General features: G+C 35.0%; 2 protein-coding genes and 2 long non-coding RNA genes across 5 annotated transcripts; 2 read left to right on the top strand and 2 right to left on the bottom strand.

Annotated features, from left to right (window-relative positions):
• Window positions 1-25,386: 25,386 nt before the first annotated feature.
• On the bottom strand, window positions 25,387-30,869 carry LOC107925826 (uncharacterized). Of its 2 annotated transcripts, XR_005906589.1 has the most exons (5): window positions 30,138-30,869; window positions 26,687-29,672; window positions 26,511-26,577; window positions 26,071-26,393; window positions 25,387-25,519 (listed from the first exon to the last, which is right to left on the bottom strand). It is a non-coding gene; the product is annotated as an uncharacterized lncRNA (long non-coding RNA). The 2 variants fall into 2 exon arrangements; XR_001692066.2 differs by having other exon boundaries at window positions 25,387-26,393; window positions 30,138-30,864.
• A 5,167-nt stretch (window positions 30,870-36,036) lies between these two features.
• LOC107921766 (uncharacterized) lies at window positions 36,037-37,416 on the top strand. Its single transcript, XM_016851590.1, has 4 exons — window positions 36,037-36,171; window positions 36,286-36,762; window positions 36,883-37,085; window positions 37,167-37,416. Exons 1-4 carry the CDS (start codon window positions 36,037-36,039, stop codon window positions 37,414-37,416), a joined length of 1,065 nt encoding a protein of 354 aa, XP_016707079.1.
• Window positions 37,417-37,431: 15 nt separating this feature from the next.
• On the top strand, window positions 37,432-37,911 carry LOC107921768 (uncharacterized). The gene has a single exon (XM_016851604.1). It carries the CDS (start codon window positions 37,432-37,434, stop codon window positions 37,909-37,911), a length of 480 nt encoding a protein of 159 aa, XP_016707093.1.
• A 9,554-nt stretch (window positions 37,912-47,465) lies between these two features.
• Window positions 47,466-48,784, bottom strand: LOC107939628 (uncharacterized). Its single transcript, XR_001695201.2, has 2 exons — window positions 48,219-48,784; window positions 47,466-47,754 (listed from the first exon to the last, which is right to left on the bottom strand). It is a non-coding gene; the product is annotated as an uncharacterized lncRNA (long non-coding RNA).
• Between the last annotated feature and the right edge of the window lie 23,305 nt (window positions 48,785-72,089).

The following is a 72,089-nucleotide window of genomic DNA, read 5'->3' as shown; positions in this document are numbered from 1 at the left end:
GCGGGAATTTCCATCAGGGCAAGACCATCGATGGGCTCCCGAGCTACTTCGGTAGCTAGTGTGGGCAATAATCGTCACGAGAAACCTGAATGTCCCCAATGTGGAAGACGACACCTAGGTGAATGTTGGGGCAAGTCTACTAGCAGGGCCTGTTACGGATGCGGTTCGAAGGACCACTTCATTAGAGATTGCACGGAGCTGGATGAGAAGAATAAGATTCAAGGTGCAAGACCTAGTGGAGTGACATCTAGAGGTAGACCACCGAGAATTTTAGGAGGCAGGGGTGGTAGTCAGAGGGGGGCCTCTGATACGGCCGATCGAGCCGAGAACCGTACTCCTGCTAGAGCATATGCCATTCGTGCACGAGAGGAGGCATCCTCCCCCGACGTCATCACTGGTACCTTCACTCTCTTTGATACTAATGTGATTGCATTGATTGACCCTGGTTCTACTCATTCATATGTATGCGAAACCTTAGCAACCAGTAAGACTCTACCTGTTGAGTCTACTGAGCTCGTAATTCGAGTATCAAACCCTTTGGGTCAATGCGTACTTGTTGATAAAGTGTGTAAGAGATGCCCTCTAATAATCCGAGAATCCTGTTTTTCGGCCGATTTGATGCTTTTGCCGTTCGACGAGTTTGATGTTATTCTTGGTTTGGATTGGTTAACCGCGCATGATGCGGTTGTGAATTGCAAAAGCAAGACTATCGATTTGAGGTGCGCAAATAACGAAATAATTCGAGTTGAGTCTGCGGACTTAAGGGGGTTGCCAGCTGTAATATCAGCAATGTTGGCCCAGAAATATGTAAGGAAAGGGTGCGAAGCATACCTCGCGTATGTACTTGATGACAAGGAGTTAGAAAAGAAACCCGAATCGGTGCCGGTGGTTTGTGAATACCCGGATGTTCTTCCTGAAGAGTTACCGGGTTTGCCACCTGTTCGGGAGGTAGAGTTTGGTATTGAGCTTGTCCCTGGAACTACGCCAATTTCGATCGCTCCGTATCGTATGGCACTAACCGAGTTAAAAGAGTTGAAAGCTCAGTTGCAAGAATTGACGGATAGAGGTTTCGCTCGACCGAGTTTCTCACCTTGGGGTGCACCAGTATTGCTCGTGAAAAAGAAGGACGGAACCATGAGGTTGTGCATTGACTATCGTCAACTGAATAAAGTGACGATAAAGAATAAGTATCCGTTACCGCGTATTGATGATCTGTTCGATCAATTAAAGGGAGCATCGGTGTTTTCAAAGATAGATTTGAGATCGGGTTATTATCAGTTGCGGATTCGAGATTCGGACATACCCAAAACTGCTTTCAGAACGAGGTACGGTCACTACGAGTTCTTACTGATGCCGTTTGGGCTCACTAATGCCCCTGCGGTGTTTATGGATTTGATGAATCGGATCTTCAGGCCGTATTTGGATCGGTTTGTAGTTGTGTTTATTGATGACATCTTGGTCTATTCAAGAGATGAGACCGAACATGCTGAGCATCTGAGGCTAGTGTTGCAAATTTTGCGGGATAAGCAGTTATATGCTAAGTTCAGTAAGTGTGAGTTCTGGTTAAGAGAGGTTAGCTTCTTGGGTCATGTGGTATCCGCATCGGGTATTCGAGTTGACCCGAGCAAAATTTCAGCCATACTTAACTGGAAGCCTCCGAGAAATGTTACCGAAGTCCGGAGCTTTCTAGGGCTCGCCGGTTATTACCGACGATTTGTCAAAGGTTTCTCGATGATAGCCACACCAATGACGAAGCTACTTCAAAAGGATGTTAAGTTCGAATGGACGGAGAAATGTCAGAAAAGCTTCGATCAACTGAAAACTCATTTGACTGAAGCTCCAATTTTGGTGCAACCCGAATCAGGTAAAGAGTTTGTCATTTATAGTGACGCATCCCTACTTGGGTTGGGTTGCGTATTGATGCAAGAAGGTCGAGTTGTGGCCTATGCGTCAAGACAATTGAAGCCACACGAGAGAAATTATCCGACCCATGATCTCGAACTAGCCGCCATTGTGTTTGCATTGAAAATATGGCGACATTATTTGTTTGGTGAGAAGTGCCATGTGTTTTCGGATCACAAAAGTCTCAAATATTTGATGACTCAACGAGACTTGAATCTGCGACAAAGACGTTGGCTTGAGTTGTTGAAAGATTACGAGCTTGTCATTGATTACCACCCGGGAAAGGCTAATGTGGTTGCGGACGCCTTAAGCCGGAAATCACTGTTTTCTTTGCGAGCGATGAATGTACACTTGTCTGTTCTACCTGACAATGTGTTAGTAGCTGAATTAAAAGCCAGACCATTATTGACTCATCAAATTCGTGAAGCTTAGAAAGTCGATGATGAATTGGTTGCAAAACGAGCTGAGTGTGTTCCGAACAAGGAATCGGAGTTTCAGATTGATGATGATGGTTGTTTGAGGTTTAGAAGTCGTTTGTGTGTTCCAAGGAATTCGGAACTCATTCCGATGATTCTGAACGAAGCCCATTGTAGCCGAATGTCAATTCACCCGGGGAGCACGAAAATGTACAACGACTTGAAACGTCGATTTTGGTGGCATGGTATGAAACGAGACATCTCCGACTTTGTTTCGAGATGTTTAATATGTCAACAAGTGAAAGCGGAACATCAAGTGCCTTCAGGGTTACTTCAGCCGATCATGATACCCGAGTGGAAATGGGACCGAGTCACAATGGACTTTGTGTCCGGACTGCCATTGTCCGCTAGTAAAGGTGTTATGGCTCAAACACGGGATCGAGGAAGCTACTTGGGAAACCGAGAGCTCGATGAAAGAACGATATCCAAACCTATTTACCGGTAAGATTTTCGGGGACGAAAATTTCTTAAGTGGGGGAGAGTTGTGACAGCCCAAAATTGACCCTAGTCGGGAAGTGGTTTTGGGACCACAAAACCGAGTCTTATAAATAATTAAAGATTATATTCTGTGTTTATGATGTGCGTAAATGCTTGTGTGATAGTTCCATACTTTAATTTGGTCAGTGTATGTGGAATTTATTAGTAGGGACTTATGTGAGACAATTTAGAAATATGCTAGGCAAGTGTTCAAGTGGCCCATTAATATATGTGGGAAAGTGTTTGTCCTTGCATGTCAAATTAGCCAAATTAAAGCATAGTGGCTGGCCATGCTATGGGTGGAAACATGTCACCAACATGTTATGCTAGTGATGTATGCTAAATAAAATAAAATAAAGAGCATGGTAATTAAACAATGAAAGGAAGGGTGATGAAAAAAAATGGTCTCATCCATACCCCCCCTTGTTGCCGTGAGTTGAGGAAAGAAAACAAAAAAAAATGTGTTCATTCTTGAACACCTTTGGCCGAATAGAGGAAAGAAAGGAAGGGGAAGAGCTTGAGAAAATCGGCTATGGTGGTTTGCTAGACTAAGGTATGTTTGATGTTGTTCTTGAGATGCATGCATGTTTTAGTAGTTGACTTGAGTTCTAAAAACCCATGGTTCAATTTTGTGGATTGATGATGATTTTGTGTTTTGCCATTGATGAGTGCTTGAGCTTTTTGATAGTTGTTGATGAAAAGTGAAAGATATGTTAAAGATTAATATGTTTTGTGTCGAAGTTTTTGGTGATTTTGAGTAGTTAGGGCTAAATTACAAAAATAAATTTTTGAAGGACTCAAAGGTGAAATAAATGAAATGTATGGACTTATATGGGTACTAGGAAGATTCGGCCCTTAAGGAGTGTGACCAAACTTTGTGTATTTTGTGTTTTGTGGAATAAAGACTAAATTGTGAAAGTGCGAAATATTAGGGGTAAAAATGTAATTTACCCATTTATGCGTTATTAGACTAAATTGAATGAAAATATGTTAAAATGAGATTTATTTGAATATGTTAAGATCAAGAAACCAAGGAGTTGGATTTAGATCGGGGAAAATCGAAAGTAGTTGAGTAGCCGATCATTTAGTCGACGACATCCGAAGAAAGTTTATAAGCAATTAGATATTAAAATTTCGGAATAAATGTTAGCTATATATGTTGAAATGGAAATATGATAAATGTATATATAGCTGAATGTGATATGTGTGAATTATATGTTAAATTAAGGCTTGGTAAGCTAGCTATTAAGGTGAAATGCTAATGTTAGTATTTGATTTGGTAATAATCTGTTTGGGGACAGCAGCAGTAAGGTGATTTTGGAAAATCGCCATAATTTGTAGGAGTTGAATTAGAAGCTGAGTGAATTATGCCATTAAAGCTTGAAGAGTCTATTTTCTTACAAAAGAAACTATAAAAACAAAAGAGTTACCGATCTTGAGATATTTGAAGTATTGTGGGGCTGAGTCAAAATGACTACTAGATTCCCTGTTCTGTTTTTAGAAAATCATTATAAATTGTACAATAATGATTATAAGATAAAATTTATATGCTTAGACTCCTTAATGAGTCTAGTTTCAAATGAGATCAAATACAACACATTTTGAATTCTGTAAAATGAGAAATTTGATTCGTAGTGAAGAGTGGTCAGAATAGTCAAACAGTGAAACAGGGGAAACTTTAAGAAAAATCTGGTATTGATTGGCCAAGCCTAAAATTTTGAAAATTTTATGGATGGAAGATATACGAGTCTATATTCAGGGAAAATTAACGGCTAGTGATTTGGAGTTTTGTAGCTCCAGTTATAAACAATTTAGCAACTACTGCTCAGGAAAAACAGCTCGTAGTGAATATGTGATTTTGTTGTAAACATTAATGAAAAATTTGCCAATGAGTTATTTATTGATTATTATAAAGCTTACTATAATCTATGTGTGTGAAAGTCAAATCAATATATATATTATTCTGAAAGTAATACTTGAATAGTCGATTAATGACTATTTTAAATTTTGTTGAACTTAAGCTCAAGAGCAAAAGGGAACTAGATCCGATAAAGGCAAAGAAAAGATCACTGAGTAGCCGAGTTGGAACCGTCTTACCCAACACAAGGTAAGTCATTAAGCATGTAGTTGGTATTATTTCAAATGGTCATAATGTTTATGTATTGATGTTGAATGGAATGAATAAATATATATATATATGCATGTACGTATGTGATGATGAAATTGTTGAATGAAAAGAAAAGAGGTAAGATGTACTGAGTTGTTGATCTCGGCACTAAACGTGCGGGTATAACCATTTATGACCATGAGATTGGCGCTAAGTGCGCGGGATTAAATTGTACAGCACTAAGTGTGCGATTTGACTATGTTGCACTAAGTGTGCGAAATGAATATGATGCACTAAGTGTGCGAATTGACCATGCGGCACTAAGTGTGCGAGTTTGACTATGTAGCACTAAGTGTGCGATTTGATTACGTAGCACTAAGTGTGCGAGTTGATTATATAGCACTGAGTGTGCGGACTCAATATACATTCGTGAATCATTATGGACACTATGTGTGTGACACTATTGAGTCGATCGCGTACAGCGGATCGGGTAAGTGTTCTGAGTACATGGCTAATAGGTGCTATGCTTATACTTGGTGTTGAGCTCGGTAAGTTTGAACCTATGTGACAAATATACTTGAAGTCACGTACATAAAAATTATCGTAGGATGGGTGAAAGGCCGTTTAGTCGTTTGATTGTAACGAAAATAAATTGATTTATGAAATTGCCTCAATGTCCTATTGATGAGTATATGGAATGTGAATGCATGAATTGATATGAAACTGAATCGATAGGTTGGAGGAACTATGGTATGGTTCGGTATGGATGGAGTAAATTGTCTCGTTCCATTTTGTTTCCTCTTGTGATAATGTTATTGATGGATGGTAGTGCATTGCTTATGACTTACTGAGTTATAAACTCACTCGGTGTTTCCTTGTCACCCATTATAGGTTGCTTGGACTCATCTATTTTTGCGGGGTCAGGCCGTCATCGAAGTCATCACACCGGATAGCGAGTTTTGGTACTTTCTTCTTAGTTGGCTTAGAAGAACATTTTGGCATGTATAAGCTATTACGTTGTGTTTGAACTTTGGCATGTAAACTTTAAGCCATGCGAAAATGGCACGAATGTTCGATTGAGTTGGATCAAGGGTAGGCATGAAATGGACCTAGTTACTTTCGTAACAGATGCTGGCAGCAGCAGTGTCATGAGATTGAAAAATCACTAAAAATAGTAGGAGTGGAATTAATTGATGAATAAATTATGTAATCGAAGCTCGATGAGTCTGTTTTCATGAGGAAGTAACGAAAAGATCATATGGGCAGTATATTAGGAGATAATCAGATTTTTTGGGACAGGGCCAGAACGGTTTCTGGATTCCCTGCTCCGACTTTGGAAATTCAATATAAATGAACCAGAGATAATTAGGGGTCGTACCATATATGTACAGATTCCTCTCTGAGTGTAGTTTTCATAGAAACAAACGGCATCAGTATTGAAGCCCCGTGCAGGGAGATATCTAGGTCGTAATGGGAAAAGGTCAGTGTAGTCGACCCCTGCAACATGGGAGACTTTGACTAATAAACTGTACTAATTGGCCAGACCAAAAATTCTAGAAAAAAATACATAGATGGGCACATGAGTCTAGTTTCTGGGAAAAATCACGAAACTGATTTTCGAGTTACGAAACTTAAGATATGATTTTTTTTAAAACGACTAGTACACAGTTTGGGCAGTGTCTGGAAAATAAATTTATAAGGGGTTAAAGTCAGTTAACACCTCGTGTTCGACTCCGATGTCGGTTTCGGGTTCGGGGTGTTACAGCGTTACACTATGTGCCCTTCGAAATGGCGTCACACACCCATGTGCCAGGCCGTGTGCTAGGCCATGCCAAAACTATAGGGTATACTAACTTACGCCCTAGGGCCAAGTCACACGCCCGTGTGCTGGGCCGTGTGGAGCATACTGACTTGGTTTCTAATTAAACACTAGGGAACACATGGCTGTGTCACTTGACCATGTGTCACACACGACTGAGACACACACTTGTGTCTCTACCCGTGTGGACAAAAATAGGCTATTTACCAAGCCATCTTGCTCACCTAAATTTGCATTCACGTATACAAATCATATGGCATATAACATGATATAAATATACATTCAAACCAATCTCAACAAAGCCTAATTCATGCTAATTTCATTCCAACAACCACAAGTCACTCAAATATCACAATAAGCCATTCAATTTATACCAATTTCACATTCTCAAATCATCTATATTGTCACTTTCAATTATGCATCACTTCACCTAAAACCATAAGCATACCAATCTCAACTTTCAACCATTTGGTACTCCTAATACCAACTCACAATAAACATTTATATAGCAATTATACAAAACATATCAAAAGACCATTTGCACTCATTTATATACATCACCAAACTTGCCAAAATATGCCAAATTACATGGCTATACACATAACCAAGTATTCATCATTTACAAGCCAAATCAAATAGGCTAAATCCATTACCAAACTATAGATCAAATTAATCACAACTCCTATACATGCCATATAACCAAATACATAAGTTCAAAAGTACCAAAATGATAGCTTGATAGTGTGATGAGATCTCCAACGACTCCCAAATCCGAACAGACTTCTGTAATCACTATAAAACATGGAAAAGTAAACAAAGTAAGCTATAAAGCCTAGTAAGTTTGCATAGTAACAAATTCAACTTACCATATATACAGAATTTAAGCAATTAAACAAATCATAATATAACCCATATTGATCCACAAACCTATTACATATTCATTCACAAGGTTAGATATGAATTTCACAGGTTTCTTCGATTCAATGCTTGTATGGTTCATGTACATACCTTTACTAACTCGTATCAATCTTATACTTATCCATATCCTTGATATACTCTTTGAACCATTTGGAATAATATCAGATACTCAGAAATCTCGCACCCTAAGTGCCAAATACATAGCCGACGCTATCTCAATCTCATATCTCATATAATGCTCACTCTCGAGCTATCAACGGGTCTGCTCACACAAGTTGACGGTCATGAAGTAGCTACACGGTGCTACTTACATAAGTTGACGAGAATCCGCAACACATGCCGGATAACTCAGCCATCGTTAGGACGTACGGACCAGCACCCAAAACACATAGCCCATAATGACATGTCATTTGTATCCTAATCTATTCCTAAAGTTCAACCAGGATTTCACATTGCCAAATCTTCGTCGAACATATCCGTAAGATCGTGTTTAAAACTAATTCAATAATAAAGCATTTAAACACAATTATATTAATGCTTATTAACATACGAACTTACCTCGAATCACAAAAGCGACGAAATAGATTGACTAGTCTAATACTTTATTTTTCCCACGATCTAGATTTGAACCCCATTTTTCTTGATCTATATAATATCAAATTTAACTTACTCAATTTAGCCCAAAAATCACATTATGGCAAAATTATACTTTGGCCCCTAATAGTTTAACTTCTTTACAATTCAGTCCTTAGCTCACAAAAATACAAATTCATGCAATTAGGTCCTTACCCATGCTAGCCAAATTTCCCTTATTAACATATCAGCCCATATTTTTCATTTATTTCACATTTCTACCACAAAATTTCCACATTTCACAAATAAATCCCTAATTGAAAATTTTATCAAAAATTTCTTAACAAATGTTGTTTATTTAACAACAACCATTTATTTTCTATCATCAAACATCAAAATACATATACACTCATCAATGAAAAAACCCTAAACCTTTAACAGTTTTGCAAATTAGTCCCTGGGCTAGCTAGATTAAGCTGCAACAATCTCAAAAACATAGAAATCATTAAAAACGGGACAAAAATTGTTTTATTTATTTATTTATCATTTAAAATTGGAAAAAAAATGCCTTGGCCGAATATTGAAACTTAAAAATGGCTTTTTTTCACCCTAGTTTCGGTTGGAGAAGATGATAAAAGATAATAAAATTGTTTTATTTATTTATTTATCATTTAATTGTTAATTTACCTAATTAACCTTTAAAACAATTATTAATTATACCAAATACCAAGCCACTATCATCCACTAGCTCTCAATGGGCTATTTACCACATAAGGACCTCCAGTTTAAGGTTTCATAACTATTAGACACCTTTAGCCATTAGAACATAACTTTTACACTTTACATGATTTAGTCTTTTTTATCAAGTTGAGCATTCAAACGATAAAATTTCTTAACGAAATTTTCACACAATCATACTATCATGATGTAGACCTCAATTTAATAATAAAATAATTATTTTGACTTTAGATTTGTGGTCCCAAAACCACCGTTCCGATTTGACTAAAAATAGACTGTTACAACTCTCCTCCATTAGGAATTTTCATCCTCGAAAATCTTACCAGAAAATAGGTTAGGTTACTATTTTCTCATAGCTTCCTCGGGTTCCTGTGTAGACTCTTCGACACCATGCCGTTGCCATAGAACCTTCACTAAAGCTATGCTTTTATTTCTCAACTCTTTAATCTCTCGAGCCAGAATTCTGATCGGTTCTTCGTTATACGTCATATGAGGCTGAATGACAGATCTGATCTATATCGGTGTAACATCGACACATGAAACACATTATGGATCTTTTCTAATTCTGATGGTAAAGCTAGTCGATATGCCACTAGCCCTATTTTTTCAATAATCTCATAAGGTCCGATAAATCGCGAACTAAATTTTCCTTTGCGACCAAATCGAAGAATCTTTTTTCCACGGAGATACTATGAAATTCAATGTCTTTATGTTTCAAATCTGCAAACGGTTTCTATAGATCTGAAGCTACTTTCAAATTATCACGGATTACTTTTACTTTCTCTTTAGTTTTTCTGATCAAATCAACCCCGTCTATTTTTTTCTCACTAAGCTCGGTCTACAGAGGAGTTTGGCATTTACAACCATACAAAGCTTCATACAGTGCAATCTTTATACTCGATTGAAAACTATTGTTATATTCGAATTTAACCAACGGTAAATATTTTTCCCAGTTGCCTTCAAACTCTAAAACACAGCAACGAAGCATATCTTCGAGAATCTGAATTACTCTCTTAGACTAACCATCGGTTTGAGGATGAAAAGCAGTACTAAAGTACAACCGCGTACCTAAAGCTTCTTGCAATTTCTTCCAAAATTGCGACGTAAACCTCAGATCTCTATCCGAAATAATAGAAATTGGTACTCCGTGTAATTTGACAATCTCAGAGATGTACAATTCAGCTAATCTATCGAGCGAAAAGTCTGTATGTACCAAAATGAAATGTGTCGATTTCGTCAAACAATCAACAACAACCCAGATAACATCTTTCATTTTTGGAGACAGGGGTAATCTTGATACAAAATCCATCATAACTCTATCTCATTTCCACCCTGGTATCATCACCGGCTGTAATAGTCCTGAAGGCACTTGATGTTTTGCTTTAACTTGCTGAGAAACCAAGCATCTCGACACAAACTCTGAAATGTCTTGTTTCATGCCCGATCACCAATACAACTATTTCAAATCATAGTACATTTTAGTACTCTCCGGATGAATAGATAAACAACCACTGTGTGCTTCATGTAGAATTTTCTGAATAAGCTCGGAGTTTCTCGGTACACAAATTCTATCTCGGAACATTAAACAATCATCGGATCCTATCTGATATTCTAAATCAGCATTTAATTCGCATTGTACTCTTTTAGTTTGCAATTCATTATCACATTTCTGAGCCTCGCAAATTTACTGTAAAAATAACGGTTTACTTTTAACTCAGCTAAAATTGAACCATTATCAGACAAAGTTAATTGTGTGTTCATTTACAGCAAAGCAAACAAAGATTTTCTACTCAGAGCATCCGCGACTACATTCATTTTCCCCTGATGATAATCAATCACTAACTCATAGTCTTTCAACAACTCAAACCATCTTCGTTGTCGCAAATTCAAATCTTTCTGAGACATTGGATACTTTAAGCTTTTGTGAACGGTAAAGATATGGCACTTCTCACCGAATAAATAATGTCTTCAAATTTTTAATGTAAAAAAAAAAGTGGCCAACTCTAAATCGTATGTCAGATTTCTTTTCAAGCGGCTTCAATTGTCTGGAAGCATAAGCTTTCACTTTGCCTTCCTGCAACAAAACACATCCCAAACCATTCAATGGCGCATCACTAAAAATCACAAACTCTTTACTTGATTCAGGTTAAAACTGGTGCTTCAGTTAATAGTGCTTTCAACTTTTCGGAAGTCTGTTGGCATTTCTCAGACCATTCAAACTTCACATCTTTCTGTAACAATCGAGTCATAGGTGTATCAGTCATTGAGAATCTTTTTACAAAACGTCGATAGTAGCAGCTAATCCCCCAAAAAATTGACTTCAGACACATTTCTTGGTGGTTTCCAATCAACAACTACTGAAATCTTACTCGGATCAACTTGTATACCACTGCTGAAACAATATGCCCCAAAAATCCAACCTCTTGGAGCCAAAACTCGTATTTGTTGAATTTAGCATACAATTGCTTATTTTTCAATGTTTGTAATACAATTCTCAAATGTTCAGCATGCTCAAACTTATCTCGGGAATAGATCAAAATATCATCAATGAATACAACAACAAATCTGTCTAAATACAGTCTAAAGATTTGATTCATCAAATCCATAAAAACTATAGGAGCATTAGTTAATCCAAATGGCATAACAAGAAATTCATAATTTTGTACCTTTTTCTGAATGTAGACCTTAATTTAATAATAAAATAATTATTTCGACTTCATATTTGTTGTCCCAAAACCACTGTTCCAATTTGACTAAAAACGGACTGTTACAGTTCAACCCAATACATATTTTTTTTTCTATTTTCCAAAGTAAACATCACAAATTAATTTTAATTAATTAATTAATTTCCCAATTAAATAATTTTCTCAACCCGATTCTAATTCTATTATAATCATGACAACTTTACCGTAAAAGAATCTATAAGAAAATAATCTAATATTTCTACATTCAAAGGATTCACTATGATCAATTAATTTAATTTCATTTTTCAACTTCAATTAATTAATTAATTAACAATTCAGAAAACCATAAATTAATTTTTCCAGGTCATTTCTATTTAGCGAGAAAATCACATTTATTTTAGAATGTTTCCCATTTCTCCAACTTTACCATTTCTGTTCATTTGATTCAACATGCAATTCATTTCTGGTTTCAATGACCTAGTGGAGTGACTGATTAGACATATGTGATTAGGACTCAAATGATTTATAATTAAGTTATAGGTTTTCGCTTATTAATTATAAACTCACTTAGTCATGAAGTCATTCCATTATAGTATCATGATTAAGCTTTCCTTAATGGCATATCATTACGAAAGCAACTCGATCAGTTCTCATCCAATAACCTTGTCATAAGTGTGTTACCCTTATAGGATATCATTAATCTCTTTGGGATAAATTCGTTCTCCCAATATGATCCTATTTTATCTCATGGTAACCATTATGTCTTCCTTAATGAAAAGTCAATTACTATCAAATAGTAATCAAGTCATTCATCACAAAGACGAACGACTCATGACCACAATTACTTTTAATCTATCATGTAATGCCAATGAGAGAGTATCATTTACCTATATCTTGGGTTATGAATTTCACTATTGTGAATGACGTTATATATTGCAAAAGTCGTATACCCAACGCGCCAGCTTTTAGTTTCTTATCTATTTGAACTCGGGCTTTTACTTACATCATAGTATAGGAGTCATGTATACATAGTCCGCCATCCACTTAGGATTAAGGTATGCCACACTATGAACATCACAAGTGAATAAATCCATAAATAGATTTAGGATCTATTCTCTTTGGGTTTAGTCTGATGTACTGGCAAGGCATGTAACACTCCATACCTGACCCAATCGTTGGGCTCGAGTATTGGATGCCACAAGAACTCATTAATCATTACTATACATTCATGATCAAATTTACATTCAAAATAGCTTTTTCACATAGGCCTGTTCCCACCAATACATACACTAAGATAACTCATAACAATTTATTATTGTCTTAGCCTCCGTGTACAATTTCACTATTTACATATATGGTCTTACTACTACATGTGTTGCATTAACCCCCAAGACGAGGCCTCTACAGGTGCCATTCTATATACATGTACAACATCTACTATGCTACATTGATCTGGCGATGGCTAGCTTGGTCCCTCCACTCAATTCAGTTGTCACGCTTTATCCTACAATTAAGAAATGAAATCCATAAGTTTTGATGAACTTGGTGAGAATCTACTAAACATTATAAAGTCATTTGCAAGAGAATGATAAATAAGTTTTGGGCAAAGATTTTGACTCCTTGTCTCTTCTTAATATATCACATATTTTACTGGAATTGAGGTAGTCTCTTTAATTTCCTCATAGCTTCTGTCTTTTTTTTCATTCTCCGCTATTTTTGGCAACCTGTTGTCCACGTAGTTGCCAACTGACTTATCTCGTCCCTAGCGGATCTTCACCTACGGATCCCTATGGTTTGGTTCTGCTTGATCACCTGATGTCACTTTGAATTATCATATTGTGCTGATGATCTATTCTGAACAATCAACCATTTGCAACTTCTTTTCCCCTCAATAGGCCAGTTGCTCATTTTATTGGCTTAGGGCTATTGACATTAAACCAATAGGGTTTTTCCTTGCTTCTGCTTCCTTATAAGATTCTCCACTTCTATGGGGGGTTCGATTGTCTTACTGTTGACCATATTTTTCATCCCCCTTAGCGAATCCTTTTATAAATTCGGATATCCATACCCCTTTGGTGCATCTTTCGGTTGCATACTTATAGCTTAGCACATCATTCACTCTTCTCTTTCTGCATTAGCCCATGGCATACGTTTTACATTTACCAATTCGACGGTCTTTCCAAAATGTCTTAATGTCAAGCCCTCATGGTCTAACTGAGCATAATACTCATATTTAATGTCCTAGAGGACTATCTGTTCTTACATCAACCTTCTTGATACTTATTTCTGTAGTCCTGACAGATCACCTCGTGTTTACTATCTTGACGGACTATCTATTTTATGTTTACTGTCCAAACGGACTACCTTTATAGATGTCATAGGTTTTCTCCCCCAATTAATAAGAGCATGGATTTCCATCCAATTAGTACATGAACCTAATTCCTTAGGTATTCACACATACTAATAATCGTTTAACGTTTGGTCATCATTCTAACTTAAGCATAGCTTCTTAGAAAGTTACTTAACTAGATGATCTTGAGTGTATAACCATAAACTCAACACCCATCAAATCATACACCACAAATGAGTCATATTGGGACAATCTCTCACTGAGTAACATGTTGTAACTAGTTGTCCTCTTGGAAGAAAAACTTTTTATTATATCGCACGATAATACCTACAACAGGGCTGACTAACTATCATACAATTACAAGATAATTTTTCTTACTTTCAAGAAATTTCCTCAGTGAAGTCCACATGACTATCCTACCTTGGGGTAGTTAAATTACCATGCCATCATAAGAGACCTTTGATGGAGGCTGTAGGTCTTGTTTAGAGACCTTCACCCACTCAATCTTTTAAAAACATGCAAGGTTTTTAATGTCTAGTTTCAATCATGGATGATCAATATATGCATGGCAAGTAAGTGTGACATTCTTTCCTTAAATTATACGACATGCTTATCATACATAAGCATAAACATACATTCGCAATCAAATAAATATCATCATGATATCACATATAAAAGTATAAAATTTAAATGACCTTAACTAGGCAAAGTTTTCATGATTCCATCCTAAAAAAAGATTACAAAATTCACCCAAAAACATACTTTGGGGCTTCTATTTTGCTACCATAAACTTCCACTGCGATTCCTGTTCACATCGCTATCATCCTTGTTTTTCTGTTGCCATTTTCGTGTCGCCACCACCGTCATTGACCATTTTCAGACCATATTGAGCACGGTTGACCATTGTTGTCGATCATCACCATTGGACCACCGGTAACCTCGTGCTGCAATACCACTATTGGTCTTTTCCCAGTTTGGCTAGGTCGGGTTTGCGCCGTCTTATTCAGCCTGGATGCTCTCAGTTCTCCGAGTTTCGCTAAAATATATACGTTGCATAGGTTTTAAGTCCATTTTTAACTTACATAATTTTTTCTAAATAATAAAATTAAATCCCATGTGGAGATAATAGTCCACGATATAACTTATACATACCCAAGACATTACTAAAAATTACATTTACTTTTTTAAGAATCACAACTTTGAAAAAATTATTTTATCATATATAATAAAATAAGAACATACATTCATTCGCGTACATTCCCTTAGACACGTCTATAATTATAAGAATGTCACATCTTATCAAAATTGATCACACATGAGAAAATTTTCGATATCGATTTATACTAAAAACATAGCACAACTTGGCTCTGATAGCAATTGTCGAAAAAAATCTAACTCAAAAATGATTTTCTTACATAGCGAAAAATTAAAATTTTGAAAACCGAACTTGTTTGTGATATTTATAGCAATAAATCCTTTACCGAAATTGCACTTGTGTTTTGGGCTAGACGGATCCTTATCGTTCCCGACTTTTAACTAAATGATCTTCGCTATTCTTATACCACAAATTACATCGAGTGTGGGTTCGAACGAATACGAATCAAACACAACTAGAAATTATTTACTTTACTTTTAGTAGGAAAGCAAAATTCTCTCTCAATAGAAACCAATAAAATTGTTATTCCAGAAAATATAATTTATACTTAAAAAAAATAAATTATCACTATTTTCAGGCAAAATAACAAGATCTCAAAGTTAAATCAGTTACCAGCTTTGATGGTGGCGTGTCTCAAACAAAAGGGCTCATTTCGGGGAACTGACAATGGGTAAGACCACTAAAGTCAGCGCCTTCCTTGTGCTAGATGGAACAGCGGGGCCTATCTTTTGACCAAATGCAATGGTGGTCCTTATGAGCACTTCCCTCCGGTACTAACATGAGAGGAATGAAAGTTTTTTGTAAGCGAGAAAGAGCAGTTTACGGGAAATGATAACTCAAATAAGGGTTCTCTATTAATGCCATCTATTTATAGGGAAAAGAAGTGAAGCCCTCATTGAATTGGTAGAAGTCTATTTCTGTAACACCCCTTACCCGTACCTGACGTCGGGATAGGGTTCGAGGCATTACCAGGACTTTACATTTCGAAACGTACCAAATTGGGTCACCAAGTTTTACTCAAATTTTAAGCTTTTCATCCACGAACAACTCGTCCCTTATATAGGCCTTCGAGGCCTATAACATACCTAGAGGAAGTGCGGAACAAGTTCGGGTACGTTCGATAAACCTTGGGCTCCTTAGGAAATTTTTCCTTACCATAAAGTGTCACACGCCCGTGTAGGTGGGCCGTGTGGACTCACGCGCCCGTGTTACTTAGGGCAGGCCCATACCCTTCAGCCGTGGGCAACACTAACTTATCAACACGGCTATGGCACACACCCATATTGCCCGCACATGGACAACACTGTCTTTTTAACACAGCCATGGTGCACGCTCGTGTGGCCTACCCGTGTACAACTTTGAGCTAAAATTTTAAGTGCAAGGGACACAGGGCCATAGCACATGCCCATGAGAGGGAACCTGTGTCATACACGGCCTAGACACATACCTGTGTGTCTAACCATGTGGACTCTAATAGGCTATTTTCCAAGCCTTTAGTCACCCCTTTCTACTACTTGTGCTTAGTGGTTACCAAATTCAAAGTAAAATACAATTATACACTTGTAAATAATCTTGATTAAACTAGATGTATGAAAACCTCATGTCATTGGTTTCATACATGATAGGTTATTTCCCACTTAGTGTTTATAGGTTCCCATGTCACTTTAATTCATCCGAAATTGGCTCGTTCATGTGACTCATTGCCAATTGATACGACCCATCACTTATAAATAAAACCATGCATAAATTTCTTAGGTTATAGCCTACTTCAATTAAGCCAATTTTCGTGGCCATATACAAAGAAATAAACATATTTTTATATACCTTCATTTGGCAAATCAAATGACACATATAACAAAATACTCAAAAATACTATACATGCCATTGAACAAAACAAACAAAGTCTTTATACCAAAGCTTGTCTAGTGGATAGTGTGTTGACGCTCCAATCGTCTTCCAATCCTTTCGAGTCCTCGAGCTCTATGAGACAGGGAAAAAGAGAGAGGTAAGCATTTTTAAGCTCGAATAACCAGAAAGTAAACTTACTGAGTAATTAGCATACATCCATATTTAAATCATGAAATCATCAATTATGAAATGATTCCCTATCACATGCACTCAATCAATGAGTTAGTTACGTAACAAAACATCATGTAATTTATGTAGATGAGCTCATCATTCATCATCTTATTGACATACATTATATTAATCCCGTTGAGTTTCTAGGAAATCTTGATGGAATACCCATTATCCATCAATTCTTACGAATTATCATTTCACATATATGCACTCCCGCAAACCTCACATCTTATGGCAGGATTACCAGTCCAGGCTAAATCTCCCATATCATAAACTCATAAGGTGATGTCGAGATTACCAATCCAGGCTAAATCCCTTATAACGACAAACACCCTTAATGAGCTCAGATCTAAATTACCAGTCCAGGCTAAATTCAGACTCCAATCGGATTACCCGTCCGGGCTAAATCCATAATGCACACATATTCTTCGGGAGGCTTGATCATTCAAGGAACACCCGTCCAAGCTAGATCCTTTTCATATTTGAGATCATGGATTACCCGTCCAGGCTAAATCCCTACTGCAACACATGCAGGATCTCTTTACACATATCAATGAGGGTTTATCCGTCGAATTCCCTTTGTCAACCTCATCCGAGACATTTTTCACTTGTTACCATCAAATATGCATTTCTATGATATTTCATGCTAATAATAAATGCAATCATCATGCATTCATAAATCATTCAATTATGCATATTAGGGATTTACTTTAAGTTATCCGAACTTACCTAGTATTCTTTTCGGAGTTGTGTTTCGATTATTTTGAAACCTTACGTTTACCTCGATCGACCTCTGGAATTTGTTCCTCAGGGTCTATAAAAACAAAATTTAACTCATTAATACACTACATTATACATTTCAAGTTTAATATCTACCTCCGATCCAAATAACCATTTTACCCCTAACTTCTCATATTTTTACGATTTAGTCCCTAGGCTCGTATAATGAAACACATGCACTTTCTATCTTACCCAAGCCTAACCGAACACTTTTCCTTCTTATGGTAGCCCAAATTCTCCATTATTTTCTCCTTTCTACCACACATTTAACTCTTTTGCAAACTAGTCCCTATAAGGGTTTTTCATGAAAATTACCTAGGAAAAGATGTTTAACAGAAATTCAACTTTCATATTCCTCCATAATCCATCAAAATACAAGCAACTCATGCATGGGTAAATTTTTAAACATGAACCCTAGCATGAAATATGGGTAGAAATGGAGAGAGCAAATTACCGGGATTTCAAAAATACAAAGAGTATGAAAAACGGGGCTTGGGAGCTCTTACTATTGAGCTTGAAATGTTTGAAAACCATAGCTATGGTGACAAGAGAATTTCAGCAGCTATGGGGGAGAAGATGGCTAATTTTGGCTTGATTTTTCTTATTTTATTTCTTTAAAAAGCCAAATGACCAAAATGTCTTCATGCCCTTTCTTTAAAATTTCATCCATGCAAGCCCATTTTTGTCCAAAAACTTAGAATTTGGGCAAATTACTCTCCAAGAACTTCTAATTCATAACCCAAAGCAATTTCATACAAATTTCTTCTAGAATTCAAGTTTTTCAATTTATTCAATTTAGTCCATAATTTCCAATTGAACACCTTACTCAAAGAATTTCTTCATGAAACTTTAACACATGCATATACTCATATTCTAGGCCTCATAATAATCATCAAGTAAATATCTTGATGTCATATTTGTGGTCCCGAAACCACCATTCCGACTAGGCCCTATTTCAGGATGTTACAATTTCAATATAAAAACAAAATCCTAGTCTAACTAGGAGAGGGAGGGGCTGCAAGCCTAGTTAAATATACTAGGTTTGTTGTCCCCCATGTATTAGCATTAGGAGCTTTTGGGTCTCTCCTGTATCAAGTCTAATTATAAATGCTTCATAGACTTTTAACCCAACACTTTATAATTTAATCCAACCCAATATATTTTTTTTTCTATTTTTCAAAATAAATATCATAAATTAATTTAAATTAATTATTTTTATAATTAAATAATTTTCTCAACCCGGTTTTAATTCCGTTAAAATCATGATGACTTTACTGTAAAAGAATCTATGATAAAATATATTTAATATTTTTGCATTCAAAGATTCACTATGACCAATTAATTTAATTCTATTTTTGAACTTCAATTAATTATTCTAAAAACCATAAATTAATTTTCCAAGTCATTTCCATTTAGTGAGAAAACCATATTCATTTTTGAATGTTTCTCATTTCTCTAACTTTACCATTTCTGTTCATTTGATTCAACATGCAATTCATTTCCGGTTTCAAGGAGCTAGTGTAGGGATTGATTTAACATATGTGATTTGTGCTCAAATGGTTTATAATTAAGTTCCAGTTTTTCACATATTAATTATAAACTCATTTAGTAACGAATCCATATAATATCGTGATTGAGCTCTCCCTAATGACATACAATTATGAAAGCAACTCGATCAGTGCTTGTCCAATGACATTATCTTAAGTGTGTTACCATCATAAGATATCTATAATCTCTTTGGGATAAATTCGTTCTCCTAATATGATCCTATTTTATCTCATGATAACCATTACATCTCCTTCATGAATAGTCAATTACTATCAAATAGTAATCAAGTCATTCAAGGCAAAGACCAACGACTCGTGGCCACGTTTACTTTTTATCTATCATGTAATGCCAATGAGAGGATATTAGTTACCTATATCTCGTCTATGAATTCCACTATTGTGAATGTCGCTACATACTGCAGAGCTTTCGATTCCTTATCTATTTGAACTTAGACTTTTACTTACATCAAAGTATAAGAGTCACATAGACATAGTCCATCATCAATATAATATTAAGGTATGTCTCACTATGAACATCACAAGTGAATAAATCTATAAACAAATTTGGGATCTATTCTCCTTGGGCTTAGTCCGATGTATTGTCAGTACAATTAGTCACATCTATGTTTATATTTTTTGGGAGTCATCTACTTCTATGCCCGAGATAAGACATCTACCCAATTGGACTTGATAGCTGACATATTAATCTTTCAATTAGTTTGTTAATTTCTGATTAGACAATGACACTTTTAGGTTCGCCTCTTAATATAAGTTATTTTTTCGTATTATGATTCGACCGCTTAGTATTAGTTAAATATTAGACAACCAGTGAACTAATATTAGCTTTACATGCAAAAACTACGTGAAGACAATATACAAAAATATAATATAATTCATGAATAATTTTATTAATCAATCTATTTGAAAAAATTATAAGTATATATAGACAAAAATATTAGACTCAGACACTAAATGCAACAAGTATTGCTTTTGCCTTCATCGTGGTTGGTTAAAATTACCCAGATGAGTCTCTCTGGTTCTTATGTGTACGGCATTTGGCCTGACTTGTTCGATTTTCGTTTCCTTTTTTTGAGATACAACCCTTTGTACCAGCTGTTGTGACTTTTGGTTCTTTGCCCTGCTTGTTAGTTTTAGGATTATATCTTCCTTTTTTTTCTTCAACGGAATTTCATGTTATCCCAAATAAAAATAAAATGAATTTATCAGTTTCTTAGTAAAATTAATATAACTAAAAATTCACTTATCATTTTTTAATTCACTTGTAAAATTAAATATATATATATATATATTATAATAATAAAAAAGAACTCATGCTTCCCTTGCTGTTTTGATATTATTGATACCTTTACTTTATTTTCTTTTTTTTTTAATTAATTTGCCTCCAATTATCAGTTTTAGTTGAATGGATTTGTTTATTTTGTGATTAATTCTTTTTCTTGTCATTTTGTTCAAAAACATCTCTTTGCTTCGCTTACCGACTTTAATGGATTTGATGGTAACATCTCATCTCTATGAGATGTATAATTATTTTCATTTCAAACCTATATATCGTTAAATAATATGATTCAAACTTTGCAAAAAATACTAGAAATTCAAATGGAAGAATATTGAATTTAATTAACATCACTATGATATCACATCATCTTGAAACCAAATTGATTACATACTTTACTGTATTTAATTTGGTTGAAATAGAATCAAATTTGCAATTTTTTAGATGAATATGTTTATTTCATTTCGTATAAGGAAATTTGAATCTTTTAACATATTTTCATAAGCTAATTCCTTTATAGTGAAGTTCCTATACATTTATAATACATCTGAGATTCAAATCATCTTTAATTTTTTTAAAATTTTTAAATTAAAAAATATTAATATTAATAATTGAGGTTTAAAGTGTATCTTTAATAAAATTTACAAATGTATTTACTTAATAAAATGTGATTGATATATTTTTTTATATAAAATTTAAACATTTTATTGAAATAATATCTTAACTAAAATTTTTTTTATTTCATTTAGAAAGAAAATTCATTATACTAAATTTGAGATGAGAGGTCGTCATAGATAACTAATTTAGTAAAGACTGTACTTATTATAGATAAAAAACTATTATGGAATGTAAAAATAAAACATAAAACATATATTCTGCAACAAAGTGGATGATTATAATAAAATGTATTATAAAAGGTGATTGTTAAAAAGAGAATTGATCATATATATATATATAAAATTTAAAGTTCGACTCATGTAATATTTAAACATTTAAATTTCCAATGATGCTTTGGTTTAATAGCAAGATTGAAGTCATAAAAATTTTGATGTTTCACGCCCGAGTCTCATACCCTGTAAATCATGTGCGATTAAAAAAAAATTAACAAAATTACATTATCATGTGTAGATTCTATGTATTCACTATAATAAATTTATCAATTATTAATAATTTTTTTAAGTGACACTTAAAATAATGTCACATAATATATTTAATCATCATGATATATCTTATAGAACAATTTCAAAAACAATTATATTTGTTAGACCACAACAATACAAGCTCAAGCACTAAAACTACAAATCAACTCAATCAAATTGGGGTAAGGAACAAATGCCTTCTACAGTCTCTTAGCCCCGCAAGCACATGACATCCTCCCAACTTCTCTCTTATTTGCTCACTTAATTATTAATTTTTTTATTTGATCACTTAACTTTTTGAAATTAAATAATTTAATCTCTCTCATTAACTCAATAACAGAAATTTAACATGAACTTTTTTTATTGGTTTAATAACAATTTTAACCCTTTATTATCTACAAATTTTATCAATTTGATCCTAAATCTAAAAAAAAATAAATTTCAACTTCTTTTCACTACTTTTAGCAATTGGGAACTCTCACCGGAGAGCTCATAATCGAAGGATTCGATATCATTTTCATTAACAGTAACACTCATCTCATCCATGGCCATTTTAACACTATCTTGAAGCTCCAAAGTAGTCAAATTATTGGGTTCAATAGTTAAAACATTATAAACATCCCTAAAAGCTAAATCCAATCTATTTAAAGCCTCATAACACCTAGCTCTTTTCAACAAAGCTTTGCTATCTCTAGGAGAAACCCCTAGAGCCAAAGTACATTCAGCAATTGCCCGTGGGTGCTCGCCGAGACCCATTTGCATGTAGCAAGCAACCATGTTGCTACGTAAATAGGCAGCATCGGTGTGGTTCATGGGGAGGAGGTTAAGGGCTTTTTCATGCTTCAACATCACGCCCTTGTGGTCACATTTCTGGAAGAGGCTGTTACCTTCCTCTTTGAGCTCTTGGGGCATGTTTATCAATGGCTTTCGATGTCCGATTGACGACGATGGTGGCGGCTTTGTTTTGCTTGTTGGCTTCCACGACTTTCAGGATCGCTTCTTGAATCTTATTCTTCCCTATTAGTTCCCCCATTATCGGATTAACAAGGAAAGACAATCCAAAAACTAAGGTATCAATATTAATAACAATTTTAAGGAACTTAACGCTAATCTCGAAGGGAATAAAAGAAGGGAATATTGGGGGCTTCGTTGTTTTTTTAATAAATATTTTTCAATTTTTAGAACATATGTTTTTATTTTTTAGCACTCAATAACAATATTTTTAGATTTTAAAATCATTTTAAAAATTCTTAATTAAAAAATATAATAATTTTTTAAATTTATGATCAAATTAATAGAATGTGTAAATATTGCACGGCTAAATTTATTATTAAGCTAATAAAAATGTTCATATTAGACTTTTATTACAAAGTTAACAATAACAAAAAGAGACTAAATCATTTAATTTCAAAAAATAAAATATTCCTAAATTTTTGCATTAGCTCAAATTTCATATATAAGTAACTAAATCAAAAACTAAATAATTTGATGATCAAAATAAAAACAAGTGATTAATTAATTGACTATTCTTGTTATTTACCCATATATATAACTTTTTACTAAAATTTGGAAGTGTTGGCAATCCAACAAAGTAATAAATAAATAAAATTTAGGACTGAGAATTTAAAGTTGTTGCTAAAAGTTAAAAGTTTTTTATCCTTAAAACGAAATTGCTAGCACTTAATGTATATAATTTTAATGCAATTATATTTGAAGATTTCTTTAACCTCACCTTTTAAGAGTAACACACATTTAAAAGTACATGGATCTATATAACTTAACTCAATTATCTTTCTACTTAACTGAATCGTGAGCTGTACAGTAGAATATAACATAAGGATTTTTAGAAATAGATAAACTTTAGTTGATTGAGTTTTAGCTTGATTGGCATAAGTATCGTTGTCAATGCAGGAGAATGTGGATTTGAGTGCATTGAAGTGCATTATCCTCCTATTTATGGATTGAAGTGGGACTATAGATAGTTCTAGACATTATATAAAAAAATATAATCAAAACTTATAATGAAATTATTAAAAAAATAGATAAACTTTAATAACAGTTCAGTGTGTATTGTTTCTTATTCCTTCAAACACCTATTTATAGGATTTAAGGCCATTGATGAATTTGCATCATATACCATGAATATATATTTCATCTTTACTGTGTATATTGATTAAATCAGGATTAAACTGTAAAAATATATTTTATTCAACTAAACTCAAATCACAAATTACTAAGATAAATTTGTATTCTGAATTTAAAAATTGTTTCATCAAAAATTTCTTTAAAAATAGTTTCTCATTCACTTCCAATTAATTTTAAACACACTAAAATTTCACATTAAATCACTTATATATGAAATAAAATGTTTAACCGTGTTTAATTTGCGATATTGAAGAGGTCATAGAAATATCAAAATTTGGGCAAATGTATAAATGAAGGAATATTTTTTAGGTTATCTAAAAAGTAACTAAGTGTTTAAGTATAACTTAACCAAAATCTTTTTTTTTTCACCAAAAAAAATCTTTTTATTTAAGATATACATAAAAACATGAATCTAAAAAAAATTAAAGTGATGAGAATATTTTTATTTTTTATTATACTACTAAATTAATATTAAAAATAATTAGAATTTAGTTTAGAATTATTAGTTAAAAAAGTTGTGAAAATATTTTAATATAGAGTTATTACTTGGATAGAATTCTAAGTATAAATATAGAAAAATATGATAATTATAATTTAATTTATAATTTTAGTTAAAATTTGACATAAAAAAGTTGTGTTAATGTTATTGTTTTTTAAAAATTGTGTTTATTGATGTAAAATAGAATTATTACTTGAATAGAACTCTAAGCATCTTAATTATCACTTAATTAATATTAAAATTATATATAAATTAAAATTTAATTTTAGTTTTATAAATGTCAATAATTAGACATATTCAATCAAGTAGCATCTAATACCCTAAACCTGACCTAGACGTTACGGTCGGATTATGAAAGTTACATCAATACATAAAATATTTTCCGTTTATTTTCGTGAAAACTCATATTCAAATCGAGAGTAAATAAAATCAATTCATTTATTGAAAAACATAATTATTCAGAAATCTGTGAGAGAGCGCGTTTCGGAGAAATCTTGTCTTATTAATTATTCTTAAACAAACACCTATGCTTAAATTACTTGGTATTGCAAAACAGCATATACATTTAATTTCAAAACTTTTGGAGCGGAAAAATACTTTGGAGTCCTTAATTTTGAAAATCATAATATTTCAACCGTTATGTCATCTTTGTTAGAAATTCCAATTGAAATATTATGCTTGCTAATAAAAAAAAGACCGAAAATAAATGTCCCAAACACAATTTAAAAAGAGTCCAAAAGTCCATGAAATCCATAATAAATTCAAAACATACTTTAAATTTAAAGTGTCTGAACCGAGCTCCGGAAACATTACCAAATCCTAAGTCTGAGGATCACCTGAAAGGCATCAAAACAAACGAGTGAGCTAGAAGCCCAGTGTGTGACTTGGCCCACATACAAAATTTTACTTATAACATGCAATTATGTAATTATCAGAACAATATTTCATATATTCAGAAACATATATCATATCAGAGAAAATCATATCCTCATCTGCTACACACTATCTCCGTGCAACCAATCACACCAATTAGGACTACGTGAGTCCATCCATCCAGTCACACTAGTACGTAGTGGTATGCCACTCATAAAGATGCAGCTAAGTTGCAAGACAGATGTTGCGGTTTAGCCGCCAAAATTGCAGTAATACTGCCAGGATACACTTCCTCCATCACAAATCAAAATCCACCCCAATGCACATGCATAATCAAATAAACATATATTCAAATCACACGTAATGTATGGCATGCATACCTAAACATATTTTTTTACAGATCATTTCATGTCATATATCTTATACATAATTAATCCTACTTATCATGTTTCTAAGCATATTAACATGTAACATACCGAACTTAGCATATTAACACATAATATACAGAACTTACTCTGTTATAGATGTACAAAATACACATGGATCCACTTTTAGAGTATCTTAATCGGGCCTTCAAATTGACCAACAAGGGCCCACACGGCCAAACAAGTCAGCCTGTGGCCCACATGGCCTACCTATTCAAACCGTGTAATTACACATGCCTGTGTGCTCCATACGGCCTGGTACATGGCCAACCACATGTATGTATAGTGCACACAGCCTGTTACACGGCTAGCCACACTGTTGAGTTTTCAGGTTTTTTCGAGTTCTAGTTGAGTTTTCGAGTTCATACATGATGATAGTTCTGATCAACCACACAATAGTGCACTTCGAAACCTACATATGATATCAAATTGCATTGATTAACAAATACAACTCAACCCAAAATTTCACTTAAATACACCCCCTTTTCCAAAAGAAAATAGTCCCTAAAACCAACATACGAGCCCTTACCCCAAAGAAATATCCGTTCAAGGAACTTAATTTGCTGGAGGTTCGTCTAGCATCACACATTCCTCCCCTATCATAAAGCAAAACCATCAATCACAAAATCCGTAATGCATTAAAATGTATACTAAGTACAGAAACAACTAAAACCTTTATCACCGAAACAAAACAATAATACTTACACTCAATTAATTACGTTCAAAACTAATAACGCCGCGACACGCTTGTATGATTGATGGACAAAGAATTGGCAGCAAGAAGGACATGCAAAGAACAATAAAATTCAAGAAGAAAAGTAAAGAAGTAAGAAGGAAGGAAAAAGAAAAAGAAACGTGACAAGGAGTAGTGGACGGTTTGGGAATGAGAGAAATTAGGGGAACTTTACCATATATATTTTTAAAAATAATAATAATAACATGACATTCTAATAATATCCTAACTCGCCATATTTTTGTTAGAATTCAGATTGAACTTAACTTCTAACAAATAGTAAGAAACAAAAAGTATTTCACATTTGCGCACACCAAGATTCGAACACAAGACCTAAAGGTAAGCTGAAGCCTTACCACTGAATCAGTAGGCTCATTCTTATCAATAAATCATGAAATCAAAAAATAAGCCTTAAGGCCCAAGTCTGATATAACTCTAAAATTAATAGAAAATTTTCAAAACAAGGGAATCAAACTCAGGACCTAAAGTAGACATTCAAGGCAGTCAACCACCAAACCAAATTAAATGATTTAACATAATTTAACAATTTAAACTTAAAAAAATTGAGGTGTTACAACTCTCCCCTCTTGACTAAAAAAGATAGGGATACTGCTGACGAATCAAGTCCTCAGGCAACCGTGGCCTCTTCTGAACCATGTTTTTGCCATAGAACCTCAAATAATAGAATGATCTTTCTCCTCAAGACTTCAACCTTACAACCCAAAATCTGTATCGGTTCTTCCTCAAAGGAAAAATTCAGCCTTAACTAAATCTCTTCCACTGGAATAACATGGGAAGGATCAGAAAATAACATCTCAACATAGACATGTGAAAGACATAATGGATGCGGTCTAACTTCGGAGGTAGCTCTAATTAATAAGCAATCGACCCTACACGTCTCAAAATTCGATACAGGCTAATAAACCTAGGGCTTAACTTGCCCTTGCAACCAAATCTGAAAACCTTTTTCAGCAGAAAAAACTTAAGGAAAACATGATCCGTCTTCTTAAACTCAATATCGTTTCTCTTAAGGTCCACATAAGACTTTTTTTCTATCCGAAGCGGCCTTAAGTCGATCTCAAATCAAACAAACTTAATCTTCAGTCTTGATAACTAACTTAGGACCTAACACCTTCCTATCACCCAATTCGGTCCAACAAAGTGGAATGCGACACTTATGACCATCTAAGGCTTTATAAGGAGTCATCCGAATGCTAGACTAGAAATTATTATTATAAGCGAATTCAACTAGCAGCAGAAACTCCTCCCAACTACCCAGGAAGTTAATAACACAACTCCAAAGCATATCCTCTAAATTTTGAATTACCCTCTCAGATTGACCATCAGTCTACGGATGAAATGCTATAGTGAAGTCCAATCGAGTACCCAGAGCCTCATATAATTTCTTCTAGAATCGAAAAGTGAATCAAAGATCTCGATATGAAATAATTGATACCGGAATCCCGTGAAGCCTAACTATCTCAGAAATGTAAAGCTTCGCCAACTTCTACAAAGAATAACCGATCCTGATCGGAATAAAATGAGTAGACTTAAGTTAACCAATCCATAATAAATCAAACAGAATCCTTTTTAGAGGTGTTAAGGGCAACCCACTAATGAAGTCCATAGTTACCCGTTCTCATTTCCACAATGGAATCTTAACAAGTTGAAGTAAACCAGAAAGAAGTTGGTGGTCATCCTTAACCTGTTGGTACATCAGACAATGTGATACGAAATCAATTACCTCACGTTTCAACCCAGGGTACCAATACAACTCTCGGAGGTCAGGGTACATCTTATTACCATCGAGATGCATAACATAGGGCTATTATGCGCTTTCTGTAAAATGGATTATCTCAAATACACATCATTCAGCACACAAATCCAACCTCAAAAACATAAACTACTGTTACTACTAAACCCGAAATCCAAAGTCTTACCCTTATCAATCTGCTGAACTTGACTGATCAAAGACTTATTCAGAAACTACTTATTCTTAATCTCATTCAACCAAGTTGGCTTAACTTGCAACTCGACTAAAATCCCACCATCATTAAACAAACTTAGGCGAGCAAACATCGCCCTCAACTTGAACATAGATATTCGACTAAGAGCATTGGCCACCACTTTGTCCTTATCAAGTTGATACTTTATTGTGCAATCTTAGTCCTTAAGCAACTCGATCCAACGACGCTACCTAATATTCAACTGCTTCTAAGTAAGGAGATACTTAAGGCTCTTGTGATCAATGTAGATAATACACCTTTCACCATATAGATAATGCCTTAAAATCTTGTGAGTAAAAAAAATTGCGGCAGGTTCGAGGTCATGCGTCGAATAATTGCCTCATGCTACTTAAGTTGTCTAGATGCGTACGCTACCACCTTACTCTCTTACATCATAATACAACCCAAATCAATATGAGACGCATCATTATACATGAAAAACTCTTCCCAAGATTCAGGTTGAATCAGAACGGGTGCCTAAGTTAAAACAAATTTAAGCTTCTCAAAGTTCGATTGCTGCTTATCAGCCCACACAAACGGAGCATTCTTACACAATAGCTTCGTTAAGGGAGCTGCTATAAGTGAGAACCCGTTGACAAACCTCTGATAATATCCTGCCAAACTAAGGAAACTCCGAAGCTTGGTCACATTTCTAGGCTGTTTGCAATCCAAAATAGCCATTATTTTCTTAAGGTCTGTAGTCAACCAATTTTTCCCAGGTCTTTATACATTCAATAGCTAGTCAAATAAACTTAAATAAAGTCCCAATAGTACATTTACAACCTTAAATAAACATTAACAAATAGCCCAAACATATACAAAGGCCCAAACTTGAAAGAACCCCAAAAGGGGAATCTCAGCAGCTGAAAGCACTAGAGGTTTCTGGAACACACTAGTGCTGCAATCACGGCTTTCATGAGCAAATTTTTTTCGTACAGCCGTTGCTCCATCCCTGCATTAGAATATATGAGAAGAAGGATAACAGAATTGACAGCAATGGAAATAGAATTTCATTTTTTATATATATTATTATTCTGTAAATCTAGGCTATAAAGAGCCTCATTCTGTACTCCAGATTTTTTACACAGAATATACTTTACACATACATTATACACGCATAGAAGAGAGAAAAGCGATTTAGAATCAGTAGAGGTGATCTCATTTTTTCTCTCTTTCGATTTCTTTCGTTTTTTTATCTTCTCTTTTTTTCCCTATGTGTTTGCTCGTTTTTTATATAACTCAAGGCCAAGGAAAGCTCTAAGTTTGCCATGCAAATATAAGAGCAAGAGGTCACATAATAGTGGAACTCAATTTATTTTACAAATCTGTTTTCATTTTTTAAAAAAAAAATAAAGAAAGATAACTTGAGATCTGAAAACTTCATTCAAACAAGGAAGAAGGAAGGGAAAATACTCACCAAGCTCTTCAATAGGTGGTCGAGTATTTATAGCAGGAGTCGGGAGTGGTTTCGCGTGCTGCTGGACACTAGATCTGATGGTGATTCAGCCGCCTGTGGAAAAACCTTAGCAAAAAATGTGTTCTAATTTTAAAAATGAATGAAAGTGTTTTGGTTCTGGAAAATAAAAGGGTAAATGAAGGCCAAAGGGTTTTCTTCATTACGGCGCTGTTTCCTTGCGCAATGACTCGTGCGTCAGCTCGTTTTGGTAGGCCGGGTATGCGCCTGATTGGGGCAATGGGGAAAATTGCGCGTCTGATCCTTTACCTTTGCGCGCACTTTCAATTTTCCCTTGATTCACCTATTCTGTTCCTTTGCGCCTGGAATGGTATTTTTACACAGCAGGTCCCTCCTCTTTGCGCTGCATCAAGATCTGCTCCCCTTTTGCGCCTAAATAGCTTTATTCTCTGTTTTTTAAATTGTTCATCAGATTTGTATATTTTGGCATTCTAATCCTTATTTCCATACAATGTTTTAAGATTGGGAATAATTTCAAATATGGTTCTTGTGAAATTAAATGCGTCACATATGAGTCTTTATTTCTTTTTTTTCATAGTTTATTTATTTATGCTATTTGTCCTTTTTAGTTTGTTTTGATTTCCATTAAGTAATTTGCAAGATTTGTGTTATAATTTTAAATTAGATTTTTATTTGCCTGTACATGTTGAATTACTTTGTTGATAGGTTTATTCTTTTTCTTTCTGGTCATTTATATTATTTGTAATGTATATGTTAATTGTGTTATTTGTATTGTTGGTTAATTATTTGTTGTAATTTGGGGTACTTGAATTTCCATATGATTGTACACTATTTTATGTAATGTTTTTATGTGTTATTATACATGTATATACTTCATAATAATTAGTTTTATTCCATGAACATTATAAATATTAAATTATTATACATATATTTAACTATTTTTGGTCTACATGATATATATGTATTTGTTTTCTAAAACGAAATCACGTGTTCTATAATTAAATTTTAATTATACATATACAAAAATTATTAGTATATATAATTTAAATACATTTTTGAACATTGGTATTTTTATACATATAGTTTTTTAGATTTATTCACATATATTTCTTATTCAAAAGGAAAATCTCACATATTTTGTATCATTTAAATTATTAATAAACATATATTTTGTATTTATATTTAATTTGTATCTATTATTAAAGTTTTGATATCTTTATATATATATAGATTTTAAGAAACTTGTAATTAATTATTTTTTATTATGTATATAATTTATAATAAAATTAGGTTAATCATTATAATTCATATTTTAATTAAAAGTTATTTTGGCATATAATTATTTCTAGCACTTTTACACATATATGGCATATTTTAATTTATTTTTACTATGGTATGTGTTATTATTTTCATATAACTTTGTGTAAATATTTTTCTACGTATATATATCTTCTTTTAAAATTATTTACATGTATAATATTTTTAAGAACTCTTTTAAATCATATAATTTATTGTATTTCATATTGTCATTATGTTTTTTCATATACATATATATTTTGTTACTTATATAATTCATATATTTACTTCATTTTTTTTACATCATTAATTTTATTTTTTTTATACTCAATACTTATTTGTATATAAAGGTTTCATAAACTTACTTTGTATATTATTTTATCATATATTGTTATACCTACCTATTTAATATTTTATTTAAATTATCTTGTGAATTATTATTTTTTTGAATAAATTTGTGTTTTAAAGATTTTATGCATGATCTGATTTGAACTTTGAAATTTATAATAACTATTTCAATAAATATATATCCCAAGCTTTATGCAAACGTGTCAACTTATATATGTTTTATTTTGTTTCATACATAGTTTTGTACATCATTTTATTTTGCGTATTGATTATGTATAATATTTTTATATTGATTATTCATTATCTATGATTAAAGATTTTTTTTACATTATACTTAGAATGGTTGTTAGATAAGGTTTATTGTATTATTGGGTATATTGTTTCATATGTTTTTTTACAATGCATTAAATGTTTCAGCAATTTTAGAATGAGTAAACATGTTTTTAAACGAATATCTAAATTTTTTTTTGTTATTCAAAATTTTGAAATAAGGCAATATCTATTGTTTGGGGAATTTGGAAAAGTCGTGCTCAATCGTACTGGGTATGACTTTCCCGGAGAACCAAATATTTAGATAACCCCTTTTATAATTTTTAATTTTTCAAAAGTCGAAAATTGATCGCATCTTAAAGGTATAAGAGATCATATCCAATCGTACTGGGTATGAAACCGCATATCTTTGGAACGAGAGATTTTTGATCATTAATTTGAGCTATTTAACATTTTTATATACTTCGGAAAATCTTTTCTTTTAAAATTTTCAAGGACAGCATCAAATCAATTTGGTACCAGTTTTTGGGCGTAATGAGGGTGCTAACCCTTCCTCATACGTAACCGACTCCCGAACCCGTTTTTTACCTAAACTAAATTTTTTTCATTAAATAAAGCATTTTAATAGGTGGTCCAATCACACCTAAGTCAAAAGATTGGTGGCGACTCCACACTCGTTTTTAAAGTCGATTCTCATTGTTTTCAAAATAAAAAAGGGGTTTTGACAGCTTGGCGACTCCACTGGGGACTAAACAAAGAGAGTCATGTAGCACCCCAAACCCGGCCCAGACGTTATGACCGGATCCGACATGCCACATCGAAGCGTTCAAAATATTTTATATTGTTGATCCAGAAAAACTTACTTAGTGTTTTAAAAGATAATTTCATTATAGGTTAAAGTGAATGGAAGCTGTGCACCAGGTAGGAAACCGGAAAAGAGGTGGTGAGTCCATCGGATTGCTAAAGTACCAAGCTCCCTTCGGATCCAATCCTAGACATGCATACCACCATTGCCACACCTTAACGTCATGGATATTTTTAGGAAACCGATTTGATTTAGTCATTTTTAGGAAAAGTGATTAATTTTGGAAAATACTTTCATTGCGGAAGCTTTGCTTGTTGTCGTGTTATTTTGAAATCAATTGTTGTTTTTGAAAACGCGCCCTAAAGCTATCCAATTTCAACATTTAAAATAAGTAATACCTATCTTAGTAATACATATTAAAACCATCAAAAATAATTAAGCGGCCTTATTACATTTAAAAACCCAAAACTTCAAACGTAAATAAAAGGATGTCCAGTTCACCAGAAGAAAATCAAACTTTCAGAACGGGTGGCCACTCCGAATTCCTTCACAACTCCAAGCCCACTATGGTTGGGGATTACCTGCGTGGATGAAAATAAAAGGGGTGAGTTTGGGGAAACTCAGTGTGTAAAATAACCCTAGGGGTATAATGGTAATTTTGCATACATAGGGGTATTCAAGTAATTTAACTATTCTTAAGGTTTTCATACATAACATAGCCATTTATGTACGATCGGAAACACTTACCGCGTTTTCTTACCAATTTGGGCCCGTTGGCCCATTATCCCCTTTTTGGCCCATTAAGCCCAAAAATATCGAAATGCACAGAATCGCGCACTCTGCAGTCTTATCACTTTAATTTACCATATACATCAAACTATTAATCTCATGAGCATTCACACACTCGCAAGATCTCAAAATACCAACTTTTCGGCATTTCGACTTTTCGGCTTGTGCCGATCTAGTCTATAAGGGGTGTTAGTTACACACCTGTTTGCGACGATATGCTGACAAGATCCACACACGAACCGCCTACAATTGGATTACTAACACATTAATCTAACTATTCAAATACAAACTACGTATTAACCCCTTACAATATTCGGCCAACCACACCTACAGATCATAGTAAGCTTATAAGAAATCAATAAGCAACTCATTAACAAATTTTTGTCAATGTTTACCACATAATCATAATTTCACTGCAAGTTGTCTTCCTGAGCAACAGTCACTAAATCATTTAAAACTGGAGCTACGAAACTCCAAATCAAGTGCCGTTAATTTTCCCTGAAAATAGACTCATATATATTCTATCCATAAAATTTTCAGAATTTTTGGTTTGTCCAATCAATACCAAATTTTTCTTAAAGTTTCCCATGTTTCACTGTTTGACTAATCTGACCACTCTTAATTACGAATCAAATTTCTCATTGTACAGAATTCAAAATATGTTCTCATTTATTTCATTTGAAACTATACTCATTAAGATTTAATTACATAATTTATTCACCTTCTAACTCATCTCTCACAGTTTATGGTGATTTTCCAAAGTCGCGTTACTGCTGCTGTCCCAAGCAGATTCATTACCAAATTCACTCTTTCACACATAACTTGCATGCATGTTATTTAAACATGTATATCACCAATCAATCATCACATATCTATGATTTTACTTAATAATAATCTTTATTTCATCATTTTAAAGCACAACATGTTAGCCGATTTTCCCCTTTAGCATCTAAGGCACATGCATGTTCATTTGTTTGGCTCAACTTCACCTATCTTCCATTTTTCATCAAAAGAACATGAAACAACAACCATTTCCTTCATTTTAATTCATGACCAAATGCTCACAACACAACCAAAAACCAAAATATGCTTCAAGAGTTAAGGTAGAATCAAGAAGAACTCATGAACATCAAGATAGAAGCAAACTACCATGAACTTACCTTCAATTTTCTTCCCCAAGTGACCAAACATTCAAGAGCTTTCTCCTCTCCTTTCTCTTCTCTAACTTTCGACTATGATGAACAAAGATGGACAAAACTTTGTTCTTTTCACCCCTTTTTCTTTTAATAAAATTTCATATTTCATCCATTTAATTCTTTAATACAAAAGACATGAAATGTCCATCATGGAACATTTACCTAAACCATTATCATGGAATGTTTACCTAACCCATTATCATGGAATATTTACCTAATCCATTATCATGGAACATTTACCTAACCCATTATCAATTTGTACCATGAATTATGGATATCAAGTGCTCATATTGTCTACAACAACATGATGGCTGGCCACTTCATGTAAAATGGGAGGTTTGTCATGCAAATCCTCCTATTTTGCACTCCTATTTATTTGGCCACTTCAATTTAGCCTATAGCATTTTCAAACATTTTCACATAGATTCTATTTCATAATTTTACCCCCTTTTTCTTATGGAACAAAAATTAACTAAAATTGCCGGGTTCTATCTTAAGCTTGGGCCTTCTAGAGGCCCACTAACATAATTAAACCTATGCCAACATTCACAGAATCCCCGAAAATTGGGGCATTACAAGTCAGGCCATAAAAACTGATTGTTTATTATCCTTTTAATTGAAAATTTGTTTTGAAAAAGTATATGATTCTTTTAATTGCATTTGCTTGTATGATGGTTGTGTTTCGAGTCTTGTCTAATAAATATGGCATTACATTGCATGACCGTTGTAGTTATAACTATTAAGTGGGAGTAAGAAACTATGCTTTCGTGAGGTTTTCACCTTCATATGGGCTAGTGGATTACTTCCGGGATACATCCGTACCTATGATTCTGTGAGATTTTCATCTCTGCATGGTCATAGGGAAATGTATTCCCCTGAACTAAACTCGATCTATATAAGCTTATAATGGGTGAGGATTGAGAAATCTGCTGGTTCGGGTATCTTTACTCTAGAACCGATCTTCATATTGTGAACCTTAAGAACTATCCTTAGGTAGAGCCGTGTTGAACCTTAGTTATTACCCGTTTGTGTGTTCTGATTATTTTTGTTGGTATACTTGTGTTTTATTGCGCATATTTGATACTAACTTGTGCTTTGTTTTGATTGTTTTTTGCATGACATTACATATTAAAAGAGGTGTTGGTTCGTATTCGATTGCCAAGTTAGAAATTTTAACATGGAGAATGAATTTCTTAGTAAAGTTGAGGATAATGCGGCCGTCCGTGCATGGTCAGAGAAGTTGCAAACTGAGAAAGGGGATAGCCTGATAGAAGGATATACATCAGAGTTGCAAAACTTTACCCACATCATTGTAACACAAAATGATTTGTAGGAGTTGAAGGATATATGGACTAGTTGGGATGAGGGCACTAAACAGTTGTTCTACCAGAGTTATGGTGATATACCGTACTTGCTTGATGTTAAGGTGGATAAGCGCTTGGTCCGAGGTATGGCTCAATTTTGGAATGCTACTTATAATTGTTTCACATTTGGAGAAGTAGATTTGGTTCCTACCTTAGAAGAATACACTACTTTGTTGAGGAGTCCAATGGCTCAAACCAGGAAAATTTATGCTAAGCTTACTAATAGTCAAACTTTTGCGAAGAGGTTGGTGAATATTTCGGGGATGAGTGAATCTTGGGTCACTGCTCGAATTCAACAGAAGGGGGATAGGAAGTGTATTCCTTGGGAAAATATGAGAGATCTGATTTTGACGCACCCAGATGAAAAGAAAAGGGTTAAAATTTTTGCCTTAAGCATCTATGGGTTGGTGATTTTTCCTAAGGCTTTAAGACATGTTGATGAAGTAGTAACTGATTTATTTGATCGTCTCGGGAAAGGAGTCACACCTGTACCTGCAATATTAGCCGAGACGTTTAGATCTTTGAGCATGTGCCGAAAGGTGGGGAAAGGTCGATTTATTGGCTGCACTTAGTTGTTATTGGTATGGTTTCACGGGTATTTTTGGAAAGTAGATAAGGTATCATATCGAGTTTTCTCTGAAGGTTATTCCTCGTTAAAGGAAGAGATAGCGATGCAAAGGAGAGATGATATTTTGGAAGAGAAATGGATGGAAATTCTCCAAAATCTTAAGAAAGATGATGTAGAGTGGAGGGCTTTTTGGATGGTTCCTGATGAAATCTTGTATCAATGTGGAGACTATAATTGGGTGCCATTATTAGGAATCTGGAGAGCTACTGGATATACTCCTTTACTTGCATTAAGGTAGTATAAGTCGAGGCAGTTCATACCTATGACGCACGGGTTGACTCAGTGTGAATTTCCATATAAGGGAGACCATTACAGGAAGAAGGTTCGAGAATTGTCTGATGCTTGGAGGCAAATGAACAGGATGAAAAGGCTGACTGTTGGCTCTATGGTAACACCCGAATATAATGGATGGTTTAGCAAAAGGGTCAATGACAATATTCCTAGACCAAGTTCGGAAAGTGCTCGGCCAACTGAGGAACGGTTACAAATTACCCCGTCGGAGTTGGAAATCATAAAGCAGGATTTTGAGAAGAAGAGTTCTGAGTTCAGGAAAAAGATTGAGTAGTTGGAAGAAGAAAAGATGCATTTGAAGTTGGAAGTGGAGATTCAAAAGTCAGAAGCAGAAAAGCTACAGAAAAGGAAAGGTAAAGTTGAGGAAGATTTGGAAAGTTTGAAAAGAGATTATAAGAAGCTGCGTTTATCAATGAGGACTGTTGGGTTAGGAAAGACTTCGGAACAATGGCGCCAAGAGGTTCGAGAAGAACGGGCTAAGGCAGATCAATGGGAAAAGAGGTTCCAGGAGGCTCAAGCTCGGAACGAAGCTTTGGAAAGAGGGCTGTCAGAGAGTAAGAATGAGAAGGATGAACTAAGAGCCAGAATGGTGGAACTTGAGAGATCTCTGTGTTTATACCGAAATCGTAATTCGGTGACCGAGTTGAAAGCAAGCTTAGGTAAGATCGAAGAGATGAAAGGGAAAATAGAAGAGTTAGAGACGGCTTTGCAGAGTTGTGAAATGAGGATTGAGTTCTTGGAGGCAAACGAGGAGCAATGGAAGAATTAGCTTCATCATTCTCAAGACCAGGTGAGAAACAGGGACTACATCATGGGAGAAGCTATAACGCAAATTCGAGAAGTAGCTGACTATTTGCAGTCCTTGGCAGTACAGGCAGACGTATTAAGTGTGAAGTACGAGCTGGAGTCAGACAGAGGACAGGAACTAGCTTCATTACTTAGGAGAATTAAAGCCTGAGTGTTAGGGCGAAGTCGTATTTGTAACTCAGTTTTATGTAAAGAGTTTTATTTTCTGGTGAAATTTTCTAAAAGGAATTGAATCAGAATTGATGCCTCCTTTACATTCATGCATTTGCATTACATCATTTGCATTAAAGATTATAATAAGATTCTAATTAATTAAAAATTATTTCAATAATCTAGAAACCAACCAAAATACACCAAATCCGCATCCCTACGGTACGAGGAAAAAGACTAAGTCAATGGGCAAAAGATTGGAAAGGTTAGAGCAAATACAAAAGGATATGTAAGAGCAAATGCAGTTACAGATGCAAGAACGACTGGATAAGATGCAGCAAGAGATGAAAGAACAAATGATGGAGACCCAAAGAGAGATGATGAGTCAGTTGTCCCAATTGCTGATGGGAAAAATGGATAAGGGAAAAGGTCCAATAGATAATATAGGAGAAAGTAATGAAGACCCCCAATATCCTCCTGGCTTCACTCCTGTTCATGTGCAGACACAACCAGAAATTAATTTGCAGAAGCCATCTGTTACAATCAGGCCTTAGCAGTTTCAAGCTGGGGTTTCGGTTCTAATGAATTTTCAAGTTGGTTCAGGTTATAATCCTGGTAATAACTCACATAATCCAATAGTCCCTGATTTGGATGAAGTTGCAAAAGAGGAAAGAGCAAAGGCAGAATCGCAAAGGCAGTTAGAAGAACGGTGCAAATGGCTGGAGGAAAAAGTCAGAGCAATGAAGGGTAGTGATAGACACCCTGGGATTGATGCAAAGGATCTAAGTTTGGTCCTAGACTTAATACTGCCATACAAGTTCAGAATGCCAGGATTCGAGAAATATAATGGAACAAGATGTCCTGAAGCTCATATCACCATGTTTTGTAGAAGGATGACAGGATATGTTCATAATGATCAATTGCTGATTCATTGCTTCCAACATAGCTTGGTGGGAGTAGATGCTAAGTGGTACAATCAATTGAATCGAAACAGAATTAGTTCATGGAGAAACTTAGCATAGGCATTCATGAAGCAATACAGTCATGTGATAGATATAATTCCTAATAGAATTACTCTGCAGAATATAGAGAAGAAGCCAAATGAAAGCTTTAAGCAGTATGCACAGAGGTGGAGGGAAATGGCTATTCAGGTTCAACCACCGTTATTAGAAAAAGAAACCACGATGCTCTTCATTAATACTTTAAAGGCCCCGTTTATAGCTCATATGCTAGGAAGTGCTACGAAAAGCTTTGCAGATGTGGTCATGACAGGAGAAATGATTGAAAATGCCATAAAAAATGGAAGGATAGACGCGGGAGAAAGTGCTAAAAGGTCTGTGCCACGGAAGAAAGAGAATGAGGTGAACAATATGAACATCGGATATTCGAAGTCTATCACTGTGAGTGAGCCAAAAGCAGCAGCTGCTGGTCAGGGTTCATCACGGCAAGAGTCAAGGACCAGACAGAATAATGAGAAGATTCAATTTACACCAATTCCTATGACATACAAAGAATTATATCAAAGTTTGTTCGATGCACATGTGGTGGCACCTTTTTACTTGAAGCCAATACAGCCTCCGTTCCCTAAATGGTATGATGCTAATGCCCAATGTGAGTATCACGCAGGAATTGTGGGTCATTCGATAGAAAATTGTACCACTTTTAAGAAGCTGGTTGAGAGATTTATCCAGATGGGTATTGTAAAATTTGATAATGCGCCCAGTACTGAAAATCTACTACCTAATCATGCGGATAGAGGGATAAATGTGATAGATAGAGGATTTGGAAAAAGGACCAAGAGGGATGTTTCGAAAGTAAAAACTCCTTTGAGATGAGTTTAGAAGGAGATGGCAAGAAGAGGATTGGTTATTTCAAAAACAGAAGGAAATGATAATGGGATAGAGAATTATTGTGAGTTCCATCATAAAGAAGGACATAGAATTCAGGAATGTGAAGAATTCAGAGCTGTAATTTAGAACCTAATGGACAGCAAAGAAATAGAGTTTTATGAGGAGATCAATAAGGAGGAATATATATGTGCGTCAGAGTCCACATCAAGTCCAAAAGTCAATTATCCTGTGGTTATTATCCCACGTCCTAAAAATGAAGCAGGAGTTCAAATGGCGCCGAAGATTATAATTCAGAAGCCCGTAGTTTTTTCTTACAAGGATAATAAGTAGGTCCCTTGGAACTATGAATGTAATGTGACTATTCCGAGAAAAGAGAATTCAGCTAGCCCGTCAAAGGAAGATCAAAATGTAGGGTCTCACACACACAGTGGAATGCGATATGATACCCGAACAGAATTGGTGAAAGAAAGAGAGATGCTGGTTGAGCAAAAGAAAGGAAAAGCAGTCGAACTTGATGTACCTGTTAATGAACCAGTGAAAGAAGAAGAAGCTAAAGAATTTTTAAAATTTCTGAAACATAGCGAGTACAGTGTAGTGGAACAGTTGCATAAACAGCCGGCCTGCATATCTATATTGGCTCTACTCCTGAGTTCAGAAGTGCATTAGAGTGCATTGATGAAGGTGCTAAATGAGACATATGTAACCAACGATATTTCTGTCAGCAAGCTGAATCGGTTGGTTAACAACATAAGTGCAGACAACTTTATCTTTTTCAATGATGACGAGATTCCGCTAGGAGGGATGGGATCTACTAAAGCTTTGCACATAACTACCAGGTGTAAAGGGTATACGCTGCCAGGGGTATTGGTAGATAATGGTTCCGCATTGAATGTATTACCTTTGTCCACACTGAACAAGTTACCTGTGGATAGTTCTCATATGAAAGGATGTCAGAACATAGTACGAGCATTTGATGGCACAGAGAGGAGAGTCATGGGGAGAATTGAGGTACCCTTGTTGATTGGACCAACCACGTATGATGTAGATTTTCTAGTAATGGATATTAAGCCCTTTTACAACTGCCTGTTGTGAAGGCCTTGGATACATTCTGCAGGGGCAGTACCTTCATCGTTACATCAAAAGCTGAAGCTGGTAACAGAAGGGCAGTTGGTAACGATAAACGCTGAACTAGATATTATTGCTGCCGTAAGCAGTGATGCGCCATATGTAGAAACAGATGAGGAAGCTATTGAGTGTTCCTTCCGGTCTTTGGAGTTTGTGAATGCAACATTTATTACTGAGGGAAGTAGAATTCTGGAACCAAAAATGTCCAAAACTATGATGATGGGTTTGCAGTTGACGGTAGGCCGAGGAGCTATGGCAGGAAAGGGGCTTGGAAGATGCCTTCAAGGAAGAATTACAATACCAATGTTGAAAGACAAAAAGGATCGCTTTGGATTGGGGTTCAAGCCAGATGCGAAGCAAAGGAAAAAGGAACTAGAAAGAAGACAAGAAAGAAGAAGAGCTCGAATGAATGGTAGGGAAATCAAGTGGGAGCCCATGATAATTCCTCATATCTCCAAGTCGTTTGTATCAGGAGGTATTATTTATCCCGAACAAGGGGTGCTGGAGAAAGAAAGCATGGAAGAAGCATTAGGAGATGTGAACATTAATGCCATATTTGAAGAGACAATTGAAGAAGGGATTTCGTCAAATATTCGTCCATATGAGCCTAGGAGTGTTCTAAACAATTAGACTGCAGAAGATCTTCCTGTAGTTTTTGGAGCTTACTTAGAGTAATGTTTGAAACAAACTTGTTGTTTTAAGCCTAGAAACAATAAAGATTTCTTTGTGAAATAGGCTCATGTTCAAACATCATTATTTCAATGAAGTACATTTTTTGCTATCATTTTGAGTAAATGTTGTTCGTTTCACAAGCAATTGCGTTAATTCTTTCTCTCTAAGTAATTATCTTGATTATTTCTTCAATTATTCTCTTGTTCATAAACATATCATATAGAGCAATAATTACCAAATTCATTCATTCTTTGTATATTTCTGTACCTTTAATAGGTCCCTAGATATCAATGTCATGAGCGACGCTGTTACTGACTCAGAATCACTATTTGAGTGAGACATGTGTTTAAAGGGATCTTAGGACTTTGAAGATGACAGAGACTGTGATTTATCTCCAGATTTGTTAAGGATGGTAGAACAAGAGGAAAAGCAAATTTTTCCTCACAAAGAAACCGTAGACATGGTGACTTTGGAAGAGGGGAAAGTTGTAAAAATTGGAACGTGCATAACTGAAGAAACAAAGCGAGACCTTGTTGGGTTACTTCAAGAATTCAAAGATGTTTTTGCATGGTCATACCAGGATATGCCTTGTTTAAGTCCTGATATTGCAGTAGATTGCCTTCCAATAAGAGAAGATTGCAAGCCAGTGTAACAGAAACTTCGACGAATGAGGCCAGATATTGTCTTAAAGATCAAGGAAGAAGTTAAAAAGTAGTTTGATGCGGGATTCCTTCAGGTGATCAAGTACTTAGAATGGGTAGCTAATGTAGTGCCAGTTCCTAAGAAAGATAGCAAGATGCGAATGTGTGTGGATTATAGAGATCTAAATAAGGCGAGCCCAAAGGACAATTTCCCATTGCCTCACATTGATACATTAGTGGATAACACGGCTGGTTACTCATTATTTTCCTTTATGGATGGTTTCTCAGGGTATAATCAGATCAAGATGTATCCTGAGGACATGGGAAAGACTACTTTTATAACCTTGTGGGGCACATTCTGTTACAAGGTGATGCCATTTGGGTTGAAGAATGCTGGAGCGACGTATCAGAGAGCCATGGTGACTTTATTTCATGATATGATGCACAAAGAAATTGAAGTGTATGTTGACAATATGATAACCAAATCTCGAACTGAAGAGGAGCACATCTAAGTGTTGAGAAAGTTGTTCATGAGATTGAGGAAATTTCAATTAAAGCTTAATCCAACAAAGTGTACTTTCGGGGCTAGATCTGGAAAGCTATTGGGCTTTGTGGTCAGTGAGAAGGGAATTGAGATTGATTCAGACAAGGTCCGGGCTATACAGGAGTTGTCTCCGCCACGTACTCAAAAAGAAGTTCGGAGTTTCCTTGGAAGATTAAATTACATTACGCGGTTTATTTCTCAATTAACGGAGAAGTGTGACCCTATATTCCGTCTTCTTAAAAAGCATAACCCTGGGGAATGGGATGATGAATGTCAAAAGGCTTTTTATAAAGTTAAACAATATTTGTCAAGTCCTCTAGTGTTATCACCCCCAAGTTCAAATAGGCCATTAATATTGTATTTGACCGTGTTTAGTAATTCAATGGGTTGTGTGCTTGGTCAACATGATGAATCGAGAAGAAAGGAAAAGGTGATATATTACCTCAGTAAGAAATTCACTGAGTGTGAGTTGAGATATTCGCCAATTGAAAAATTGTGTTGCGCTTTGGTTTGGACAGCACGAAGATTGAGGCAATATATGTTGTATCATACAACCTGGCTAATTTCAAAACTGGATCCTTTAAAGTATATGATGGAGTCAAATGCTTTGAACGGAAGGATGGCTAGGTGGCAAGTTTTGCTTTCTGAATTTGACATAATTTACACGAGTCAAAAAGCGATAAAGGGAAGTGCAATAGCAGATTTTCTGGCCAGCCGAGTCCAAGAAGATTATGAGCCCTTCAATTTTAACTTCCCCAACAAAGAGATAGTGTATGTAGCAGCTGCTGAAAAAGGCAATACAAAAAGGCACTTTTGGAAATTGAATTTTGACGGAGCCTCAAATGCTGTGGGTAATGGAGTTGGAGCAGTTCTGGTATCCCCAGATGGAGATCATTATCCATTCACATGTAAATTGGATTTTGATTGTACAAATAATATGGCAGAATATGAAGCATGTATCATGGGGCTCAGAGCAGCTATAGAACGCAAGATTAAATTGTTGGAAGTATATGGAGATTCTGTATTGGTAATTTATCAACTTCGAGGTGAATGGGAAACAAGAGATTCTAAGCTAATCAATTATAGAAGGTTGGTGTTGGGGTTAGTTGAGGAGTTTGATGATATTACTTTCAATTATCTACCGCGCGAAGAAAACCAGATGGCAGATGCTTTGGCTACTTTGGCTTCCATGATCAAAGTAAGCCAACAAGAGGATGTGAAGCCTATTCAGATGAGTATTTATGATGGCCCATCTTATTGTTATAATATAGAGGAAGAAGAAAGAGATGATCATCCTTGGTATCAGGATATATTGCGGTACGTGAGAAATCGCGAGTATCCAGATTAAGCCACAGAGAATGAAAAAAGAACGTTGAGAAGGCTCGCTTGCGATTATGTTTTAGATGGAGAGATCTTATACAAAAGAAGGAAAGATCAAGTTCTTTTGAGATGCGTAGATGTCGTGGAGTCCAAGAAAATTTTGGAGGAAGTGCACGAAGGGGTTTGTGGAACGCACGCCAATGGGTTCACAATGGCCAGACAAATTATTCGGTTTGGATATTATTGGTCTACCATGGAAGGGGACTGCATCAATTATGCTAAGAAATGTCACAAATGTCAAATTTATGGTGATAAAATTCATGTACCTCGTTCGCCCTTGCATGTTATGACTTCTCCATGGCCATTTTCCATGTGGGGCATGGATGTCATAGGGCCAATTTCACCTAAGGCTTCAAATGGGCATCATTTCATTTTTGTGGTCATTGATTATTTTACCAAGTGGGTGGAAGCTGCTTCGTACACCAATGTAACTAAATTAGTAGTCAGTAGATTCTTAAAGAAGGAAATTATATGTCGATACGGAATGCCTGAGAAAATCATATCTGATAATGCACTGAATTTGAACAATAGTACAATAGTAGAGATCTGTAGCCAGTTTAAAATCAGACATCATAACTCGTCACCATATCGTCCGAAGATGAATGGGGCAGTGGAAGCAGCTAACAAAAATATCAAGAAGATTGTGGGGAAATGACTGAAACTTACAAAGATTGGCATGAAAAGTTGCCATTTGCTCTTTATGCTTATCGAACATCTGTCCGAACTTCTACTAGGGCAACACCGTTCTCATTGGTCTATGGAATGGAAACAGTTCTACCTATTGAAGTGGAGATACCTTCTCTTCGAGTTTTGGCAGAATTGAAATTAGATAAAGCAGAATGGATACAGTCTCGTTATGATCAGTTGAACTTGATGAGGAAAAAAGGCTAAAGGCTATTTAGCGTGGACAGATGTATCAAAAAAGAATGATACGGGCTTATGACAAAAAGGTTTGCCCAAGAAAGTTTCATGAGGGAGATTTGGTTTTGAAGAAGATTCTTCCCATACAAAAAGATTTCAGAGGTAAATGGATGCCGAATTGGGAGGGACCCTATGTGGTGAAGAAAGCTTTCTCTGTTGGTGCGTTAATACTGGCCAAAATGGATGGAAGAAATTTATCTAATCCAGTGAACTCGGATGCAGTCAAAAAGTACTACACTTGACAAGAGAGGGAAGCCAAAGTGAAAACCCGCAAAGGGCGCTTTGGGGCTTTCAGAAAAAAAAAAAAGGGCTAAAGTGAAAACCCGCAACGAGCGCTTTAGGACCAAATAAAAATAGAAAGGGCTAAGGTGAAAACCCGCAAAGGGCACTTTGAGACTCAATAATAAAAAAAAAAGAGAGAAAGGAGAGGCCAAGGTGGAAACCCGTAAAGGGCGCCTTGTGACCAAAGGGGATTTGAGTTGAAAACCCGAAAATGGCGGCTCAAATATGGATTCAAATTGAGGGGGCGGTGATCTTGGTATACTTGAATTAACCATGAAAGGGATATGTTGCATCTTGGGGCATTGACAAAGTCCTTCTGATCTCTTAAACACATGTTGAGTTTGAATCAGTCTTCAAGAAGTTTGTATAGAGAAGCTCGGGTTGCGATAACATGGGTACCTAGTCTTCGCTTTCAGTAAATTGGTTATCTTTATCCTTTCTTTTTCAAGATATACATTCCCAAATTAATGGCCATTGTTGTTCTTTTGATAATTTACTTTTAATTCAAGATTAATTTCCACTCTTGTTCATTATCATGATTTGATTGCAAGTATGTTGCATTGACATAATGATGAATGAATTAGTGATGTTTTCACAATAGAAGTTTTGCATATTACTCTAGGAGTTTCTAGATCATGCAAGAATCTGAAGTGAGATAATTGTTTGGAATATGCTCAAGTTCAAGGATATATTTGGGATAAACCGCCTCTTTGAGATTTCTGTCCAAATGATAATGAAGCAAATAGGTAGGATATAGTATTGATGATACAATTTTATTCTCGAAAAAAGGAAATGACATTCATACAGAGAGCAGAAATGCACATTTGGCTATAACACCTGAGAAGTGAGGTAGCAGATTAATGTTTTGTCTCAAAAGCAGTAGTAGAAGGAACATTGGAATTACAATGGGGCAAGTTCGCCAGACGAGATAGGTTGTTTCTTTGGGATACTCCTTCAAGAAGATGGTTGAGCAAATGCGTCAGTAACAGCATATTAATGAGCAACGAGTGACGATACCCTAATTTTTTAAAATGGAATCATACTCATTTTTTTCATAACACATTTAGTTAGGTGCACTGGGTCATTTTGATCATAGCATCCTAATTATTTGGCATAAGCATGTGCATATTAAAATGGAGTCTACAGGATAGGTCCCCTGGAGGGCAATGTAGCAACATTGGTAAAGATTGAAGATCTTAACTCCTTGAAGTTGCAGCGGAGTAGATCTTCGCAGATGGTGAAATTTATCTCCATGTATCGGCAATGGAGCAGATTTCACCACCAAGCCTTGTCTCTCTGAGGTAGCAAGAGAATAGGTTAAAGAATGAGTCTTATCTTTCTGAGGTAGCAAGGAAGCAGACTGAGAATTGAGGATATTATCTCCCTGAAGTTGCAGCGGAGTAGATCTTTATGATGGTGAATCTTATCTCCATGTATCAGCAATGGAGCAGATGTTACCATCAAACCTTATCTCTCTGAGATAGCAAGAGAGCAGGATGAAGAATGAGTCTTATCTTCCTGAGGTAGCAAGGAAGCAGACTGAGAATTGAAGATTTTATCTCCCTGAAGTTGCAGTGGAGCAGATCTTCACAGATGGTGAATCTTATCTCCATGTATTGGCAATGGAGTAGATTTTATTACCAAGCCTTATCTCTCTGAGGTAGCAAAAGAGCAGGTTGAAGAATGAGTCTTATCTTCCTGAGATAACAAGGAAGCAGATTGAGAATTGAAGATTTTATTTCCCTGAACTTGCAGTGGAGCAGATTGAAAATGGAATTTTATTTCCATGTATCGACAATAGAACAGATTTAATCTCATCTTCCTAAAGGTGTTTGGAAAAGAGAAGCACCAAAAAGCCAAAAAGCCAAAATTCAATAAGACCAAGCAAAATCGGTTCTTTTGAAATCTCTGCTCTATTCCCGTTGCACGCCAATGAACAAAGAGGGGCAGCTGTAGTCAACCAATTTTGCCCGAGTCTTTATATATTCAATAGCTAGTCAAATAAACTTAAATAAAGTCCCAATAGTCCATTTACAACCTTAAATAAACACTAACAAATAGCCCAAACATATACAAAGGCCCAAAAACCAATGAGCCCAATTTGCAAAAAGGCCCAAACTTGAAAGAACCCCAAAAGGGGAATCTCAGTAGCTAAAAGCACTAGAGGTTTCTGGAACACACCAGTGCTGCAATCACGGCTTTCACGAGTAAATTTTTTCTGTATAGCCGTTGCTCCATCCCTGCATTAGAATATACGAGAAGAAGGATAACAGAATTGACAGCAATGAAAATAGAATTTCATTTTTTTTATATATATTATTATTCTGTAAATCTAGGCTATAAAGAGCCTCATTCTGTACTCCAGATTTTTTACACAGAATATACTTTACACATACATTATACACGCATAGAAGAGAGAAAAGCGATTTAGAATCAATAGAGGTGATCTCATTTTTTTTCTCTTTCGATTTCTTTTGTTTTTTTATCTTCTCTTTATTTCCCTATGTGTTTGATCATTTTTTATATAACTCAAGGCCAAGGAAAGCTCTAAGTTTGCCATGCAAATATAAGAGCAAGAGGTCACATAATAGTGGAACTCAATTTATTTTACAAATCTATTTTCATTTTAAAAAAAAATAAAGAAAGATAACTTGAGATCTGAAAACTTCATTCAAACAAGGAAGAAGGAAGGGAAAATACTCACCAAGCTCTTCAATAGGTGGTCGAGTATTTACGGCAGGAGTCGGGAGTGGTTTCGCGTGCTGCTGGACACCAGATCTGATGGTGATTCAGCCGTCTGTGGAAAAACCTTAGCAAAAAATGTGTTCTAATTTAAAAAATGAATGAAAGTGTCTTGGTTCTGGAAAATAAAAGGGTAAATGAAGGCCAAAGGGTTTTCTTCATTACGGCGCCATTTCCTAGCACAATGACTCGCGCGTCAGCCCGTTTTGATAGGCCGGGTATGCGCCTGATTGGGGCAATGGGGAAAATTGCGCGTCTGATCCTTTTCCTTTGCGCGAGCTTTCAATTTTCCCCTGATTCACCTATTCTGTTCCTTTGCACCTGGAATGGTATTTTTACGCAGCAGGTCCCTCCTCTTTGCGCTGTATCAAGATCTGCTCCCCTTTTGCGCCTAAATTGCGTTATTCTCTGTTTTTTAAATTGTTCATCAGATTTGTATATTTTGGCATTCTAATCCTTATTTCCATACAATGTTTTAAGATTGGGAATAATTTCAAATATGGTTCTTGTGAAATTAAATGCGTCACATATGAGTCTTTATTTCTTTTTTTTTCATAGTTTATTTATTTATGCTATTTGTCCTTTTTAGTTTGTTTTGATTTCCATTAAGTAATTTGCAAGATTTGTGTTATAATTTTAAATTAGATTTTTATTTGCCTGTACATGTTGAATTACTTTGTTGATAGGTTTATTCTTTTTCTTTCTGGTCATTTATATTATTTCTAATGTACATGTTAATTGTGTTATTTGTATTGTTCGTTAATTATTTGTTGTAATTTGGGGTACTTGAATTTCCATATGATTGTACACTATTTTATGTAATATTTTTATGTGTTATTATACATGTATATACTTCATAATAATTAGTTTTATTCCATGAACATTATCAATATTGTTTTAAAGCTAATTTCACCTTTTTCATGATTTCCATGGAATAACTAACATTTAGGCATACATAACACCAAACATGTCTTTGATTGGCCATTCCAACAACTAATCATTATCAAGCATTTACATACCATTCATCAGCCATATCATAAGATCATACACACAAAATGGCTATGATGTTATACATGTCATACTCAAAATGAAACATCTAGCTATACCAAAATAATCCTCGTGATAGTGTGCCCGGACCTCTGACGTACTTTACGATCCCCGAGTTAGCTTGACAAAACTATAAAAAGAAGGAAAATAAAAGGGGTAAGCATTAAGCTTAGTAAGTTTGCATGCAAATAAATAACAACATTCATAAGAATTATCTTACTACTTGGCATACTTAATGTAACTTCATTAATTGTCATAGACATATTTTAAACTTCTTCACTTACTCACTTCCTTAAATACTTACTTACTTAATCAAATTTATTAATACATTTTACTTACCTTTTTCCTTATCAAGCATACATGAACATTATGTAATTACCTTTGCTCTTCTAGCATGAACTTGTCTTACCTTTTTAGTATAACTCATCTTACCTTACCTTACCTTGATATTCTCTTTAAATTTTCCCGTTGAACCACTTGGAATACTAAGGATACACTGGTACCTTACCATTTCCATGGCTTGTCATGGTCTTACGTGGTATCCTTTTGAAACTTACCACTGCCATGTCTTGACATGGTCTTACATGGTATCCTTGCCTTATGAACTCACCAATGCCATGCCTTGGCATGGTCTTACATGGGACCTTTGCCTTATAGTAACTTATCAATGCCATGTCTTGACATGGTCTTACATGATATCCTTGCCTTAGAAACCTTTCCAATTGCCATGTCTTTGCATGGTCTTTCATGGTATCCTTGAACCCTAATGTCATGACATTTGTATCCGACACGTTCCTAAGGTTCAACCGGGACTTTCTGAAATTACTTCTCCGTCAATTCATGCTTGAGTCTTCTTTGAATAATTTCATAAAATAAATATACACATGCTGGAAATTAACAAAATTAACATAAAATAATAGAATATTGCATTTATTTACCGCAAACTTACCTCGAAACAAAATACGATCAACTATATCGATTTAGTCCACTATCTTTTTCTTTCCCCGGTCTAACTCCGGATTTTGTTCTTCTTGATCTATAATAAAAAAATAGCTTATTTAATACTCACATTTATTAAAACAGTCCTTGACCAAACTTTGGCAAAATTATATTTTTGCCCTTAAATTTCACATATTTGCACTTTTGCCCCAAGGCTTGTAAATTAAACTTCATCCTATTTTCTTATGTTATATGACATGCTGATCATTTTTCCCTTCTATGGAAACATCAAATTCTCACTCTAACATGTACTTATGACCATTAGTATTTTTACCGATTAAGCCCTTTTACTCGTTTTCACTCAAAACCGAGTAGCACAAGTTGTCTAACATAATTTAAAACCTCAAATTCTATCATAAAACACCAAAATACACAAATTTCACCTATGGGTATTTTTCCAAATACGAACCCTAGGTTGAATTATTGCTAGCATAAGCTAAATCAAGTTACCGGGACTCCAAAAACGTAAAGAACATTAAAAACGGGGCTTGGAATCACTTACTATGGAGCTTGGAAGCTTGAAACAAACCCTAGCTATGGAGAACCCTTGAAATTTTGGCCTAATGAAGAAGATGGACAAAAATTGGCTTTTAATTTTGTTTTTAATTCATTTTAATAACTAAATGACCAAAATGCCTTTACTACTAAACTTTCCAAAAATTTCATCCATGTCCAAATTTTTGTCCATAAACTTAGAAATTGGTCAAATTGATATTTAAGACCTCCTAATTAATATTTCAAAGTAATTTCATACTAGAAACTTCTAGAATGCAAGTTTTGCAACTTATTCAATTTAGTCCCAAATTTCAAATTAAGCACTTTATGCATAGAATTTCTTCACGAAAGTTTCACACAATCATGCAATCATATCATAGACCTCAAAATAATTATGAAATAATTATTTCTATCTTGGATTTGTGGTCTCGAAACCACTATTCTGATTAGGCCGTAATTTGGGATATCACACATAATGCCCACAACGAGTCCTAAAGGTAGTCTTATGCACATCAGTCTCATTTACCTTCAACTAATGATATCTAGAATGAAAATCAATCTTCGAAAACATTGACGCCTTATGAAACTGATCAAACAGATAATCAATCCTCGAAAGTGGGTACTTATTCTTTAACGTTAATTTGTTCAATTGGCGGTAATCCACACACATCCTCATAGAACTGTCTTTTTTTTATTATAAAAAGAATTAGTGCTCCTCATGGAGACATAGTAGGTCGAATAAACCCCCTATCCAGAAGTTCCTGAAGCTACAATTTTAACTCTTTAAACTCCTTTGGTGTCATACTGTAAGAAGCGATGGATAGTGAAGCTGTCTCGGCAAAACTTAATTTTGAACTCAACCTCCTTATTTGGTGGTAACCTCAACAATTCCTTAGAAAACACGTCTAAAAAATTCTATAGTGCGAATATCTTCCACAACTGATCCTGTAACACCCCTTACTCGTGTCCTACGTCGGGACAAGGTACAAGGCATTACTGGACTTAAACACAAACAATCATGTAAAATCGCGCCATAAAATTTCATTAAAATAAAAATTAATTATACGCAAGCATATCATCCCTTATTTGGGTCTACGAAGCCCAAAACATACATTGGGAGAGGTCTGGAGCTAAACCGAGAACTTTGGAAAGTTTTGGGAAAAACTTAAAAAATTATTCTCACGAAACAAGGTCAACGCCCGTGTGGACACAAGGGTACGCCCGTGTGTCTTTGACACGCCCATGTCCTTAGGCCGTGTAACTCTCTGTTTATGACATCGGTGAATAATTTGAACTACACAGCCAAGCCACACATTCGTGTGCTAAGGCCGTGTCCCCCACATGGTTGAGACACACGGTCGTGTCTCAGCCCGTGTGGCCAACACTTAGGCTATTTTCCAAGCCTTTAAGTTACCCTTAATCCTTCACATCTTTATTTCTATATTACACATTTAATTCATGGCCATGACCATTTAGATTGGTCATAAAACATTCATCATGAACATATTTCATAACACCAACCATATATGACCAACAAGCATAATCACATCACAAGCATTAGAACATAGCATAGACAGATAGGTTCACAAACCATAATCAATATGAGCCACCCTTCATGGCCATATACAAATAACTCAATATAGGCCAATACATTTGGCTAGTCATGTTAATACATATAAAAAAAATAAAAATAAAAAACCAAGTCGCTATACATGCCATTCACTTGAAGGCGCTTAACATATATATATCAATATTCTAAAGGTGATGGTTTGATAGTGTGGTGCTGCCTCCGACAAATCTCCAACCCCGAGTTAACCTGTTAACACTAAAGAAAAGGAAAGCAAGGGAGTAAGCTTTATAACTTAGTAAGACCTTATGAAATTAATAAGCAATTTATCAACTTGCTTCTCAAGGCAATACCACAATATTTGAGCTTTTGCTTATGTTCAAGTCAAGTTATTTTCTCTAGTTACAGTCACTAAATTATTTATATCAGGATCTATGAAACTCCCAATTAAGATCCGCTAATTTTTCCAGAAACTAGATTCACATATATTTTTACAATAAAAATTTCAGAATTTTTGGTTTATCCAATAAGTACAGTTTATTCTTTAAAGTCAACCCCTATTTTGTTGTCTGATAGTTCCGACCCCTCTTCAGTAAAAATTAATTATCTCCTCATACAGGATTCAAATGATGTTCCCTTTTGTTTATTTTCAAAATATACTTATTAAGGATTCTAATAATATAAATTATAACCCATAATTATTGTTTTACAATTTTTAATGATTTTCCCAAGTCGGAAGAGGGGATTTTAAAATCATTTTGACTCAGTCTCACAACAATTCAAATATCTCATAATATGAACTTCTTTTGCTTACAACATTTCTTCTATATGAAACTAGACTCAATAAGCTCTAATTTCATATTTTATTCAGCCCTAATTCGATTTCCACAATTTTTGGTGGATTTTCAAATTCGGACTGCTGCTACTGTCCAAAATTGTTTCAACGCTAATTTTACCTTTTCATAATTATCTTTAAATAGGCTTTTATGCCAATCAATTTCTCTTTTCATATTCATTAGGCCACAAGGTGAAGGGATAAACATATCATGTCCCAATTTAATTCAACCTAAAAGCCTCACACATAATCATCCATCAAATTTACCACATAATTATACACCATAGGTATTGACCTAATATTTACAAGGTCGTCACAAAGTCATTCTCATAGGTATGACTTACTTATTTACATTCTTACCAAAAGTCCAATATACAAAGAGCTCATCACTCATGAATTTTTAGTACATACCTGTACCCTTTCAACATGATCATAAACATAGCTTACTCAATTTATTCCTTACAAATCATACAACATAAATTGAGCACGCATTTTATGAATTTCATGTAAGTACTTGTACCATTCACAACATGGTCATAACCTCTTTTATTCCGACATAAACCGTAAATTTCCCGTTGAACCATTTAGATTACTATAAGATATTCAATAAGCCTCAAGCATAGGGGTGCCGACGCCATGTCCCAGACATGGTCTTACACTGGCTCAGACATCAAAGTCGATGCCATGTCCGAGACATGGTCTTACACTGACTCTCGTATATTGAGGTCGATGCCATGTCCCAGACATGCTCTTACACTGGCTCTCATCTATCGGTTCCGATGTCATGTCCTAGACATGGTCTTACACTAGCTCTCATATATCAGTGTCGATGCCATGTCCCAGACATGGTCTTACACTGACACATATCGAGCCGATGCCATGTACCAGACATAGTCTTACACTAGTTCTCATATATCGAGGCTGATGCCATGTCCCAGACACGGTCTTACACTAGCTCTCATATATCCCTAGCGTCATGGCATGAATATCTGACCTATTATTACGATTCAACTGGGAGTTTCTCGTATTAATCTCATCATACATTACTCATAGCCACATTCAAACATTTTATGCAAAATAAATCATTAAATGCATAATAACAATAAAGTTGTAATATTTACGCACATCTTACTCGTTTCAATGGAATATCATATTCTATCAAATTTCTAATGTATTCAATCATCATATAAATGTTATTAACATTTGGCATCACTTTCTCATACTCAATATCATCAACATATAATTCAATACAATCATAGCAAGATAGATTTCAAGTATATTAACAATAACATGGATAACATGCTTATTTAGTCACATGGACTTACCTCGAATGCAAAAACGGCTAATTATTCCCTTTTTGTCCTAAACCACGTACTTTCTCGATTTAAGCTCGAATCTCAATTTTTTATCTAAAATAATAAAATTTAATCATTTAATCATCCATTAAATTAAGTGTTCTACAATTCATACTTTGCCAAAATGACCATTTTACCTCTAGACTTTCACAAAAATTACGATTTTGTCTCTAAGCTCGTAAAATGATTTTTATCAAATTTCCTTATTAACCAAGCCTAGCCCAACCTTTATTACTCTTGTAGCAACTCAAAATTCTAATTATTTCACACAATCCCTATCCATTTAACAAACTTTACAAAATGGTCCATATTAGGTGTTTTCATGAAAATCCTTTTACAAAAGTTGTTTATTTTACAACCATGATTCATTTTCTTCCATAAATTTTCAGCTAATAACATAAATACTCTCATGGAAAACTTTCAACCATTTTGCAAAATATTCCCCTCATTAGCTAGCCTATGCTACAAGGGTCCCAAAAGTACAAAAATCATTAGGAAAAGCCATAAAAAATCACTTACTTGTAAGGGATATAAGTTGCTAATATTTTTGAGCTTTCAAAACCCCCTCTTTGCTGGTATTTTTGGTGGGGAAGGAGGAAGATGAAAGATGATACCTTTTTTTTCTTTATTTTATTATATTACTAGTCAAAATAAGTCACCAAACTTACCTAACCATTGAAAATTTTTATCTCTTTGTCTCTATGGCCGGCCAAGCCTTTCTTTAAGGTCTATTTTCTCTTTAAAGACCCCTAATTATGGTTTTCTAGCTATTTAACAAATTTAGCTAGCGAAACAAGACTTTTGCCCTTTATGCGATTTAGTCTTTTTTTTCTCAATTAAGCTCACAAACACTAAAATTAATTCACCAAAATTTTCATGTACCCATAAAATCATGCTATAACTCCAAAATTATATTAAAAATAATTTCTTGACCATCAAATTTGTGGTCCCGAAACCACCATTCCGACTAAGCCCAAAATCAGGCTGTTACAGATCCCCAAAAGCCAAATACACATCACACCCCTTTCAGGCCAACTTTTTGGCCACCATAGCGGAGATTACATTGGAGAGGTAATCTAGATGCTTGCCGACCATCTACACTTCCTCACCATCCCCAACCTTAAGCGTCACCCTCTTAGAGTCACAATCCAATCCAACTCGATGCTCTACCAACCAACCCATAACTAGTACAAAATCGAACTTTCTAAATGGCAACTCCATCACATTAGCCGAAAAAACAAACCCCTGAACCTCAAACGGACACTCCTAAATACTTTATTGACTCAAATTGACTGCCCCAATGGACTAATCACAAAAACCATACTACTAGTGTCCTCAGTCAAAATCCCCAAATTACCTGCTACATTACTAGAAATATATGAGTGCGTGGAACACAGTCAATCAAAGCAAAATAAGGATGTGAATGCATAGTAAACATACCAGTTATCACATCAGTCGCATCTTTGTGCTCATGGCGCATTACCACATAAACCGAAGTAGGTTGTCTCGCCTCAGTTTGAATCGTACCTTTGCCCAGTGCCCTTTAACCACGACTCTTAGCGGCCTGCTAAACTGGCTTTTGAGGCTGAGTTTGTTCCTAAACCGAAACTCGCATTGACTCAACCATATTTTTCATCGGGAAGGTTTTCAATGGTTATATGATTTGTTATTTAATCTTATAAATGTATACATGATCTTCTGAATGTATAAATGAATTGTTATTGAATGATCTAGTTTGATTAATCAGATTATACAATATGTTTATAAACATAAAGATGCACCTGTTGAATGGTTGTGGTTGACATGATTATTGTTTATTATTGTATATTTGATATGCTTATAAGGTAAGTCTCATCGTTTCAACCGTTGAACTTACTAAGCTCTATTGAACTTTATTCATGTCATTTTTCTTATTTCTTTGTAGATAACGTTTTGTGGAATCGAGTGACCGGATCAACCTAAAGATCACACTATCCAGATATATATCGGTAGATTTTAAAAAGCTTACCTTTAGGTTATATGGCATGTAATTGGTGTCTTGTATATGTTTTGGATATTTATTACTTGTGGTGCATTTTATACTTTGATGATGTTGTGTAAACTTGATTTTGTCTCACTTTTATATATGTTTTTGGGATATGGTTTGTAAAGGTCTATATGTAGATGATTTGGTCATTTTAGATTAAGCCACTTATGAATGGATCGGTTGTGGTAGAATTTAACATGAATGGAAGGTATGAATTGGTAAGTTTAGTATGTGTTTAAAGTCTATATTTGTGAGCTTTGAATGTGAATTGGTTTGTGTATAAAATGTGGTGCCATTGGGGGCATATTGGTTAGGCACTTAGGTTGTATGTTTTGGTATGTTTTTAGTTTGTTTGAATGTGTTTTGAAGGTATATGAATGCTTATTTTTGGTTTGGCATGCCACCTAAGAAATTGGTTTAGTTTGCCTTGCTTTGGAAGCTATTTTAGGTGTACACGGGCTGTCACACGATTATGTAACACACACAGTCACACCACACGATCGTTTGGACTATTTAAATTTTGATGCATGTTTATCTCACACGGTCACAAGTTGTTACACGATCTGAAGACACCGTCGTGTGACCTTATTTCAAATACTTACACGGTCTAGAACATGACCTATGACATGACCGTGTGACCTTATTTCGATTTGTACACAGGTGGGCACACGGGCTGCAACATAGCTGTGTGACCCAAATTTCAAATTGTACACAATTTGGCCACATGACCATGTTTCTGAGCCACAGAATCTGGACTTTGTAACATGGCCGTGTAACGACCATTTTCATAATTTTTACATTTTTTCCATAATTTTGTTTTGTTTCATATTAGTCCCTAACTGTTTTCAAACTATTTTTAAGGTCTCGTAAGTTCAATTTAAGACCTGTAAGTGTATTTTAAGTTATTCTTAATATGTGGATTGGATATTGATATTGAAATTAATGTTTGAATGGTTTAATGATGTTATTTGATTTGTTGTAATACTCTATAACTTTAATCCAACAACGGAGACGGGTCAGGGGTATTATAATTCGAGACCCATATAATTACTGCATATTTATGTTATTTTACATAATATATTATAGAGGGGAGTCGTTAATGGATTATTGAATCGAAGTGCTATGGTTTAGATTAAATATCAAGACATGGACTAAATTGAATAGAATAGAAAGTTCTATAAATTCATTGATATGTGATAATTGGTATGAAATTGAGTTGATATATAATGTATATATGATGAAATATTAGATGCGACTAGCATGTTTGTGTGTTTGGGTTGTTCACATGTTATGCTTGAGAGCTTTATTTTTTTGAATCAATTTATTAGCCTTCGATTCGAAGGTTATATTCCTAGAACTCACTAAGTTCAATTTGAACTTACCCAGTTTCCTTCATTCTGTTTTCAAGTACCTTAGGTCTCACTTTGGACTTAAAGAAAGGGACTTAGCCAGATTGCGACCTCATTTGTGAGTTATTCCTTTTTTTTTATTTTTGTAACATGTACATATCATGACAGCTTGCAACCTTGGCCAACTAAGAGCATTGTTTTGTTGCATCTTGTTGAAAATTATATATATTCATGTTAAGTTTTTGTATAAGTTGATTGGATGTTGTATTTTTTCGATCATCAGTACCCTTGGAAAATGATTTTTTTTTAAATTCATATATATGCTTTTGGGTTAAGTTCAACCAATCCAAAGTTTGCTTAAGTAACCTTTGAGCACTACTACCTTTTCACTTATTTTTTCGTATGTGTTTGTGGTTAGACCCTGATCGCTAATTCTCATTCTTAGTATGGCATAAGAGGTGAACCTTGTTTCCTGAAATTACACATTGACCTTAGTATTTTGGGTAACACCAGGTTCATCGGTCGTCCCGGTGGGCAAAAGGGTGTTACACAAATACTATAGTGTAATGGTGATTGTTAATTCCTATGAAAACTAAAAAATGAAGATCATACCCATTCTTCTTTTATGTTGTGTCAAATGTAACCACATCTCCAAAGTATTCATAATCAACCCAACTATTTGAGTTTGCCTAGAAAAGTTTTTTGAGACGCTTATCTAAGCTTAATACATAGTCCATATGGAATCCAAGATCAGTCATTTTCCCCCTAAAAATTTACTAACACAACATTTGCATCATTAGGTGCAATTGATTTCATTACCTTCACATGTAGCTTATTCACAATATCTTTCCTAGTGAAACTTATATTACTAAAGCCCCCCACTCGATCAATAAAGAAATTTATCATCTGACATGGTAGAATACCAAATCTTTTCATTTCCATTGCTTCTACTTTCTCACCTTTAGAAACTAAACGATTAGATTTTATGAGACTCTTTTGTGGTTGTTTTACCATCTCATGGTTGTGATCCTTTTCAAATTTACTGACTACCCATCTATGTGTTATCGAATTACGTGAAAACCTATTTTGGGCCTTGCAATCGGTTATGATCATTACTCTTGGCTCTTGCACCATTTTCTCATTATTCATCCATTTCTTATATATCTCTCCTTATCTATTGCATAATAAATACTTTATAATAACTTCCTTTGCATGACGATCTCTCTTTATCACTTCCAAATCTCACACTAAAACCCACATTATGTGTATAGGTCAAGTAAAATAAGATAGCTTTAGATAATGACGCAAACTTCATACCTTGAATGTTTGTTGCTGTTATGCCCACTGCATTTCTACCATTAAAATTCCATCAAAGTCATGACTCCCATCTAATTCTTCATTCTCTTCTCTGTTATTATTTGAGAATCCCACCTTATTAGATTTAATGCTTGCAATCGACTGGTCTTTCAAATTAAATTCAACATTATCGCCTATTTTGTCAACCCTCTGACTTGTTGAATCCCTTACACTTTCCAATTCCCTATTCCCCAAATACCTTATCACATAGTAAATCTTTACTACCATTGTTTCTAGACCACTTCCACTCAATTTTGAATATTTGAAACAAAGACAAAACCCTTCACCAGAAACAAAAATGGCAAATTTTCTTTTCCTACACTTTCTTTTTCTTCCATTTTGAATAACATTTGACGTTTTACCTTTACTTTCGTAGGTACCATTCCAAGGCACCACTCTATCCATGCTTTCATGAAAATGGAAATTTTCAGATGCTGTGGAAAGTGTCTAATGTTATGACCTAGAATGGAATGAAACCAGTAGAAACAATTTTGTAGGTTATTTCCTATTACACGTGGCATTATCGATAGAACAACACACCATGTTTTGCTAATCAACTTTTAACGGCTAAGATGCATCTGGTTCGCACAATGGATCACACAACTAAAGATCACACCGTAGTCGACACCAAAACAAAGTAGCTATTCATTTCTTGAGCAACTTTCTGGACATCCAAAAGCTCACTTTTTGCTTAAAAATGGCAATTATTCCTCTCATATTTGGCAAATGATGCAATAATAGTTTATAAATATTTTTTAGGTTTATCGGATCCTTTCAAGGACTTCAATTTCCCAATGCTCACATCATTCCCTCCAATGTTCCAATAGAACTCACCTTTAATCAACAAACATGTAGACTAGAAGTAGACTTTGGAGGCACACATAATCCAGGCCGAAGAAATAAGAAGTGAATATGGATTTTAAGATGATAAGGCTTCAAATTAGTAGAGAAAGGAAGACAAAAACTATAACACCCCTTACCCGTGTTTGACGCTGAAACAGGGTACAAGGCATTACTGGACTTAATCACTAATCATCGTATAAAAATTGATTCATAATTTCACTCTAATTTAAAACTTTTTCAAACACATTCAAGTTGTCCCTTAAAAAGAGCTTACAAGGCCCATACATGCTTTAATTCAACCACACACATAGGCAAGCATGCACATTCATAAATTGCATCATTTAATTAATAACATAATCAAGACTATCTACATTAAATGACTTTATACAATAGAGACCTTCAAATAACATAGGTCAGTATTTAAAGCCAATTCCTAGCAACTTAATAACAATTAAATGAGTCTCCATACATGCCAAAGACTTAAAATACTTTAATACCTTTATATATCGATCAATAGTTTGATAGTGTGATTTAACCTCCAGCGACCTCCAACTCGAGCTAACATTTGTGACACTATAGGAAAAAGGAAAGGAAGGGAGTAAGCATTATAGCTTAGTAAGTAAGTATGTAAATATTAATAAAGAATACATTATCATACTTTAAACAAAGTCACAATATGTTCCCAGAATATTACCATCACAAACACACATACTTTCACTATTACAATCATAAACAGGTTCAAAATCAGCTATCTAGCAGAGTACCAGCAACTAAATTATTTATTTCTAGAGCTACAGAACTCCAAATTACAAATCGTTAATTTTTCTTGAAACTAGATTCACATATATTATTACCATAAAATTTTCATAATTTTTGGTCCATCCAATTAGTACATTTTATTCATTGAAGTTACCCCTATTTCACTGCTCAACTGTTCTGACCACTATTCACTACGAATCAATTTTCTCCTTGTACAGAATTAAAAGAATGTTCTTGTTTATTTCATTTGAAACTAGACTTATTAAGAATTTCAAAGATATACATTATATCCCATAATTATTTTTTACAATTTTTAATGATTTTTTCAAGTCAGAATAGGGGATCACGTAGTCATTCTGAACCAGTCTCTCAAAAACTTAAATATCTCATAATATAGAATTCCTTTACTTGCTCTATTTCTGTTATATGAAAATAGACTCATTAATCTCTAATTTGATATCTCATTCAATCTCTGATTCAATTTCTACTATTTTTGGTAAATTTTTAGATTCACGTCACTACAACTATCGAGAACAGTTTTATTATCAATTTTGATTTTTCACACTTCAATTATATTCATCACTTTCCTATAACAATCTTTCCAATTTCCAATCACATATCGAGCATATTGCTCATAAGTTAAACACATATATACTTACACTTATCATCACAAAGTCATACACAATTTCATTTAATCAATTTTGCAGTTGAACGCTTTAGAATAATAACAGATACGCGATGGTATCGCACACAGCCCACCTTTAAAATCGAAGCTCTCTTGTACACATAGTGGCCTTCACTTAGCACCACTCATGTGACCTAGCTCGATTGTACACATAATTTTGGCTCTCTTGTACACATGGTGAACACTTAGTACCACCCATGTGACCTAGCCAATTTATCTCGTAGCTCTCTTGTCTACATGGTTTCCTTTACCTGGAACCACGCATGCGACTAGCTACATATATCTCGTAGCTCTCTTGTCTACATGGTGTACACATAGTATCACCCATGCAACCTAGCTACATCATAATGTCTCGTAGCTCTCTTGTACACATGATGTGCACTCAACACCATACATGTCACCTAGCTACATACCATCTGTATCATCCAATCTTTCCGAAGGTTCAACCAGGATTTCTCTCTCTTTCTAGTACTTGATTCCATACTTCCAATAGTCAATTATGATTCAAAAATCAGCTACAGTACATAAAATATGCTGAAATACAAAAACATAATAAAGATAATGTATTATTTACATACAAACTTACATACTTTCTCATTTCCATGTCGAATTAATATTGAACATTTAAATCATCATAATTATACTTACTTTCAACACCTCGGCAATCATAGTAAATATATCAATTTTACATTGAAACATGCATAAATTAATGCTTATTATACATATGAACTTACCTCGATACTAAAACGGCCATTTTACCAACTTTTCCAATTTTCGATTTTTCTCCCATTCTAGATTCAAATCTCATTTTCCGGGATCTAAAACATCATATTTTACTTATTTAATTAATGTAATATTCAAAACAATCCTTAACTCAAACTTTGGAAAAATTACAATTTTGCCCCTAAACTTTTGCATATTTACACTTTTTCCCCTAGGCTCGGGAATTAAACTTCATCCCTTATTCTTATGTTTTATGACATGCTGATCATTTTTCCCTTCTATGGGAACATCAAATTCTCACTCTAACACATAGTTATGAACAATAACAACTTTTACCGATTAAGCCGTTTTACTCATTTTTGCTTAAAACTGCTTAGCAAAAGTTGTTTAACATAATTTCAGCCTTCATATTCTATCATAAAACATCAAAATAAGCACATTTTACCTACGGGTATTTTTCCAAATATGAACCCTAGCTTAAATTATTGCTAGAATAAGCTTAATCAAGTTACCGGGATTCTAAAATCGTAAAGAACTTGAAAAACGAGGCTAGAACGGACTTACTATTGAGCTTGAAAAGCTTGAAAACCCTAGTCATGGCTTCCTCCATGCTAATTTCGGCCTCCATGAAAAAGATGAGTCAATTTTGGCTTTATTTTCCCTTTTTATTTCATTTAATATCCAAATGACCAAAATGCCCTTCCTTACTAAACTTTCAAAAATTCCATCCATGTCCAATTTTTGTCCATAAACTTAGAAATTGGTCAAATTGCTATTTAAGACCTCCTCATTAATATTCCAAGGCAATTTCATACTAAAACTTCTAGAATGCAAGTTTTGCAAATTATTCGATTTAGTCCCTAATTTCAACTTAACCACTTTATGCATAGAATTTTGTCACGAAATTGTCACACAGTCATGCAATCATATCATAAACCTCAAAATTTCTATCTCGGGTTTGTAGTCACGAAACCACTATTCTGATTAGGCCCTAATTCGGGATATTACAAAAACACACACGACACTGAGAGGATGTAACACCCCTAACCTGTCTCCATTGTCAAACTAGGGTTACAGAGCATTACTGTACACTAGGAAACATTTAAACTTTAAATCAATCAATAACTTAACCATATTATAGATCATTCACATACATGCTTACTATCCCTAAATCGAGCCCTTGGGGCCCTAACAATAACTTAGAAACAATCCGGGACCAATTTGAATTAATTTGAAAAGTTTAAGAAAAACATACAAAATTTGAAAACAGGGTCACACGGCTGAGACACACACCCGTGTGCTAGGCCGTGTGGACCCAAATTTACATAAAATCAAGCCATTTCCAATACCATTTCATACATAAATATTTATACCAAATATGCACAATGTCATAGCACCAAAACATCATCTAAACACACATAAACTTGCCATTTCAAGATCCTAATTCAACTAACCAATATGCTATTCAAAGGCAGCACAATATATCAACTAAACATTACTTACCTAAACCTGTTCATATGCCTAATTCCATGCATATAATTCTAGTCCATTTAGGTATTAAAACATACCACATTTAGCCATTTCCAAAACATACAAAACATACCGTAAAAGACCATTATCAAGCCATTACAAACTTACCAAATGAACCTTATATGCACACACTTATAAGTGACCAAATTGATATACTCTGGTAAGATATTTCAAATTACCAAATCAACATAAGCATCCAAATTACCATTACATAACATCATATACATGCCATTATAAACCTTGGCCAAAATGCTAAAAAAACTACCGAATAGAATTTTGGATAGTGTGATAGATATCCGAGAAGCTTCCAACCAAATTGAGCTTCTGATAATCTATAAAACATAAGAAAGAAACTACATAAGCAATTAATGCTTAGTAAGCTCGTATAAGTCAAAACATAACTTACCATTTCATTTTCATAATATAAAACATAAGTATAATATAATCCAAACCATAAGCTTGACATAAGCCTGTACATCACCATCAATACACAAGTTTCCACACTTGTACATAATTCAAATGAACTAACCATAAGATAAGTCATTTTCCAAATGAAATACATTAATTAGTTCATGCATACTTTCCATAAGATTATGCTTAATTCCATTTGAATACTTACCATTTTAATCCCTTTTCTTGCCCGTTTAACCATTTAAAATTTCATCAGATACTCGAGAAAGTTCACATGAAGTGTGCCTTTACATATAACCGAAAGCTTTCCTTTACATCATTGCTCACACCAGCTATTAAATGGGCCAGCTCCCACGAGCTGTGGAGAATCCGTAACAAATGTAGGACCTCATTCATCTGTAGGACATTCAAGACCAGCATTCGAAACATGAAATCCCTAATGACATGTCATTCGTATCCTAAGAATTCCTAAGGTTCAACCAAGACTCACATTATGAATAACATAATAACATTAAATTTAAATAACGTTAACAAGATAATCATTCATATGACCTTACCTCGATGACTAGGGCATAGAAGTTAAATCGAGCTATTTTGAAGCTTTTTACTTTCCTTGATTTAGGTCCAGTTAAATCGATAATTCACATTTATGTAAAATTATCAATTTGCCCCTAACATTTTAACTTTTTTACAATTTAGTCCTTAAGCTTATAACCTAAAATCTAACCATTTTAATCTAAATCCATGTTAATCAAACATCTAAGGGACCTTGAAACAACTCATATTTACTATCGTTTCACAATAAAACCCTAGAATTTATACCTTTAACAAATTAGTCCTTAATTTCAAAATTCAACAAAAATTACTTAACAAAACTTGTTTATTTTTCAACAAAGATTCAAAATCTTAAACATTAAAATATGACCTAAATATAATCCCATAAACATTAAAATAATAATAAAATAATAATTTACTTGTTGGAATTGTGATCCCGAAACTATTGTTCTGATATCACTGAAAATGGGATGTTACATAAAAGAAGAGTAGTGGGAAATTCTTGATAAGGTTTAGGTTGCTGGAGAAGGTGAAAATGGATGATATCAAGGGTTGGATGAAAAAAACTATAAGATTAAATATGTAGAAATTTCTCTATCAAACATGTAAAATCTTCTATATGAAGGTTACTCCTTTTTTTTGTGTCTTTATTTTGTTTTGTTTAACTTTGAAAGTGTTTTTTTGTATGGTTGACTAATGTGATTACATGATTAAATTGAAATCTAAGTAAAGATTGGAATAAACCGAAATAGTTCAATTATTGATGACTACTGACCAACTTTTTTTATTTAATATAAATATTAAGTTTGAATTAAGAGTTAATAAGGATATTTTGAGTATTGGAAAGAAATTAATTCAATTATTGTAATTTTATCATTATATTTCATATCCAAATAAATTGTATTTAGTTATGGAATCATGAGCAAGCTTATTTGTGTAAAATATTATGAAATTAAAAAAGGGTTAATAATGGCTATAGCTGTAGAATTTAAACTGAAATTAGGCTACTAATTAAACTTTCAATCTTTCATAATTAAAATAAATTGAGCCTACGTTGGGATAATAGTACATATGAGATTAATTTCAGTTTGTAAGTGCACTCATCACAATCGTTTTAAATCAAAAAATAAATGTTGCAAAGTAACATCACAATCGTTGGAAAAAAATCATAAATGAAAGAAAAACTATTGAATTTGAAGCATTCAGTCTATGATCAACTCAGAAAATATCATATTTCTTTTAGATAAATAATAATAATGTATATTGAGAAACATCATACTTTTTGTACAAAATATCATAAATGAAAAAAAAGAATTCACTTCATGTAATTTTGGTTCTTTTATTCAGTGTATTTTCCCCTCTATTTTCTCTATACTGAAAATACTTAAATGCAAAGCTAACATGCAGTAAGTAAATGCCTATAAAAAATATTAATAATATTTTTATTTAATCAATAATTAAAGTGAATTAATTAAAATAAAGGTTATTTAATTGCTTAATTTTTATTTTGATTTTACTTTAATTGGCTTTAAAATTTTATGGAGTAACAGTTTTAGGTTTAAAGTGTAATAACTTAGTTTTTTCCCTCATTTACTATGAATTGATAAAAACAATATTCAAGCCGTTAGTATTTATGATATCGTCGGAGAATAGAGTTGAGTAATCAGAGGGAAGGAAGGAAGAATAGAAAGAGAAGAGAAGGAGAAGAAGTCGAGAGAAGAAAACAAACAGAAAGACAAATGGTCTGTATTTTTCATAATACTCTCATTGCTGTCAAAGGAGGTTAAAAAGGTACAGCCAAAATAAATAAAACAACTGTCCCAAGCAAAGTCAAAACTTACCGTTTCGCTTAAATGGTCCTCTGTACGCTAAAATTGAAATTAAGCTAAAGACGGTGTTTAACAACAAGCAAATTAGCAATTAAAAACAAAGAAAAATGGCAGACTTGAAACCGTTAGCTCCATTTGGCTTGTATCAGATACTCCCTTCTCAAATAGGATCCTTGTCCTCAAGGATCAGAAGCAAGGTACCTCTGTTGTAATTCTTGTAAGTCCTCCCATGTTGAGTCTTCTGGATAAGTATTAAACCATTCAACTAGCACCTCTGTCGCCGCCTGATTGCCCTTCTTGGCCATCCTTCTGTCTAATATTCTTATGGGTTCCTTGTCGATGATTCCATCAGTCCCCACTACAGGTAGTATAGATGAAGTTGGTGTCTTACTAATGTGCTTTTTAAGTTGGGAAACGTGGAACATAGGATATATTTTTGATCCGACTAGTAAGATTAACTTGTAAGTAACTTGACCCACTTTGGCTTCTACAAGAAAGGGTCCAAAGTATTTAGGAGAGAGCTTATGACTCTTCAACTTGCGAAGTGAATGTTGCCGATATGGTTGTAGCCTTAAGTACACCCAATCCACTACTTCAAAACTCCAATCAGATCTCTTCTTGTTGGCAATCTGTCTCATTCTCTTTTGAGCCCTTTTCAAATGGAATTGAAGAAGCCTCCTCATGACTTCTTTATTTTGCAAGCTTCGGTCTACAGTAGCTACATTTGAAGAGCCAGCTAGGTAAGGCAAGTGTAGGGGTGGTGCTTGACCATAAAGGGCCTCTTATGGGGTGGTGTGGATGGCTGAGTGGTGTGTGGTACTGTACCACCATTCAGCTAAAGGTAGCCAATGCACCCACTCCTTAGGGCATTCACACACCATGCATCTTAGATAGCCTTCTAGACACCAGTTCAGAACTTCAGTCTGTCCATCAGTTTATGGATGGTATGTTGTTGACAAACAAAGTTTAGCTCCTAATCATTTAAACAGTTCTTGCCAAAAACTGCTCACAAAAATCTTGTCCTGATCTGATACAATTGTTTTAGGAATACCGTGCAACTTGTAAACGTGTGTTAAGTATTCTTGAGCTACAGTGATGGCTGTAAAAGGGTGTGAGAGAGGTAAGAAATGCCCATATTTTGTGAGTCTGTAAACTACCATTAGGATGGTGTTTTTGTTGCGGGCGACAGGTAAACCTTCTATAAAATCCATGCTGATAGCCTCCCAAGATCGATCGGGGATAGGTAAGGGCTGTAGGAGACCAGGGGAGGCGGTAAGGTCTACTTTGCACCGTTGACAAATAGGGCACTCTCTAACCCATTTCCGTATATCCTTGGTTAGGCCCTTCCAGTATACTTGTCCGGATATTCGTACCTTGGTAGCATGTGCCCCTAAGTGACCTCCCAATGGGCTACAGTGGAAACATTCAAACAGCTCCCTCTTGAGTTTTATGTCGTTCCCTACAACTACCTTCCCTTTTCTACTTAGTACCTGCCCATTCCACGAATATTTTGGAGGCCTCTGAGGGTCCTCTTAAAGCTTAATACATACTTGGTGCAGCTTCGGGTCAACTAAAGCAGATTCCACCACTCTCTTCCATAAGTCTGACTACGAAATACTCCCCACATATTGAAAGAGCTTTGTTTCGAATTCATGGGCCTTCCTAGACAAAGCATTGGCCACCAAATTTTGAGCACCCCTCCTATAAGTGATGTAGTAGTCATAACCGAGCATTTTAACGACCTATTTTTGTTGAAATGGAGTAATAGCTTGTCGATCAGCTAAAAATTTCAAACTTTGGTGATCGGTCCTAATTTAGAACCTCCTCCCAACCACATAAGTGTGCCATTTTTTTACTGCCAAAAGAACCGCGAGCATTTCCTTATCATAGATAGAAAGTGCTTGATGTTTCATTCCTAACCCTTTGCTAAAAAATGCCACTGGTCTCCCTTTTTGGTGTAACATGGCCCCGACCCCTTGACCACATGCGTCCATGTCAATGTAGAATTCTTCATTAAAGTTAGGCAGGCATAGCACTGGTGCTTGGCATACTGCTTGCTTTAACGTTTCAAAGGCAGTTTGTTCATGGTTGGTTCAATTCCAGAGAGTGTTTTTCTTGAGTAAATTGGTCAACGGTCGAGCCATAACCCCATAGCTTCTTATGAATCTTCTATAGTAACCCCAAAAGACCTAAGAAGCCCTCAATTCTTTGACCGATTTGGGGGTGGGACAATTTGAAACTCCCTCTATACCTTTGCAGCATCCATCGTCACCTCTCTTGTAGCTATAACATGCCCCAAATACTCTATTTGATGAATGTCAAATGTACATTTACTTTGCTTGACAAATAAATGGTTGTTCCTCAAAAGCTACAACACCTCTTGTAAATGCATCATATGTTCAGTCCAGCTGCGGGAATAGACAAGTATATCGTTAAAAAATACCAAGACCGACCTTCTAAGTAAATCTTTGAAGATAGCATTCATCACTGCCTCGAAGGTTGAAGGTGCATTGGTTAAGCCGAAGGGCATAACCAGAAATTTGTAATGCCCTACATGTGTTTTAAAAGCGATTTTGCTAATGTCTCCCTCGTATATTCTGATTTGATGATAGCCCGATCGAAGGTCCAATTTGGAGAAAAAGGGAGCTTGTCCAAGCTTATCTAACAGTTCTTCTATGACGGGTATCGAAAAACGATCCTTAATGGTTAGTTGGTTCAGGTGGTGGTAATCTACACACAAGCACCAACTCTCGTCTTTTTTCTTAACCATAAAAACCGATGAAGAAAAAGGGTTGTTACTGTCTCTTATGATCCCAGGGCGCAGCATCTCCCTGATGAGCTTCTCAATTTTTGTCTTCTGTACTGTAGGGTGCCTATAGGGTCTCATAGTCACCACCTTTTTCTCGTCATGCAGTGGTATTCTTTGACCTTGTGTTCTGACAGGACGAAGTGTATCAGGCATTTGGAATACGTCGTCATATTCTCTTAAAAGTTGTTGCAAATCTGTCGAGGTAAATGCAGCTGTCATTCTCAACTTGGTGTGTTGTTCGACAGCCAATATCATGGGGCAAGGATCGAGCGGTGTTATAAACAAGAATTTGGACATTCGTTGACTCGTCAGTATATGTAAGCCTCTAGGTTGAATACCTTAAAGTAAGTAATCGTGGCCCTCGTGTTCGAACTTCATAGTAAGAAACTGGAAATTCCAAGTGAAGGCTCCTAAAGAAAGTAGCCATTGTATTCCCAACACCAAATCGCAACCCTTCACTAGAAGGACCATGAAGTCAGCTACAAAACTATAGCCTTGTGTTTTCCATTTAATAGCTCGACGCTGTCCCCTTGTATACAAACTTCCTCTATCAGCAACCATAATCTCCATTTTATTAGCTAGTTCCACAGATAAGTTACCTCTCTTAACTAGTTTGGAGTCCACAGAGTTGTGTGTGCTGCTCGAGTCTACCAATATTATCACATCAATGTGCCCAATTCTAGCTGCAATTCTCATGGTGTTATGCCATTGGGATCCCTGTAAGGCATGTAACGAGAGAACAGGAGGGATGGCTTCAACTTCGGGTTCCATATTCTCAAGCTGTTCGGGGCAGTCTTGAAACTATTCTATTGGTGAGGTTATGGTCTCCATTCCTATTTCATTGTAAGATCCCACCACTAGTTGATACAGTTGGGACTTCACGCACTTGTGCCCCGGGGTATACGTTGCGGCGCACCAGAAATATAGCCCCTTTTTCTCCTATTCTCCATTTCGACTTGGGATAAGGACTTGGTTGGAGTGCGACGATTGTTCAGAGGTGGTTTCGGTTTGTTATTGGTTAGAGAGAGTCCTCCAGAGATGGGGACATGACTGATGGGTTTGGGGTTAGGAAATAAAGGTTTAGAATACCCCCCACTTTCCCCCATCAGAGGAGGCTTCTTGACCATGTTTGTAGATACAATGCCTTCGACCTGTCTAGCTAACATAAAAGCTTCTAACAGTGTTTGAGGTTTGAATAATTTAAGGTACTGGCCAACTTCCACTTTAAGATTACTTATGAATATACTTAAAGCGTAAGGTTCGGGCAAGTGTAGCTGGTTGAGAATGCTTACAAATTGGTCATGGAAGTGGTCAACAGACCCCTGTTGTCTCAAGGTAACCAACTCAGTCATCGGGTTAGTAAAGTTGGAAGAGTCGAACCTCTCTTGCAGCCCACGAGTAGAGGTTTCCTACGATAACATTTGAATCCCTCCATGTCGTTGGCTAAAAAAATGGTGCCGGTCCAATGCTTTTCCTTCCATATGAAGCATAACCGTTTTCACCTTATCTTGCTCCAATATACCTTTAGCTTCAAAAAATTGCTCTAATTTCGACCATCACCCTCGGAAGTCACCCCCATCAAACCTCGAACATTCGAACTTGGAGTTTCTTCCCATAGAGTCTAAGGTACTAGCCCTTGAATGGATCCCCACGTGACTTGATTCGACCATAGGTGACAATAAAAAAGACTCATTTGGTGGAAATCCCAGAAGCGTACCCCGCAACACCCTCTTTCCCTTGTCGGATGTTTGCCCCTGGGTGGTTGGGATCGCACGCCCGACGTGTTGGTCAAAGAAATTTTGGAGCTCGGTTTGAATGCCAACTTTTACGGTTTCCTGAAACTCTTTGAAGTGAGATTCCCTTCGAGTGTCCATTTGGGATACATTGGTTTGAAGTTAAGCGAGTTCCTGTTGCATCAATCCCATGTCTTTTTGCATGACTCACATATCCTTTTGCAATCTCGTAGTGACGCCATCACCTGCCATCAAGACGTTATGGCTCTGATACCCTTGACATCGTCGGAGAATTGAGTTGAGTAATCAGAGGGAAGGAAGAAAGAATAGAAAGAGAAGAGAATGAGAAGAAGTCAAGAGAAGAAAACCAACAGAAAGACAAATGGTCTGTATTTTTCATAATACCCTCCTTGCTGTCAAAAGAAGTAAAAAAGGTACAGCCAAAACAGATAAAACAGTTGTCCCAAGTAAAGACAAAACTTACCGTTTCACTTAAATGGTCCTCTGTACGCTAAAATTGAAATTAAGCTAAAGGCAGTGTTTAACAACAAGCAAATTAGCAATTAAAAACAAATAAAAATGGCAGACTTGAAACCATGAGCTCCATTTGGTCCGTATCAATTTAACACATAAAATAACAACTTTTAAGTTTCATAAATACCTTTTTATTTCTTCACTTTATACATAAATAATTATCAAAATATTTACTTTCTTTTATTAGTTATTCCACATTATATTTTAGGCATAAAGATAAGTTTAGCTTCTAATGTTTATTTATTTTTTCATTTTGATCTTCAACCTTCAAATTTTAATCAAATTACTTTCTATTTTTTTACAAAAACAAACTGACTAAACAATTAAAGTTTGAACAACATTGGTGTGGCCACTAGCGTGGTAGTCTACATATAATCCATAAAAATTCAAAAA

This window comes from Gossypium hirsutum, chromosome A12, assembly GCF_007990345.1.
Source record: "Gossypium hirsutum isolate 1008001.06 chromosome A12, Gossypium_hirsutum_v2.1, whole genome shotgun sequence".
Taxonomy (NCBI): Eukaryota; Viridiplantae; Streptophyta; class Magnoliopsida; order Malvales; family Malvaceae; genus Gossypium; species Gossypium hirsutum.
This window is presented reverse-complemented; position numbering and strand designations above follow the sequence as displayed.

What these genes read in the sequence shown, in the direction of transcription:
- LOC107921766 (XM_016851590.1), top strand. Translation starts at nt 36,037, where the DNA reads ATGGAGAATGAATTTCTTAGTAAAGTTGAGGATAATGCGGCCGTCCGT. An exon ending in CTTTGAGCATGTGCCGAAAG is followed by an intron (nt 36,763 to 36,882) that starts GTGGGGAAAGGT and finishes TCCTCGTTAAAG; the next exon opens with GAAGAGATAGCGATGCAAAG. An exon ending in ACTCCTTTACTTGCATTAAG is followed by an intron (nt 37,086 to 37,166) that starts GTAGTATAAGTC and finishes AGACCATTACAG; the next exon opens with GAAGAAGGTTCGAGAATTGT.
- LOC107921768 (XM_016851604.1), top strand. Translation starts at nt 37,432, where the DNA reads ATGCATTTGAAGTTGGAAGTGGAGATTCAAAAGTCAGAAGCAGAAAAG.